Below are 71,837 nucleotides of genomic sequence, written 5' to 3' on the forward strand. Positions count from 1 at the left end.
AAGCCATAAATTAAAAAAGAATTGAATGTTCTGACTATTATTTGATGTGTCAGGCTTCACTTAAAGGGGACCTATCATGCAAAATGCACTTTGTGATGTCTTTTATACATATGTGTCTCACGCAGCGTCAGAAAATAAAACCCTCTCTCTTTTCCTCCGTACCCAAATCTTTTAAAAACGGGGCTACAACGAGCGGATACAGATTCCATCCGAGCTGATGTCAGCCCGGAATAGTGGGCGGTGACGCTCCGCCTACATGGGCAACGCTCCACCTGCAAACGGACCGCAATCGTTATCAAAAAAGTCTTCCGTCCACACGCAACAGGCACCAGAAACGTGTCCGTTCACACGAGACCACTCCAAAGCGCTGGAGACGCTGTAGTACGTATGCCAGGCCTGTAAGTGGCGCTGTAGTCTGCCACAAAAGCAGCGAAGAAGATTTCCCGTGCATGGTTGCCATGGTTGCCCTTCTATTTATTCTCCGCTGTAGACGCTCTGGCTCTTTTTCTCCCTCCCCGAGGCAAGCGTTTGCTCCTGCTGCTGTAATTCTCTCCGGTAGTCCACCAGCAGATGACAAACACCCACCTCTTCGCCTCTTCCAAGGGACGAGGGGACCGTGCGGCAGAGTTTCAGTTAGATTTTTTTCGCCGGTCAACATGTCCGTTAAAGTTTAAATCTTCCGGACAAAATTAGAAAAGTGCCGGTCAGAGGTCTTCTTTGTTATTTATTGGACTTTAAAACAAATGAATAACGACTCGATATAATAATATAATAATAAAAAACGGAGCCTCTCTTTTCCTCCCCCTCTTCTGAGAGCCCAGCAGCTGATCCCCTCTCCTGCAAGGGGGCGTGGTCAGCTGCAGCTCATTTGCATTAAAGCTACGTCACAGAATCAGCCCTTGCAAAAACAAGGCTGGAATAGAGCGAATAGAGCGAAATGAGGCATAGCTGAAATGCATGATCTGTTTGGTATTTTTTTTTTTAAACTTCACAGACATGTTTTATATAGGTATGGCCCAACAATATATTTTTCAAATATAGCATGATAGGTCCACTTTAAGGTGACGTTATCATTGGAAACAATACAAGCTAATTGTTTTGATGTAGAATCTATAAATTGAATCGTTAGAGCAGAGCAGAATGGTTGTATTGTAGCCTGAGTTTCGTGCAGCCTTTAGTTTTACTAGGTGGAAACATTGTCTATATAATGTGAATACATGTAGAACTAGACATTAAGAGGCCTCTGACATTAGGCCTATTTTAACAATAGTAGGGGCTTTTACCAGCTCGCCAACTTACAGGCATCCTCTGCGTTGCAGTATGAATAGCCTTAAAAAACCAACCCACTCTGCGGTAACGAGAGTCATGTATCTGAACCAATGCCCTAAGTGAAGCCGTTAGTCTCATCTGACTGACCCAAGGGTTGGTGCTGGTGTGACAGGTAGGCTTCCAAGTGTTTGAAGCAGATGTCATGCTTTCAGTTCATGGCTGGCTCAGTGGGGGGGAGCAGACCCATGTGAGACAGTATCAACGGCTGTAATGTTCAGTTTGAGGAGTGTCATTCTCTCTGGGAGCAGGAAATGGTGTCCATTCTCGGACCAGACCATTAATGTCATGTAGAGCAGCCATAGCATCTCTGTGACTGCACTCAGCCGGACTTTAGCAGGGCAGAACTGGGTGACTTTTAGTGAAGCCGTCCAAGGCAATAGACAAAATGGAACCACGTACTAACAAAAGGGACACAAGGTCATTAATGTCTCTCTTTACCTTTGGCCTAATTGTAAATTCAGTCAAAATTGGACGTGCACGGATCAGAATCTAATCAATACACCATTTTCCCAGCTCTGTAATGAAAAGGACATCAAGATTAGGTAAATTCTAAAATCTTATTCTAGTAGAGATTAGAGGACAGGTCTAATGTTGTGAACAAAATTATCAAGTCAAAGTTATTGATTTATTTTATCTTATGTACCCCATTTGATTTAATAATTAATCTTGAATTACTAATAACTTTAAAGAAGGCAACAATTTACAATGTGGATAAGGTGAATACTTAAAGTGTGTGTGTGTGTGTGTGTGTGTGTGTGTGTGTGTGTGTGTGTGCGTGCGTGCGTGCGTGCGTGTGTGCATGCGTGCGTGCGTGCGTGCGTGCGAACAGCTTGTCTGCCTAAGGTTAAAACATTTGGGACAGCAGTGAGAATATGAGGCGCCTGTTATGAGAAACAATTTGTTGCTTAGACTAAACTCGAAGGAAGCTCGACTGGAGAATTTAAAATAAATCAAAACAACTGTACATTAATTAAATACATTTGACATTTAGCTTGAGCTGGCTTCAAGACTTTCTTCATGGTATTTAAATTGGGCTCAAGTAGAACCTTTACGTGGATTTGGCTTGCAACACAAAGTGATACTGATCTCTGTCTGTTATGATTTGGAAGTCTCATGATTTAAAGTGTAGGCCTTTGAAGGAGAGGCCCTTGGAAACAACATCTATTTTTCTCGTAATTACTTATTTTAAAGAGATTGCAACATTAGACTTTTAAAGAATTGCTCAATTCATTTAACAAATGTATTATGCACACAATAAAAACTTCAACAAACATATTGATCCTGGCTTAACCAGCGACCTTTACTCTTTTGTTCATGAGCTCGGTTTCAGAAAACTTGTCAGTAGTTTAACAATTATTTGAATTTTAGTAATGTCTATGGAGACCAATTGGTTGATACGAGAAACAATTTCAAGCAGTTTAATAAAGTGTTGAATGTTAAACTATATTTAAAACTGTAATTGAACTTCAACTTATATTAATTATCTGTATCCAGTGGCCAGTTGGAATAGATAATCAACAAAGTCTCCATTTTGCAGCAACAGCGCACAATGTTTCTACAATAATTCGTATTATGTCTGAGTCTAGTTCTGTCTTATCAGCTTTGTTTCGGAATGTGTTCAATACATAACTTTTTCATTTTTTATTATTACCATACAACACATAGATTAAGAATAAATGAAACAAATTATACAAAATGTACCTAAAAGAGCAGACAGATTTTGCAACCCTGACCTCCTCAGGCAGGTCTTTACGACCAGCAGTGGTGCCTCTAGGCATAGGGTTTATAAAAGGTCACAAACATATCTTAACATACCAGCAATACAATTTAAGAATGTATTCTTAAAACAACATAATCTTATTTTCTTCTTACACCTACAGCGCACACCCTGAACAGTGTGCTTCTTGTTTACATTTTCCTCTGCACACTCAGATGCAGGACATAAAAACACTCTTTTGCTATTTGCATAGACTTTTTTCTCTACCCTTTCTCTCCAACAACAAACACAGTTAGTGTAGTCCTCCGTGGACCAGCCTATACACTCGCTATCATGTTCATTACAACGATGAAACACAGGGTGTTTCTCAATCGCGAGTACGCTTGCTTGGTAGCACATGTCTGCCGAGCATCTTGCTTCAGAAGCGAGTCAAGAATACTTCCTGTCATTCGGAAAACGAAGAGTGGAACAGGCTAGCAAGTGTGCAGCTGTGCGTCATATGAGAGGCCCCGCCTTGAATCTTCCTCCACAGATTTGGGGAAATTGGTCCGTGCGCAAAGCATTGTGGGGATTTTAAGACCGCGGAGTCTACTCATGTGCAGCCTCGATATTTCTCCAAACGGAGTACGCCGGGCTCGGTAGATTTCCAAGTATGCTGGAGATTGGAACAGTACTTCGGCGGCACTCGATGACGTAGCATGCTTGAAATAGTGGCTCTGAAGCAGCTTTACTCGCGATTGAGAAACACCCAGAGTCTTGTTCTACACTCGCATGCCACTGCCCACCCGTGATCAATTAGCCTATCATTTTATGTATGCACCCCGGACCGGCACCAGTTCCTCCAGCAATGTAGGGAACTGTGGCGCATCAGGTAATGCATGCACCTCGCGCTGCCCCGTTTTACCAGCATGTAGAAAACGGTCACAAACAACGAGAGTGCTTTTAGACCATCTCGTTTTTAATAGAGACGGCGGTGGTGTGAGTTAAAGCTATAGACAAAGGCTGTGACTTTCTCCCTCTCAGTTCGCACTCCACCAGCTACACAGATACAGGGAGGTATTTACACACACACCCCGAACTGCAGCTGGAGCCATGGTTAAAGAGGCGATAGTGGTGATTATCTCTGGCTGCTTCCTCCTAACTGCTAGTGTTGGCCGCTGAAAACCCCTAAAATTCGGCGATTTGTTCAATACAAATCTTTACATTGCTTTCATACAGAAGTTCCACTTTACTGATGCCCAGAGGTGGGACCAAGTCATTGTTTTGCAAGTCCGAGTCAAGTCTCAAGTCTTTGCGCTCAAGTCCGAGTCAAGTCTCAAGTCTTTGCGCTCAAGTCCGAGTCAAGTCTCAAGTCAGGATGGGAAAGTTCAAGTCAAGTCAAAGTTGTTTGACAAAACTAGTCTTAAACAAGTCCTTATGTGCTTTTCAACAAATGTAATGACATCGATCAACAGAATAATAATCAAACTGCTCTTTATTAGTCACATTAATAATTTAATAATCCATTTTCTCTCTGCTGGTAAAGTCAGGTGTTTGTCTTCTATTTTAAGAGGGATCAGTAAGGTTAGGCTACCGTGACGGTTTTGATTCAGAAGGAGTTTAAATGGATAAGATCCCTGATGTTAAGGTACCAGAATGTTTATTTCCACTGTGTACAACATGTTATAAGGGACCCACAATCTATCTTTTATGCCAGGGATAATGTGCAGCGAGGCGGGTCTCTACGGGGAAAAGACCACCTGAATCTAGATCCCTCTGCAGGTGGTACTTTAAGTATATTTTGATGCTAATACTTTTGTACTTTACTCAAGTACAAGATCTGAACTTCTCCCACCTCTGACAATAAATCCTGAGTGGTTACCAAAACAAAACCCTGCTCTGAAGGTTATTTTCATTTTACAAATCCTGCACTCAGCTTTGCTTTCTCCAATATCATTGAAAATGCAGCCAGAATGCTGCTTCTTTTTTCGGTTTTCGCAGATTTCTTGACTTTTTTCCGACGCGCTTGCATTTAAATCCGGCTCCCCGTCTCCATGTCGCTCTGGTGTAGCTGGCCTGTACCACTACACCTGCTGTCTTTGGAGCATCTGCCCCCCACCCTTCTTTCACATAATGGTATAATCCTAGTGTGTCCTCGCATATGATTGGCCGCATGGTGGCTCAGCAAAATAAAGTCCCGCCCCTGCCTGCATGGATTCTCAGTCAAGAGTTGCAGCGGCTGAAGATTCTGCTCTCCCCGACGGGAGTCGCTCTTCTCGCGGCATCTCGCGATCGGCGTGTTGGAGACCCCTGAATTAAATTATCAAGTCACCTCAAGTTCAGAAGGCTCAGTCCAAGTCAAGTCCCGAGTCATTGGTGTTCAAGTCCAAGTCGAGTCGCAAGTGTTTTGTGATTTTGTCAAGTCGAGTCCAAAGTCATCAAATTGGTGACTCGAGTCTGACTCGAGTCCAAGTCATGTGACTCGAGTCCACACCTCTGCTGATGCTTTCTTTAAGATTTCTCCGAACATGAGCTGTGCATGCTTGTATGGCACATACGTCCCGAGCAGCATACACAGAGAAAATCAGCCAGGACAAAGTCCCCCAGACACTGATCCCCTGGGTTTATAGAGTGGCGAAGTCCCTCCCCTTCCGGTGGACCTCCATGGGACCTTATTTCGGAACAATTATGTATTGAAGTCAATGGAGAGAGAAAGATTATCTTTCGATCCCGTTTGAATTGTGCCACGAATTACACATATGATGTTTGTCAATTTAAAAGATAATTTTGCAAGTCAAAAAAATAATAATGTGTCGTAAAACTGTGAAGTAACACATTTGTTTGTGTGAAACGCTCAATGAACTACATCTCTGGTCTCACAGAACAACACACGTCACCAAGATGGCCGTCACTACTGTCTTGTCAACAAAACGATTGACTACCCTCACTATCACCACAATGAAACACGTCCTGAGAAAGTCATGCAAAGCTGCCTGCCTGCCTTCCTTTGATTCTCTCTGAACTGCCTGGTCTTTGTAATGTTTAATGGTAACCATTTGTGCAGATAGCATGAAGTAGAGAAGATCGCTAGCGTTAGCGTTAGCATTTCTCCCCCGGGCTTAAATTGTGTATTATAGAATGATCACACCGGTGTGACAGTACTCTTCAAGGGTTCACGTAAATATGACTACTACTCTTACTGTTTAACATTTTGGGTTACTTAATGTTACTTCATGTTAAGGCTACTACAAATGACAAGGCTGTAATGCTAACTAACGTGCTAGCTACTAGCTAGCTTGATCCAGACACTCCTGGTCCTTTCATCAGACGGGAAGCGAAAAGAACGAGCAAGACCCATTGCTGGTATGATAACAACCTTGTACTAAGCACACAGGCATCTTGTTAAAGTTATCTTATCTTAGCCAGCGCCATATAGATAGATTCTATCTATATGGCGCTGATCTTAGCTATCTCTTAGTGGAGGAAAACAATTGTGACATCACTTACGCGACTCTGGGATTTGTAGTCTTTCTAGTTGCGTATTTTTCATAGTCTTATATTTCAACATGTTTTAAGACAAACTGTGACTTTTTTGACATGGAAATGATTTTTAAGATTGACGAACATCATATGTGTAATTCATGGCACAATTCAAAAGGGATCGAAAGATACGTTTCTCTCTTCCAGTGAACTTCAATACATTATTTTTCCGAAATAAGGTCCTCATGGGGCGGAAGTAGATGGGCGTGACTTTGCCACTCTATTATCCCCAAATGTTCATCAACCTAAAACTAAACCACAACCGCTCAGTATCACAGGTAATTTTAGGATACCGTCAATATCACAGATTCTGATAAGGCAATGTCCAAATGTGGATTTGACTAAATTACACTTACCGTTTGTGGGTGGAAACCTTCTGAAGCAAATTGGGAGTCAGGAGTCAAAGAGAGACACGATGGAGAGCTGGAGCTTTGATGGCAAACACTGATGGTTTATTTGGAGCTTCGGCAGGAGAATTCACAAGACATGTCACGGGTCACGGTTTAACCCATACGGTAGAGATGCCACAATCAATTCTGAAGAACCCTCCTGTAGGCTCGAGGTTTTAACTAGTTCAGAGTGTAATAATCAACATTCTTCAATAGGTAGACTAAACAGCTGAGGACACTGAATCACATTTGTATGTCGCTTATGGCTCGGGGTCATCTACACCCCGAGAAGGATGTGTTCCAGGTGTCCCACAACAATAACTATCTCTGACAGAGAGTTGCCCGGTCATAAACTGGCAACATCAACAATATGCTAGGGCAGCCCCTCCTTATGGGCAACACACTCTCACTCCATAAACGTCTAGGAGCGACGCTTGGTCAGGGTCCCGAGGCGTTGCAGTTGGGACGCTCCTAGGCTCCTTCAGGTTCATAAACAGACGCAAAATGAGCTTTCAACTGATTGCAATGTAAGTCCCATCTGCGGCGGGATTTGACGCTCATGGAAGCAGGGCATTCGTTTTGTGTCGGAGGCTGTTAAAGGCAATGTGAGCGTCCATTCCCATTGGATAACGGAAGAATTGTAGCTACTTGCTTAAGTTAAACAGGAATATAGTATGATATACAGCTCCAGATACACAGACAACTGAGAAAAAAGTCCACACCGACTGGTGGCTGTCCTTATTTGGATAGTTTTCTGTGAACCTCAAATAACCTCTGACATGTAACAGTGGATGCTTTTAAATGTACCATGGGACTGGTTAGATGATTTAATGAGACAACAAGACAACTGTCAATATTAGAGAAAGCTAAAATACCAATTTGCTATTTGAACAGAGTATTTTAGTGTTGAGGCTTTAAAGACACACTTTGATTACTATTTGGTGGGGGCAGCACTGTTAACCAAAACTAAAGATGGACTGTTAACACAGTGCTTATGGTTTTAAAAACAGGTCCGTAGAATGAAAACAATGTCTTTGGTTTTGTGTGTCTGAGTAGTCAGTAAGCTGACACCAGTAGTTCCTTATCACAGCAGCTTCTTTTGTACCAAGGATTAATCTAAGGAAGTGAAAATGATGGCTGAAGCAGCAACTCAGCCTGAAAGGATTGTTTTATAGCTGTATTTCCTTGTCTTTCTTGTATAATACCTTTGGGTGCATACTGTTGGCAATGATAAGACAAGACACAAGAACATCACTTTTGGTTCTGGATAGACGCATAGTGGCTGATAGGAGCCAAAATTGTCAAAGAATACCTACATTATACTCAATAATGATCTACAGGTGATATGCTATCAAGTTGAGCTGGGTGGCTGTTGTCCTAAATGTTGGTGGCATTTTCATATTGTGTTCAAGAGTTTAAAAGTTACCAATTTGAAACCAAGAAATTTAGGACAAAAATATGTCCTCTACAAATCCAAGTGTAGTGGCTTGGGCTAAGGGCAAAGAGCTTTTCATACAAATTGAATACAAAATAATATAGTCGAGCTATGGTTGGAGGGCCAAAACGTCTTTGTCCTTACCCAAACTGATCCACCAAGATTAACTTAATTATTTAACAAGTTTGTTTTTAAAAACAAATAACACTGACATTTTTATCAACCTGAGACTGTCTTGATCCATAAATGAAGTATGTAGCTTGTATGTGTGTGGAATAATTTGCCCCTGCATGTCCTCCTTCGCCCTCTGACGCAGCTGACCCAACCTTGAGCAGTATGGGAGATAATGGCTGCTCAAGGTTGGTCAGCTGCGTCAGAGGGCGAAGGAGGACATGCAGGGGCAAATTATTCCCCAACACATACAAGCTACATACTTCATTTATGGATCAAGACAGTCTCAGGTTGATAAAAATGTCAGTGTTATTTGTTGTTAAAACAAACTTGTTAAATAATTAAATTAATCTTGTGGATCAGTTTGGGTAAGGACAAAGACGTTTTAGGCCCTCCAACCATAGCTCGACTATACTATTTTGTATTCAATTTGTATGAAAAGCTCTTTGCCCTTTAGCCCAAAGCCACTATACTTGGATTTGTAGAAGGAACATATTTTTGTCCTAAATTTCTTGGTTCAAATTGGTAACTTTAAACTCTTGAACACAATATGAAAATGCCACCACATTTAGACAACAGCAACCCAGCTCAACTTGATAGCATATCACCTGTAGGTCATTATTGAGTATAATGTAGGTATTCTTTGACAATTTTGGCTCCTATCAGCCACTATTATCAAGCCCAAGTATGGGCACGAGCAAAAATAGGACTCAAGAGCACAACCAGGCAAAAAGGTCTTTAGTCAGGCGTTAATAAAAAGGCAACAGGCAAAGGTCCAAAAATGTAAAGACTGGAAGGAACGAAAAACAACCAACAAGTTGGCGGAAAACTAGTGATGACGAGATGAAGCCGAGGCTTCGGAGCGTGGTCGAGTAATCGCCGAAGCTTTCTGTGAAGCCTGTGTCGAGGCTTGTATCATTTGGGGGCCAGTGACGTCATCGATGACAAACGAAGCCTCGTTTGTCGATACCACGTGACTGCTTCAGGAAGCGATTCAGATCTTGGCGCGAGCTTCTGACAGATAAAAGCCATGGGATTCGATTCAAGATGTGTGATCCTTGTGAGAGGAAAACACTTGTCGTTTTGCCAGTTTTGGTTGTACGATATTTTTGCTACTTGCAAAGTTAGAATGGAGCCAGCTAAGAAGAGAAAGACTTCCCCTATGTGGGAATACTTTGATCAGATTTCACACAATAAGGTAAGGTTTGCATACATGGTTTATTACAACAATGTATTATGTTAGATTTTGTATGGTTCATTTTTTTACTTTTTCTATTTCATTCAAAGGTGAAGTGTTTATTGTGCTCCAGGGAACTGGGGTACAGTATACTTCATCCATGCTAAGGCATTATCGTGCCATGCATGAGATGAAGGAGGGACATGCAGGTGATGCAGGTGGACCTGCTCAAGGTTTGTCATTTAATATTTTGGAATAATATACTATAATATACTATAATTTAACCATGTTAACTTCACTTTATCATGCAAATAAAAGAAAGTTACAAGATACTCATTCTTAACACAGCTTACCCCCCCCCCCCCCCCGGTACCAGGCCTACCAGAAAACAGGATCTGGATGAGGCCTTGGTCAACCTGATTGTGAAGGATACACAGCCATTCAGTGTTGTGGGAGGATGTGGGATTCAGGGCATTTGTGGCCTTATTGGATCCAAACTATGTCATCCCCAAGCGACAGGTGTGTAAGACTTCATGTATAGAGCAAAATTGTTTATTTTTTCATGGCATTTGACAATTAACCAGTGAATTAACCATCCCCTCTTTTAGGCTGTTAAGGCTATGGTGGAGGCCAAGTATGCTCTAGAAAGGAGCAAGGCCATAGCTGACATGCAGAAGGTGGTTGCAGTGAGCTTGACCTCTGACATGTGGACCTCCATCAATATGGATGCCTATCTGGCTGTAACCTGCCACTTTGTTGACGACAACACACGTCTTAATTCTGTGTTGTTAGGGGTCCAACAATTTCCCCAAACACACACTGCTGAAAACCTGGCCAGAGTGAAAACCTCCCTCATGGAGGAATGGGGAATCACAGACAAGGTCACTTGCCTTGTGACGGATGGTGCAGCCATATGATCTCCTGTGGCAAACACTTAAAGCTACGTCATGCAATATGCATTGCACATACACTGAATTTGATTGTCAAAAAATCTCTTGACATGACCCCTGTGCTGAGTGATATCCGGGCCAAGTCAAGAAAACTGGTGGGATTTTTCAGGAGCAGCACCCTTGCTAAGGTATGTGCTTTGACCTTTCTTAAATTGGTTAATAATTAATAATAATCATAATGCTATGTTTGTTACTGCTACTTTGACAATTAAATAAATCTTTAATTGTGTGTTAAAGGAGAAGCTTGTATCGGTGCAACAAATGGGAAGGCCCACACTGAAGCTCCTGCAAGAGGTGGAGACCCGCTGGAACAGCACATATCACATGCTGCAACGTCTGGTGGACCTCAGAGAGCCAGTTGGTGCGGCATTAGCCAGCTTGAACACTGACATCACCACACTGACCTCTGCCGAGTTCACCACCATAAGTGGGTGCCTCTCTCTGCTGTCCGGATTCAATGATGCCACCATTGAGCTGTCTGAGGAGAAAAATGTATCCGGGTCCAAGGTTGTGCCCCTCCTCAAAATGCTGGAGCAAATGCTTCAAGAGGAGATGGCAAAAACTGCAGAAGCAGTGGCAAAAGAAATGGGAGAACACCTATTAAGGCAGCTAAGAGAGAGGCTCCACACTCCAATCAATGAGCATAATGTCATTGGCAACACTACTGGACCCTAGGTTCAAATTGATCGGGTTTTTTAGCCCTTCAAAAGCTGCAGAAGCCACAAAAAGGCTTGTGGCTGAATGTGGTGCACTGATCCGAACACCTGAAGATGTGCAGCCAGAAGAAAATCCATCCACATCTCAACCTGAACAAGAAATCCCAGGTAATTTTATTAATTTTAAATCAATTTGAAGTAATTACTACAACATCCACTGACACTCTCTGTGTATACTTTTCAGGAAACAAACTCTGGCAAAAATTGGATCGGACTGTAAAGCTGTCCAGAAAGACCAAGAATCCAACAGCTGACGCAACTGTTGAAGTCCAGCGGTACCTGGCTGAACCAAATATCGGACGCTTGGAGGACCCTCTGAACTACTGGCAGACACAAAGACATGTGTATCCAAACTTATATACACTTGCTGTAACTTTCTTGTGCACACCTGCTTCCTCAGTCCCGTGTGAAAGGGTATTTTCAAAGGCAGGAGAAGTTGTGTCCAAGAAAAGAAATCGCCTAAGCCCGAAAAGTGTGGAAAAAATATTGTTTTTAAACAAAAACCAATAAAATTGTTCCATGTATCACAAGCATTTTCACTGGCCTCTGCAAAGTCACACAAGCACATTCACTGGCCTCTGCAAAGTCACACAAGCACATTCACTGGCCTCTGCAAAGTCACACAAGCACATTCACTGGCCTCTGCAAGTTACACAAGCATATTCACTGCCCTCTGGCAAGTTAAACCCTTGTTCTTTTCCAGTTTTCGAACATATATTGCTTCTTTTGTCTTTATAGAAGGCAGCAGACATTTACATTTATTTATGTATAGATGTAACAACAAGATACTATATTGACACATTGTTTTTATTATTATATACAGTCATTTTAAAACACTTACTGGTGTAAAATTCTGTTCATACAGGATGACAAATACATTTGACATCTTTTACCTTTTTGTATCATTATTTCCAGTATTTTTAGTATGTCAAAGATTACAAATAATATGTGGCTGTTTTACACCTGTTCACCAACAGGGGGTCTTGTGAGCACATGAAGCCCATGATGAAGCTTCATGAGATGAACCTTTTAGCGAACCGATTTGCTGGAAAGCTTCAAAGCTTCATGAGGCTTCATCTCGTCATCACTACGGAAAACTACTAAAGAAGCAACAACAAAAAACAACCAACTAGGTTGGTAAAAATGCTAAGCAGCTAGAACAATAGCTTACGTCAGGAGAGTAACATGGCACTTGCTGCTATACAGACAAGACGAACTGGCACTGACCAAGGAAACAGCACAGACTAAATACACAGGTGATGAGTAATGATTAGGGACAGCTGAGACTCATTGAGGCCAGGCAGGTGATTAACAGGGAAGGAAAAACACACAGGTGAGGGAGTGAGGCGATCAGCCAGGGCCAGGATGTGACAACTATGCGTCTATCCAGAACCAAAAGTGATGTCTTGTGTCTTGTCTTATCATTGCCAACAGTATGCACCCAAAGGTATTTACAAGATAAGACAAGGAAATACAGCTAAAACAATCCTTTCAGCTGAGTTGCTTCAGCCATCATTTTCACTTCCTTAGATTAATTCATTGGTAACAAAGAAGCTGCTGATAAGGAACTACTGGTGTCAGCTTACTGACTACTCAGCACACAAAACCAAAGACATTGTTTTCATTCTACTGACCTGTTTTTAAAACCATAAGCACTGTGTTAACAGTCCATCCTTTAGTTTTGGTTAACGGCGCTGCGCCCACCAAATAGTAATCAAAGTGTGTCTTAAAGCATCAACACTAAAAATACTCTGTCAAATAGCAAATTGGTATTTTAGCTTTCTCTAATATTGACAGTTTGTCTTTGTTGTCTCATTAAATCATCTAACCAGTCACATTGTACGTTTAAAAGCATCCATTGTTACATGTCAGAGGTGATTTGAGGTTCACAGAAACTATCCAAAAGGACAGCCACAGTCGTGTGGACTTTTTTCTCAGTTGTCTGTGTATCTGGAGCTGTATATCATACTATATTCCTGTTAACTTAAAGCAAGTAGCTACAGAAGTTGTTGAGATATTGTATAAGTAGTCTAGATTGAAAGTCAGGTCAACAACAAAGTTATTTCCCATTGTGATTGTTATTATTTAAACTTATTCTTTGAAAGTTTGAATGTGCTTGCCTTGAACTGATTAATGGACATTCATACTCTGAACACTTTAATGCAAAATAATCTTATAGAAGGTATTATGTAAACAGACAAATTGGTCATCAACATGTAAGATACTCAATATAATCAAGAAGTTTAAAGAGAACTCAAACATGATGGGTGACAATTGATGACTTTTCTTAACTCTATCTGGTATACTGTCTGTCAGATAAAACAACCTGTTTCATTCTCTTGTGATATGAAGAGTTTATAATATTGTGCCAAGAAAGAGAAAGAAAATCTAACCAAGTGGGTTTACTTTCCAGCTTGTTCCAGCTTGACAACATTCCTGCCCTCATGTACAACTTAGTGGGAAAGGTGTTGTCGTTTCCCACTAAGTGATACATCTATTAGGTCATAGAGTTGTCATCACCCTCACATATTAATACCATGTGATAATCCTTTTTAAGACGGCTAGCTTTGACAGCAATGGTGTTACAGAAAGTGTACAAAGAGATGCACGATAAACGTAAGTTGCACAAAAAAAAAGATTGAAAAATAAAACATGTGAAGCATTGCTTTTGAATAATCAGTTTATTAATGAATTTAAGGCCACTCTGGACTGTGCAGAATTCATAAAGAGCAGAAATAACTCACAAAGTCACGTTGCTCTTGGTTACTTCAGTGCTACCCTGTGATGACTGCTTTCTATTGCTGCTGATCTACATCAGAACGGAGTCAAATCAAACGTAAAGTAGCTTAAATCAGAAACACAAAACATCAGGTCGAGTGTTGCAGTTGATGATGGAGACTGTATGCTGTGACTTTGGGAATATAAGCTTCCTTTGTACATCTTTCTGAGAAATGCCCTACTTTAATCCTTACATTTAACAGTGAGGAGCATTCCCCACAGCAGAAACTTGCATTTACAGTCACAATAACGGTTCCAGTTCACAACATAGACACTTCAGCATGCTTCATTTTTCTAGAGGAGCACTGATATGTATCATCTTCACATTGTGCTCGGTACACTTCTTCGCTAATAGGTTTGTTGCCATGCATATTAAGTCTTGATATAAAGATGCTATTGTATTAGTGAGCACAAGTTGAAATACCACTATTATGTGTTGCTAAGGCCATAGGAGTCGAATATGAAGTCACATCAAAATGAAATACAGTAATATAGTCATCTAATTATGTAAATCACAGGTGGACACTGTCAGAGCTCAGATTCGTCCTCTAACACTTTCACTTTGAAAAAGGTTTGTTTCTTGTTTGCACTATAGATAAAGAAAAAATACAGAGGTCAAATAAAAACACATATCAATTATTTAAAAAATGCTGATTCCAGTATGACAAGTGCTGATTTCATGTGTCCCCAGTGAAATTCTAAAGCGAAGAAAAAACAGCAAGAATATTGTTTTAAAAAAAAACAAAAACGACTCACACTTATATTCAAATCAAGCCACACTTTTTAGAGATATCCTATGATCACTGTCAACACATAAGCCCAGAGTACTAATACTATCTGTCTGATTGTTAAAAAATAAAAAGCAAAAGTTCATACAATATTATTGTGAGGCTTATGTTGTTGTAGATGTAAAAAGAAGATAAAGATGAAACGAGAACTTGAAGTGAATTGAAGACGTCTTTTAAGGACTAGGGTTGAGTGACTAACTGTTCAGCAGGAAGCTGGTATTTCCTCGGCAGCTGTTGTGATGGTGCCGAGACTTACCAGTTTAAATATGAGTCTTTGAAACGAGCCCCTCGGATACATTTTCTCATCTGGAAAACTGACTAATACTGCCTGCCGATCACAGTAGCATACATTTACTGTTTGTTTAATGTCAGCTGGTTGAACAAAAGGGCGTGTTTACCTTGAACTGGGTGTGGAGCTAAGACAACTTTTGGTGAAAAAACAACGACACCCACGGCTTCATACAAGGACAGATGAATGCAAAATGGAGGAGAAATCTCAATAAATTAATAATTAAACAATGAACCGATTTTGCTCTGACCATGTGAGAGTCACTGCACAGACCAAGACAGCACAAACATAGCCTTTAACATCCTTTCACAATCCTTAACACAGTCTTCTGATATGCAGTCCATCTGACAGGTATCCAGTAGTTTTGGGAGACATGAACATCAATAGGATGTGTCTTCTGGATACCAAGCATATCAGTGCAACACTTATGATAAATAAAGTGACATTTTGTAGAATCAGCACAGCACACCTGCAGTTTGTGCTAGTCCTGTTTCTCTAATGGGAATTTGATTTGAATATCTGTTAATTGCTAAAAATGCAACATGAATTTGATTTGGGTTGAAAATGTTTTTTTATATAAAAACTGAAAAATATAATATTTGTGGTGCTCAAAGTTTTGTGGCTGCGTCCATTTCTTTTCAAGTACTGTATTAATTGCAATATTTTAAATGATAAAGTGCTCACATTAGATTACATTTCTTTATTGTGTAAGAACATTAGTAAGTTCAATTAGTTAGTAAGTAATCTGACCCATCCTCTTTGTCCTTATAGGCCCATCATTTAATAATCTGTCCACAACTCTCACATACTGTAAAGTCTACTATATTTAATTTTATATAATTGGTGTTGCCTCCATATCAACCACCAGGTCATCAGTTTGGAAATTTCCCCTTTATCAGGGCTTGTATATGCAACATCATCCATGCAGTCACATGTCCTTTTGTTTATGACAAATGATTGTATTCTCATTGGTTGAACACTACATTCGTACAGTATGCCTGTCATCTCTGAGCTATTACTCAGGAATAGATGATTCCTTGGAAGGCCATGACTCAGATCCAAGGAGGTGTGGACAAACAGGTACAAAGAGAAGCAACCCTGTTCCCTTTTGTTCAGACCTGCTCTCCCTCCACAGCAGGAAGGATTCCCTCTTCAGTAGAAAGGTAAGCACCTTAACGGCTTTTTGTAACATATGTAAAGAGAACCTCAACTACCAGATATAAGATGTTAAGAAACATAACAGAATGTACTAGTTCACTAGTCGCAGTACTCCCTCCGTCTGTACATTGTGAGACGTCAGTCACTAAAGTATGAGTATTCTTCTAAATCTTTTAGTTAGGAACATAAGTATGACACATGTATGAGCAAATATTGTGTCCGGGATAATAGAAATATAAACTTTCTTGTGGATTAACCCAGTGCTTGAATTGGGCCGGTACTTCACCGGTACGCAGTACCGGGACTTCTGATTTGTACCCATCTGCGTACCGTTACTTCTTACTGCGTACAGGCACCTCATGACGCATGTGTCCTCCCTGGCAGCTCCATTGATTCCCTCTCTCCTTTACTGCTGAAAGATGCATGAGTGTACTCAGGGACGAGGAGTCATTTAACCAACCGCCAGTAGGAGTCAGGCTTTAGCCATATCCGCTGCCTTTCATACTTTTTTTTAAGTACAGTGAGCTTTTCTAAAATATACAGTAAAGAGAACAAACCCACCAGCATTATAGGATACTATATGACCTGAATGCAGGCACATGTATAGGCTACGTCATGTTCTCTATGAGAGCCCCGGACACCTCCCTGATTAGTTGTGGAAAAACAGGCAATTTCTGGACGTTACAGTACTTTTTTTTTTTTTAACTTTTCCTTGTCTGTTAAAGTTTTTTGTGTTTCTTTTTAATTACTGAATCAAAGATATGAGGATAAGGATAGAGGGAGTCGTATGTTGCACAGATTGTAAAGACCTTTGAGCCAAATTCTTGTTTTTGGGCTGTATAAATAAAATGTACTTGAAACAGTTGCTGATTTAGAGTACTGGTACCCTTTTTTATTCCAATTCCAAAATGATTTGCAAAATGATCAAGGACTTAAGTTGCTTTAAGTCTTTTCACTGGAGGCCCCTCTTCTGTCTTAAAAAAGATAAACGTGTATGTTTAGATCAGACCAGGCTTAGTTGTGTTAAGTGATTTAAACATTGGTTAAGATTTTAACTAGCGATTAGCGATTTTAGCTCCTACTGAACTGATGGGTTAAATGCAGAGGCTACACTTAAATGTGTGTACTGTGCTGGGTACATGTGTGGCGGTAAAAAGTGGTTTTGATCCAAATCCTCAACAAGGAGAACAAGCACACAGCCTAACTAAATAACATTGACACTCCCTTACTGAACATTGTGATCCAATTTCTTTGACAGTCCCATTCATGCTGAAAGATGCCTGGATGAAAACTACCAGTAGTAACATTTGTCAGTGTTATAATTTATTTGCAATTGAGTCTTATTTCACTTGGGTACAAATCTAATATTGAATTGAATACTCTTATATTTGTATTTCAAGATTTATCTTTAAAGAAACTATCTTAAGAATCAAGATAGTAGTAATTAAGTAGTGTAAAATGGCAACATTAACCAAAAGTATAACATTTTAGAAGAAAACTCAGTGCTTTCTACTATTGTAGACTGTTTTGATTTAGTTCGGTAGCTCTCTTAATAACCTTAAAAATGTACCTGATGTACAACGCGGATTGGAATTCAATTTATCATGAGTCGTCTGTTTGCTTGTCAAGATAACATAATCTTAACCTTGCTGTTATTTTTAATTTTTTTAAAAAAAATTTCCAAGTCTTTTTATTTCATTATAGTGTACAATAATCGATGCCATTTCATTTATATTGTAATATCACAGTACACTCACTACACTCCCCCCTCCCTCCCTCCACCCACACATACCCGCACAGGCAAAACCAAAAAATGCTTATCAATATAACTTAAACAACAGAGCCATGAAAATAAACATAAAAAGGAAAAGGAAAAAAAATAGAACCAAAAAATAAATAAATAAAAAATAAAATAAAAACCAAACAAGTAAAACAAACAAATAATTATACAATACAAATAATTATACAATACAGTGACAATGTAGACAATGACAACACCATAACACGTATTTCCGGCCGTCAGGACAAATAGCCACAGAATGCACCATTCCATCACTGGTCATATCTCAGATATGTTTTCCAAATAAGAAAACAATGGCAACCTTGAAGCTTGAAAAATATGTCCACGATTATATTTTTCCAATGTCATTTTCTCCAGAGGGTAAAAAATGTGTTATCTGATCAATGAAAAAGTTTAAATGTTGGGGGACGTTCATTCTTCCAGAATAAAAGTATACATTTCTTGGCAAAATATGTTATTGTGATTAGTATTCTGTAATGTTTTGGGTTCAGTTTAAAGTTTGGCATGTCATTTAACAGGAAAAAAACATGGATTTAGGCTAATTTCCATGTCTAAAACGGCTTTTGTGAGAGCATGAATCGAATCCCAGAAATGTTTCAAGAGATCACAATCCCAAAACAGATGCATAAATGTTCCTTCTTTTATTTTACATCTCGGACATTTTGGAGAGTTTTCTTTGGAAATGTTATGCATCTTTATGGGTGTGAGGTAAAATTTGTTGATAAATGTAAAGTTTGCTTCTTTGATTTTATTGCTTGTGAATGGAAAATGTGTTCTTTCACAAATATTCAGCCAAGTAGTTTCATCTATCTGTATCCCTAAGTCCTTTTCCCAGATCTTTTTTAAAGTTAGAAATGATGACTGAGCTCTTTTAGAAAAAACTGCATTAAATTCACTAATTTTACCTTTGATCGTGCTCGATGACATCAATATCTCCTCCTCTTCTAACAATCCCGATCTCAATTTATTGCTTTTAATAATTGATTGGATCACGTTCCTAATTTGCAGGTATCTGAAAAAATCCTTATTTGAAATGTCATATTCTGCCCTTGCTGTTATTTGATCTGTTCTTGTAGCACAGTCAAAACAACAAACACATAGCAAGTAGTACGCAAAGTGATGAAGAGGAAAGTCCCAAAAATCCCAGCAACATTTACAAGAAAACCTTCATTGGCCAACAGGAACAGCGCTCACAAACAGACTATAGAACAGCATCTAAAACATCTTCATTTTTGAAAGCCTAAAAAAATATGTTGAACATGTTCTTAACCAAACTGCCAAAAGTGCAGCTTTTCTGCAGTTCAGTCCCCTGTAATTAAATGTTTTGAGGTTGTACATATTTATTGTCAAAATGCCCTCACAATCTACCTCCTATCTACTAGATGGCATACTCCACCAGAACAATCGCAGAAGGCTGTTTTGGGAAGGTCTACAAGCAGAAGTACAACGATACCTGGGCTGCTATAAAGAAAGTCCCACAAGACCTCATCAGCAAGTACGACCTGGATAGAGAGACTGAAGTGTACAAGTAAGTACACATGATTTAGTTATGTTTGCAGACCCAAAAGAAAGCCAAGCAGGATATAAAAAGATAAAGAGAAATAAACACAAATATATAATAATGTAAGTGTATACCTTATAATGCAATAAGTTGCAATTCTTGAGACTCAACTCTTTTCCAATACCAAAAAAGACAAAAGTAGACATACCATTTACAGCCACTATATAGATAATATAACACACAGTTTAATAACCATAACAATTGTTGGTGTTATCTTCCAACCAAAATATGTGAACCATTCTTTGAAAAAAGAATCTCTGATGTGTGTGTCTTTTACTTCTAGGTCTCTCTTAAACACAATTACCCTCTATACAGGTACCCAGTAAGTATCTAGTTGGTTCTTAATTTGATCTTATTTGTCTTTTTCTCTCTCTCTCCATGACTTTCCACCACTGATCTGCAGGAAGGCAAGTCATCCAAATATTGTGAAGCTACTGGGGAAAATAGATCTCAAAGACGGAAAATGGATTATTCCTTTAGAGTTTATCTTTGGAGAAGACTTGGAGACCACCATCTTTAAAGAAGCACAATCTAAAATAAAGGTAAAGTTATCATGTCAACAAACAATAGCTTCACAATTCTTCAGAACAGCAGTTTTATTGAGGCCTGAAGGGAAATGATGTAACCTAATGTGAGAAAAGTGGATTTGACTCTAATGTGGCTCATACTTGATGCCAGTCTGGTTAAAGTTGATCTCAAATGTCTGTCTCTTGCAGTTGACTCCGTCTATCAAAGGAACTATCATCACCGGCATGTGTGAAGGGCTGCACCACCTTCACTCCAAAGATATTGTCCATCAAGACCTCAAGCCTGACAACATCATGGTGAGTGGAGGCCTGTGCAGACTGTCAGCATGCACAACACAACAGAGATTTACAGGGGACATATAGTCCTGACTGAATATGTAACTATAAGATGACATTACATTTTATTAGAGATATCCATGGAGCTTAAAGAACTAATTCTAATGATTTTGCTCAATGCCTGACATTTCCTCTTGCGCCACGATGAAGTTCACATTTCCAGATGTTAATAAACGTCTTACCAACTACTGACATGAGATTTAATACAAGCTTTTAAAAAAACCCTCAGGATAACTTGTAATAACTTTGGTGAGCCCTTAACTTTTCATCCAGCTACATCATTAGGTCTAATGTTTAATTTGTTTAATATGACTAAATACCTGCAGCCTCAGATTGACTTAGCGTTAAATGCTCACTAAACAAGAATACCATGCTAACAAGCTAAACTGGTGGAGCTACTAGTATGGCAGTAGACTATTCCATGATACTTGTAATCACTGGGCAGTAGCTGAAACCGAATGACGGCCTTATTGCACGTCTATCCACTTTTAAATCTCTGTGAATTGTTTTTTTAATTTTGTAAGAATATCAATTAAATAAAGTTCATGTGTCCTTCAGGTGGAGCATGACACAAACAGAGCGGTCATCATCGACCTGGGATTGGCTAAGTTCTTCCGGTATGGTCAAAACTCTGCCAAAGACGAGGGGAATAATGCGTACTCTGCCCCTGAGGTTCTGCAGAGGGGCAGTCAGAGGGACCAGCGCTCAGACGTGTGGGCAATGGGTAAAATCATCGCCGAGCTCTGTGCCCGGGACCGGCTGTACACGCCCAGCGTCTGTCCAGCTAAGATCAATGATATCCTGAAGGATCAGCCTTACTGCCATGTTGTGTGTAGGATGGTGCATCCCGACCCTACTCTGAGAGCCTCCATGGGTGGGGTCATGAGTGAGATAAAAAGGGTCGGAGGTCCAGGCAATAACCCCGTTAAAAAAGATTACCTTAAGCCAGCAACACCTCACATCAGTGTCGGAAAACTGTCTCCAGCACCTGGTCACAGAGGTGCATCTCCAATGACCATGGAGAAATCGCCACTGAAATTGGAGCGCTCACCGAAACCAGAGTTCAAAGCTCCGCCTCCTCGAGCAGCAATGCCCCTTCCTCCTTCCCCTTATAGGACGGAGGACAAGAACAAAAACCAGGGTCTGGTCCCGACAGGCAGAACTGAGCGCACCGAAGACCTCATGAAAGGGAAGTTTTTCCAAGGTGCTGACCAGAACCTGCCCAGACACCTGCCCACAACAGGAAGGGTGGTGACGCAGAGCTATGAGATTAAAAACAGGGAGGTTCAAACATGGAAGCAGGAGGTGGTGACTGAGGGTGGACAGATGGTCAAGTTTGTTGATGTCAAGTATAATAGCAAGATAGAATAAAGGGATTTCTTATTTGGCAGATAATGTACAGTAGCTCCTATAAAAGGATTGAATGTGCTGGTTCACAACGATTAGTGCAGGGTCACCTAGCTTTTGGTATCTTTTAAGAGAGCATGTTAAATACTTTTCCAATGAATCAACGTGTAAACTGGGATGAAACTACAGGTGCTTGTTTTTTTGCACACATAAATACGAAAATGAAAATAAATGATAGGTTGAAATGGTTTTGAGGAAACATAGAGAAGAGGCTTTGGTTCTGCTGTAACAAGTTATTCAGCCATGTTAGGAATTTGTTTGATATCTAATTTACTTGGCAAGAAAAAGATATCTGCAGGCACGAACAACCATCTGTGAATGTTTTATCAGTATCTGAATGCATAACACTGTGAACATGGCTCGTACATTATGTGTATTGTTTTGTATATAAATAAATCCTGATATCTCAATTACAGAGGCGGATTCAGGGTTTTTTGTAATGAAAAGAAGCAAGAAAACTATAGTTGATCGCTGTAAACTAAAATGGTTTCTGAAATCAGAGTAAGACAACATGGGCCAGGAGCAAACTATAAAATAATACTGTTTTTTGCTGTTTTTATTAGGTCTTAAATTGGTGACTTCTATGGCTAAACATACAAGCTACATACTTCATTTATGGATCAAGACAGTCTCAGGTTAGGAAAATGTGCAGTGTTATTTGTTTGTTAAAAAAACAAACTTGTTAAATGATTTAATGAATCTTGGTGGATCAGTTTGGGTAAGGACAAAGACGTTTTTGGCCCTCCAACCATAGCTCGGCTATCATTTTTATTTAATTTGTATGAAAAGCTCTTTGCACTTCAGCCCAAAGCCACTAAACTTGGATTTGTAGAGGAACATATTTTTGGCCTAAATGTCTTGGTTCAAATTGGTAACTTTTAACACTGACCCCCCTGTGGCCCCCCTGAAAATGAAAAGTTTATGATTAAACGATTTATTGGCTGACGGAATAGGCGGAACTAACGTTATTTGTCATTCTAGTAGTAAAAACTGTAACTATAAGTATCTGAAATAAATATGTGTACCAATAACTGTATTGCATTGTTTTCTTATGCGCAATTACTTCATACTGTCTTTGTCTTTTTCGTCCTGCATTTATTGTGCCCCTCTCAGAAAATAACTGGCCCCAGCCTGGCCCCCCCCCAGTCAAATTGGTCTAGAACCGCCACTGCCTGTAGGTCATTATTGAGTATAGGTATTCTTTGACAATTTTAGCTCCTATCAGCCACTATGCGTCTATCCAGAACCAAAAGTGATGTTTTTGTGTCTTGTCTTATCCTTGCCAACAGTATGCACTCAAAGGTATTTACAATGTAAGACAAGGAAATACAGCTAAACAATCCTTTCAGCTGAGTTGCTTCAGCCATCATTTTCACTTCCTTAAATGACTTCCTTGGTAACAAAGAAGCTGCTGATCTATATAAGAAACTACTGGTGTCAGCTTACTGACTACTCAGACACACAAAACCAAATACATTGTTTTCATTCAAATTGGTATTTTAGCTTTCTCTAATATTGACATCAGATATTCAGACATATCAGAGGTGATTTGAGGTTCACAGAAACTATCCAAATAAGGACAGCCACAGTCGGTGTGGACTTTTTTCTCAGTTGTCTGTATCTGGAGCTGTATATCATACTATATTCCTGTTTAACTTAAAGCAAGTAGCTACCGAAGTTGTTGAGATATTGTATAAATAGTGCTAGATTGAAAGTCAGGTCAACAACAAAGTTATTTCCCATTGTGATTGTTATTATTTAAACTTATATTCTTGGAAAGTTTGAATGTGCTTGCCTTGAACTGATTAATGGACATTCATACTCTGAAACCTTTCATGCAAAATAATCCCAGAGTGTAAGATACTCAATATACTTATGAAGTTTTAAAGAGAACTCAAAACATGTTGGGTGACAATTGATGACTTTTCTTAACTCTATCTGGTATACTGTCTGTCAGATAAAACAACCTGTTTACCTTCTCTTGTGATATGAAGAGTTTTATAATATTGTGCCAAGAAAGAGAAAGAAAAATCTAACCAAGTGGGTTTACTTTCCAGCTTGACAACATTCCTGGCCTCATGTACAACTTAGTGGGAAAGGTGTTGTCGTTTCCCACTAAGTGATACATCTATTAGGTCATAGAGTTGTCATCACCCTCACATATTAATACCATGTGATAATCCTTTTTAAGACGGCTAGCTTTGACAGCAATGGTGTTACAGGAATTGTACAAAGAGATGCACGATAAACGTAAGTTGCAAAAAAAAAACGATTGAAAAATAAAACATGTGAAGCATTGCTTTTGAATAATCAGTTTATTAATGAATTTAAGGCCACTCTGGACTGTGCAGAATTCATAAAGAGCAGAAATAACTCACAAAGTCACGTTGCTCTTGGTTACTTCAGTGCTACCCTGTGATGACTGCTTTCTATTGCTGCTGATCTACATCAGAACGGAGTCAAATCAAACGTAAAGTAGCTTAAATCAGAAACACAAAACATCAGGTTGAGTGTTGCAGTTGATGATGGAGACTGTATGCTGTGACTTTGGGAATATAAGCTTCCTTTGTACATCTTTCTGAGAAATGCCCTGCTTTAATCCTTACATTTAACAGTGAGGAGCATTCCCCACAGCAGAAACTTGCATTGACAGTCACAATAAGAACGTTTCCAGTTCACAACATAGACACTTCAGCATGCTTCATATTTTTCTAGAGGAGCACTGATATGTATCATCTTCACATTGTGCTCGGTACACTTCCTCGCTAATAGGTTTGTTGCCATGCATATTAAGTCTTGATATAAAGATGCTATTGTATTAGTGAGCACAAGTTGAAATACCACTATTATGTGTTGCTAAGGCCATAGGAGTCGAATATGAAGTCACATCAAAATGATAATACAGTATATAGTCATCTAATTATGAAAATCACAGGCGGACACTCTCAGAGCTCAAATTCGTCCACTAACACGGACAAATGCCCAATGTCATGATGAAAAAATAAGTTCTCAGTACAGCATTCAGAAAATAAATCACTTGTAATCATCATGGACCATCTTCATCTCTTCACAAAAAATAAACAACCGTAAATTATGAGTGTTTTGAATACATGTTGGTGTGAGATTCTTTGAACAACATACAAGTATTGATAGGAAGAGATGAAAGGTATGTACATAAGAGTAGTACGGAAATCATTCACAACAAAGTATACACACACACACAATGTTTTATCCCTCGACACAGCTTTCCATGCAGTCATCTTTGGTTTCAGCCTGTTCACCTGCCAGTACAGCCACTCTCAGTGGAAGAGGGGACTGTTTCTTTTTTCGCATGTTTACAATCAAATCTGTCAGAGTGGAGAGAAGCGAAGGAGGAGCAGACATGCAGTATACGGGCACAAGTGGAAAGGAAATGGCAGATGTTTCGATGTGAAGGCTTCCAGAGTAAGATTATGGAGAAACTTGAAAATTACACGGGGACAAATAGTTTCTGTGTGTTTGAAAGGGGAGAACAGAAAAGAAAAATAAACATTGTGGTGAGACTATAGCAATATTGCTAAGAAACCGTGAAATTATATAATCTGCTTAATTTTAACACAGTTTCATTGAGTGCCATTTAGACACTATTCTGTGGCGGTTTTAATGAATCATATCCTAACAAGAAGTCACAGAATTCTCTCAAAACACAAACAAGATCATAATATTCCTTCAATAGAACTGAGGTAAATTATATATATATATATTTTTACTTTTTTGAGTGCATTTCTCCATGATATGTATAGATTAAGGAAAGGAAGTGGGCAAAAGATACATTATAACATTTGACTGCATATAAAGTGTTGTGGGAGTAAGCCAGCACTCTTAGGGGGAAACATCTACATAAGGAGATGTAAAGTACACTGCACATGATCAAATGATAAATAAACATTTTCTTAAAGCAAGACAGACTCCATTTTGATGTGAATCTCAAGCTCATCTGAAGGCAGAGGACTGATCACCGTCACAAAGAGGTGCTCTATTGGATAAAGGTGAATGCACACAATAACAAAAAATCAAATGTAGATATCCCATATGCTGAAATGTGAAAGGCTGAATTGAATGCACTACCTTTACATAGAACTGTACCTTGGCCTTGGTTTACAGAACCAAGACGTAAAATGAACTCTTATTCTCGTTAGCATTTCCACTGAAAATGACATTAAATGTACAGCATCTGTAACTTTGAAAACATTTGAAGGATTTAGTCCACCTGATGCAGAAACCAAACGGATAAAGGTCTTTCTAAACGAGACCCCAGGTATTTGCAGACAGGTGGCGTGCGTGCAGCGTTCAGTCAGAAGCAGTAACAAACAACATTTTCAAGTTCCTTCATTCATCACTCATTGTAGCAGCTTCACACACACACTCAACTAGAAACAAGAATCTGTCTCCTTCAGTCATGTACTCATTGGCATTTGGACAAACAAAACGAGTGCGACTGCTGGAAATTACAGCTACTGCTCTATTAAACCCAATATTCGGAATAATGTAATGTACGAGTGAAGAGAAGGAAAACAAAACAAGCTTCTAAGGCATCACAAGGTTTAGCCAGCGACCACAGCGCTGTAGATATATAAACTCACAGAGTCCAACGTTTACCCTTCACTGTGGCTCCCATTGGAAGAAGAGTCAGTGATAGAACAGGAGCCAAGGTGGAGAGCCGTCATCTAAGGGTTGACAAATTCAGGTCAATTGTTTTCATTTTCAAAAAAAGAAAATCACCATTTTTAAATCACCCAAATCAGTGTCCCACTGTCCACAAAGAACTGCCACCAAAAACGGACCAAAAAGTGAAAACAGCTCCAGGTGATTGAGGAGAAAAAACAGCATCCTACAGCTCGACCAATAGGATTATCCCATTGAAGTCATGGCAGCGTTATACATGATTAGAAGTCTTTTGTGTTGGCTTTTTGTTAGTGTAGCCTTCTGTAATTTTGGCTGGGACGTTGACTGGGACTTCGGCAGGTGCTTTTTTCTCTGGATGTTTTTCTGCAGCTTTTTCTGGAGGATGTGGAGGTGGAGGGGGATGTAGACCGGCCTCAGTGCCGATGTTAACAGTGATGTTGGTGTAGAGGGGCATGTATTCCCGTGAGATCAGCTCGTATTCAGCTGTGTTCATCCCATCCGACTTCCAGGTCTGACGTGTTTTGGCCAGCATGTTGAACCTTTGAATAGACAGAGCAGTGATGACCGAACGCTGCGTAGCTTTGCATTTTACTTGACATAACAGTTAGTGTTGTTTCTGCCGTTTCCATTTATGAACAAGTAGTGCAGGGTCTCTTTTACATCATCATTTGTGTTAATCTGCATGCAAACTAAAATCAGATCTGCTCCTAAATTCCCAAATTAAAATAAATACATCAAGTAGTTTACTGTACCTCTTTGGGTTCACATCATTGCCTTTGTCCAGCTTGTGTTTAATCATCTTGTAACGGCCGACCTTCACTGACGGACGACTGATGTACATCCCCCCCAGAGACACTCTAAAAAGAAGAGAAAGTATGTCTATCACATTGGGCTGTGCAATTAATCGTATTTTAATCGCAATTACGATTTGGCCTGCCACAATTACGAAAACAACATAATCGGAAAAAAACGATTATTTTGCTTTGCTAGGTTGTGACACTGCAACATATTTGATCTCATTTATTTGTATTTATCATATGTATATATGTTTAGTAGCTTGTTGAATTAACTCCAAAATATTTGTTGATCTTGTTTATTGGTATTTATTATTTTGATATTATTTATTTAAATGTAAATATAAATGTATCATTTATTTCATTTATTGGTTTTTCAGTTGAATTATACGTTCAGGGTAATCAACAGTTATAAGATACTGTTCAAGTTATTATTTGTATTTTTTTTTTAAAGTTCAATAAATTGATGTTTTCAAAGTCAATGAATAATCGTATTTAATAATCCTGATGTCAATTATTGACCAAAATAATCGTGATTATGATTTTTGCCATAATCGCACAGCCCTACTATCACACAGTACAACTGGATCACACTCATCTCCTTACAGTACGTGGTTCAAGAGACACAAATCAAAACATTGATCTTGTACCGATAACAGAGTCTGACCTACAGTAGGGTAGTACAACTGTTTCAATGTAATACTAGATCTACTCTTAATCCAGAGATCTACCACACACTGGAAATGCCACAATGAGTGACTGGCTACATATACTTTATTCTTAAGAGCATTCGGCCAAGGCTCACCTGAGTCCAATATCGTCGTCCTCTCCACCCCAGCCCCAGTAGTTGTTGGGAAAGCCATTAATCTTGAGGTAGTGCAGTGGCGTCAGAGCGGACACTCCTCCAAAGTACATCTTGTACGGAAGCCTGGAGAGGATTAAGTATTGCAGGTAAACACGTGTAATCGGTGAACAGTGAAGCCTTCAATGGATTATTAGACACAAGAAAGGACATACTTGTAGCCGAACTTGTCCATGGCGATGGCCACATGCTTGGGGTTGGAGTCGCAGACGTACGTGTTGCACAGACACATAATGTCAGAGTGATACAATCATCTCACTTCAATACAGCTCTAGACGTTTTTTTAACAGAGAGGCATCTAGCACAAATCAGACAACTTTGGAGTATGAGGGAGTTAGAGATATAGAAAATAAATCCACAAAATAGTATCAAATAATCAGGAAACCTTCTAGATGTATCAGAATAAATTGCAACATTACTGGGAATCATTGCAGGAAGAAGTGGAACACATTCATTCTTATCTGGCAAAAGAGAAAATAGCAAATGAGAGAATGCTGAGAAATACACATGAAACAATTGTTATACACAGCTAGAGATTAAAGCATCTAAGCATCCTCTTTCTCCAGCATGCACATGCAGGGACAGCACACTAGAGGGCACTCTTATTTAGCCCAGGGTATATGCAGGAATCCTGAAGTCAAATGTAATACCTTTTAAGACCTTTTTTAAGACCCTTTCCATACATTTTAAGACCTCATCGCCACTTTGAGTTTTAACCGGTTACATTGGCGACACTTTACCTCACATTTACTATATACAGTATTGATTGTCCTTCCTCCTTATCTTCCAACCATTTAGACGCAAACTTGCATTTCCCCATAACGATGTTGTTTAACAACCGGCGTAAACGGACCTTCACGCGCTATCAAGCAGTGAGCGTGCGATTTCCTGTTCAGATTACGTCAAATCCAACGGGAAGCCATAAATTAAAAAATAATTGAATGTTCTGACTATTATTTGATGTGTCAGGCTTCACTTAAAGGGGACCTATCATGCAAAATGCACTTTGTGATGTCTTTTATACATATGTGTCTCACGCAGCGTCAGAAAATAAAACCCTCTCTCTTTTCCTCCGTACCCAAATCTTTTAAAAACGGGGCTACAACGAGCGGATACAGATTCCATCCGAGCTGATGTCAGCCCGGAATAGTGGGCGGTGACGCTCCGCCTACATGGGCAACGCTCCACCTGCAAACGGACCGCAATCGTTATCAAAAAAGTCTTCCGTCCACACGCAACAGGCACCAGAAACGTGTCCGTTCACACGAGACCACTCCAAAGCGCTGGAGACGCTGTAGTACGTATGCCAGGCCTGTAAGTGGCGCTGTAGTCTGCCACAAAAGCAGCGAAGAAGATTTCCCGTGCATGGTTGCCATGGTTGCCCTTCTATTTATTCTCCGCTGTAGACGCTCTGGCTCTTTTTCTCCCTCCCCGAGGCAAGCGTTTGCTCCTGCTGCTGTAATTCTCTCCGGTAGTCCACCAGCAGATGACAAACACCCACCTCTTCGCCTCTTCCAAGGGACGAGGGGACCGTGCGGCAGAGTTTCAGTTAGATTTTTTTCGCCGGTCAACATGTCCGTTAAAGTTTAAATCTTCCGGACAAAATTAGAAAAGTGCCGGTCAGAGGTCTTCTTTGTTATTTATTGGACTTTAAAACAAATGAATAACGACTCGATATAATAATATAATAATAAAAAACGGAGCCTCTCTTTTCCTCCCCCTCTTCTGAGAGCCCAGCAGCTGATCCCCTCTCCTGCAAGGGGGCGTGGTCAGCTGCAGCTCATTTGCATTAAAGCTACGTCACAGAATCAGCCCTTGCAAAAACAAGGCTGGAATAGAGCGAATAGAGCGAAATGAGGCATAGCTGAAATGCATGATCTGTTTGGTATTTTTTTTTTTAAAACTTCACAGACATGTTTTATATAGGTATGGCCCAACAATATATTTTTCAAATATAGCATGATAGGTCCACTTTAAGGTGACGTTATCATTGGAAACAATACAAGCTAATTGTTTTGATGTAGAATCTATAAATTGAATCGTTAGAGCAGAGCAGAATGGTTGTATTGTAGCCTGAGTTTCGTGCAGCCTTTAGTTTTACTAGGTGGAAACATTGTCTATATAATGTGAATACATGTAGAACTAGACATTAAGAGGCCTCTGACATTAGGCCTATTTTAACAATAGTAGGGGCTTTTACCAGCTCGCCAACTTACAGGCATCCTCTGCGTTGCAGTATGAATAGCCTTAAAAAACCAACCCACTCTGCGGTAACGAGAGTCATGTATCTGAACCAATGCCCTAAGTGAAGCCGTTAGTCTCATCTGACTGACCCAAGGGTTGGTGCTGGTGTGACAGGTAGGCTTCCAAGTGTTTGAAGCAGATGTCATGCTTTCAGTTCATGGCTGGCTCAGTGGGGGGGAGCAGACCCATGTGAGACAGTATCAACGGCTGTAATGTTCAGTTTGAGGAGTGTCATTCTCTCTGGGAGCAGGAAATGGTGTCCATTCTCGGACCAGACCATTAATGTCATGTAGAGCAGCCATAGCATCTCTGTGACTGCACTCAGCCGGACTGCAGCAGGGCAGAACTGGGTGACTTTTAGTGAAGCCGTCCAAGGCAATAGACAAAATGGAACCACGTACTAACAAAAGGGACACAAGGTCATTAATGTCTCTCTTTACCTTTGGCCTAATTGTAAATTCAGTCAAAATTGGACGTGCACGGATCAGAATCTAATCAATACACCATTTTCCCAGCTCTGTAATGAAAAGGACATCAAGATTAGGTAAATTCTAAAATCTTATTCTAGTAGAGATTAGAGGACAGGTCTAATGTTGTGAACAAAATTATCAAGTCAAAGTTATTGATTTATTTTATCTTATGTACCCCATTTGATTTAATAATTAATCTTGACTTACTAATAACTTTAAAGAAGGCAACAATTTACAATGTGGATAAGGTGAATACTTAAAGTGTGTGTGTGTGTGTGTGTGTGTGTGTGTGTGTGTGTGTGTGCGTGCGTGCGTGCGTGCGTGCGTGCGTGCGTGCGTGCGTGCGTGCGTGCGTGCGTGCGTGCGTGCGTGCGAACAGCTTGTCTGCCTAAGGTTAAAACATTTGGGACAGCAGTGAGAATATGAGGCGCCTGTTATGAGAAACAATTTGTTGCTTAGACTAAACTCGAAGGAAGCTCGACTGGAGAATTTAAAATAAATCAAAACAACTGTACATTAATTAAATACATTTGACATTTAGCTTGAGCTGGCTTCAAGACTTTCTTCATGGTATTTAAATTGGGCTCAAGTAGAACCTTTACGTGGATTTGGCTTGCAACACAAAGTGATACTGATCTCTGTCTGTTATGATTTGGAAGTCTCATGATTTAAAGTGTAGGCCTTTGAAGGAGAGGCCCTTGGAAACAACATCTATTTTTCTCGTAATTACTTATTTTAAAGAGATTGCAACATTAGACTTTTAAAGAATTGCTCAATTCATTTAACAAATGTATTATGCACACAATAAAAACTTCAACAAACATATTGATCCTGGCTTAACCAGCGACCTTTACTCTTTTGTTCATGAGCTCGGTTTCAGAAAACTTGTCAGTAGTTTAACAATTATTTGAATTTTAGTAATGTCTATGGAGACCAATTGGTTGATACGAGAAACAATTTCAAGCAGTTTAATAAAGTGTTGAATGTTAAACTATATTTAAAACTGTAATTGAACTTCAACTTATATTAATTATCTGTATCCAGTGGCCAGTTGGAATAGATAATCAACAAAGTCTCCATTTTGCAGCAACAGCGCACAATGTTTCTACAATAATTCGTATTATGTCTGAGTCTAGTTCTGTCTTATCAGCTTTGTTTCGGAATGTGTTCAATACATAACTTTTTCATTTTTTATTATTACCATACAACACATAGATTAAGAATAAATGAAACAAATTATACAAAATGTACCTAAAAGAGCAGACAGATTTTGCAACCCTGACCTCCTCAGGCAGGTCTTTACGACCAGCAGTGGTGCCTCTAGGCATAGGGTTTATAAAAGGTCACAAACATATCTTAACATACCAGCAATACAATTTAAGAATGTATTCTTAAAACAACATAATCTTATTTTCTTCTTACACCTACAGCGCACACCCTGAACAGTGTGCTTCTTGTTTACATTTTCCTCTGCACACTCAGATGCAGGACATAAAAACACTCTTTTGCTATTTGCATAGACTTTTTTCTCTACCCTTTCTCTCCAACAACAAACACAGTTAGTGTAGTCCTCCGTGGACCAGCCTATACACTCGCTATCATGTTCATTACAACGATGAAACACAGGGTGTTTCTCAATCGCGAGTACGCTTGCTTGGTAGCACATGTCTGCCGAGCATCTTGCTTCAGAAGCGAGTCAAGAATACTTCCTGTCATTCGGAAAACGAAGAGTGGAACAGGCTAGCAAGTGTGCAGCTGTGCGTCATATGAGAGGCCCCGCCTTGAATCTTCCTCCACAGATTTGGGGAAATTGGTCCGTGCGCAAAGCATTGTGGGGATTTTAAGACCGCGGAGTCTACTCATGTGCAGCCTCGATATTTCTCCAAACGGAGTACGCCGGGCTCGGTAGATTTCCAAGTATGCTGGAGATTGGAACAGTACTTCGGCGGCACTCGATGACGTAGCATGCTTGAAATAGTGGCTCTGAAGCAGCTTTACTCGCGATTGAGAAACACCCAGAGTCTTGTTCTACACTCGCATGCCACTGCCCACCCGTGATCAATTAGCCTATCATTTTATGTATGCACCCCGGACCGGCACCAGTTCCTCCAGCAATGTAGGGAACTGTGGCGCATCAGGTAATGCATGCACCTCGCGCTGCCCCGTTTTACCAGCATGTAGAAAACGGTCACAAACAACGAGAGTGCTTTTAGACCATCTCGTTTTTAATAGAGACGGCGGTGGTGTGAGTTAAAGCTATAGACAAAGGCTGTGACTTTCTCCCTCTCAGTTCGCACTCCACCAGCTACACAGATACAGGGAGGTATTTACACACACACCCCGAACTGCAGCTGGAGCCATGATTAAAGAGGCGATAGTGGTGATATCTCTGGCTGCTTCCTCCTAACTGCTAGTGTTGGCCGCTGAAACCCCTAAAATTCGGCGATTTGTTCAATACAAATCTTTACATTGCTTTCATACAGAAGTTCCACTTTACTGATGCCCAGAGGTGGGACCAAGTCATTGTTTTGCAAGTCCGAGTCAAGTCTCAAGTCTTTGCGCTCAAGTCCGAGTCAAGTCTCAAGTCTTTGCGCTCAAGTCCGAGTCAAGTCTCAAGTCAGGATGGGAAAGTTCAAGTCAAGTCAAAGTTGTTTGACAAAACTAGTCTTAAACAAGTCCTTATGTGCTTTTCAACAAATGTAATGACATCGATCAACAGAATAATAATCAAACTGCTCTTTATTAGTCACATTAATAATTTAATAATCCATTTTCTCTCTGCTGGTAAAGTCAGGTGTTTGTCTTCTATTTTAAGAGGGATCAGTAAGGTTAGGCTACCGTGACGGTTTGATTCAGAAGGAGTTTAATGGATAAGATCCCTGATGTTAAGGTTACCAGAATGTTTATTTCCACTGTTTACAACATGTTATAAGGGACCCACAATCTATCTTTATGCCAGGGATAATGTGCAGCGAGGCGGTCTCTACGGGGAAAAGACCACCTGAATCTAGATCCCTCTGCAGGTGGTACTTTAAGTATATTTTGATGCTAATACTTTTGTACTTTTACTCAAGTACAAGATCTGAACTTCTCCCACCTCTGACAATAAATCCTGAGTGGTTACCAAAACAAAACCCTGCTCTGAAGGTTATTTTCATTTTACAAATCCTGCACTCAGCTTTGCTTTCTCCAATATCATTGAAATGCAGCCAGATGCTGCTTCTTTTTTCGGTTTTCGCAGATTTCTTGACTTTTTCCGACGCGCTTGCATTTAAATCCGGCTCCCCGTCTCCATGTCGCTCTGTGTAGCTGGCCTGTACCACTACACCTGCTGTCTTTGGAGCATCTGCCCCCCACCCTTCTTTCACATAATGGTATAATCCTAGTGTGTCCTCGCATATGATTGGCCGCATGGTGGCTCAGCAAAATAAAGTCCCGCCCCTGCCTGCATGGATTCTCAGCAAGAGTTGCAGCGGCTGAAGATTCTGCTCTCCCCGACGGGAGTCTGCTCTTCTCGCGGCATCTCGCGATCGGCGTGTTGGAGACCCCTGAATTAAATTATCAAGTCACCTCAAGTCAGAAGGCTCAAGTCCAAGTCAAGTCCCGAGTCATTGGTGTTCAAGTCCAAGTCGAGTCGCAAGTGTTTTGTGATTTTGTCAAGTCGAGTCCAAAGTCATCAAATTGGTGACTCGAGTCTGACTCGAGTCCAAGTCATGTGACTCGAGTCCACACCTCTGCTGATGCCTTTCTTTAAGATTTCTCCGAACATGAGCTGTGCATGCTTGTATGGCACATACGTCCCGAGCAGCATACACAGAGAAAATCAGCCAGGACAAAGTCCCCAGACACTGATCCCCTGGGTTTATAGAGTGGCGAAGTCCCTCCCCTTCCGGTGGACCTCCATGGGACCTTATTTCGGAACAATTATGTATTGAAGTCAATGGAGAGAGAAAGATTATCTTTCGATCCCGTTTGAATTGTGCCACGAATTACACATATGATGTTTGTCAATTTAAAAGATAATTTTGCAAGTCAAAAAAATAATAATGTGTCGTAAAACTGTGAAGTAACACATTTGTTTGTGTGAAACGCTCAATGAACTACATCTCTGGTCTCACAGAACAACACACGTCACCAAGATGGCCGTCACTACTGTCTTGTCAACAAAACGATTGACTACCCTCACTATCACCACAATGAAACACGTCCTGAAGAAAGTCATGCAAAGCTGCCTGCCTGCCTTCCTTTGATTCTCTCTGAACTGCCTGGTCTTTGTAATGTTTAATGGTAACCATTTGTGCAGATAGCATGAAGTAGAGAAGATCGCTAGCGTTAGCGTTAGCATTTCTCCCCCGGGCTTAAATTGTGTATTATAGAATGATCACACCGGTGTGACAGTACTCTTCAAAGGGTTCACGAAATATGACTACTACTCTTACTGTTTAACATTTTGGGTTACTTAATGTTACTTCATGTTAAGGCTAATACAAATGACAAGGCTGTAATGCTAACTAACGTGCTAGCTACTAGCTAGCTTGATCCAGACACTCCTGGTCCTTTCATCAGACGGGAAGCGAAAGAACGAGCAAGACCCATTGCTGGTATGATAACAACCTTGTACTAAGCACACAGGCATCTTGTTAAAGTTATCTTATCTTAGCCAGCGCCATATAGATAGATTCTATCTATATGGCGCTGATCTTAGCTATCTCTTAGTGGAGGAAAACAATTGTGACATCACTTACGCGACTCTGGGATTTGTAGTCTTTCTAGTTGCGTATTTTTCATAGTCTTATATTTCAACAGTTTTAAGACAAACTGTGACTTTTTTGACATGGAAATGATTTTTTAAGATTGACGAACATCATATGTGTAATTCATGGCACAATTCAAAAGGGATCGAAAGATACGTTTTCTCTCTCCATTGACTTCAATACATTATTTTTCCGAAATAAGGTCCCATGGGGCGGAAGTAGATGGGCGTGACTTTGCCACTCTATTATCCCCAAATGTTCATCAACCTAAAACTAAACACAACCGCTCAGTATCACAGGTAATTTTAGGATACCGTCAATCACAGATTCTGATAAGGCAATGTCCAAATGTGGATTTGAAATTACACTTACCAGTTTGTGGGGGAAACTTCTGAAGCAATTGGGAGTCAGGAGTCAAAGAGAGACACGATGGAGAGCTGGAGCTTTGATGGCAAACACTGATGGTTTATTTGGAGCTTCGGCAGGAGAATTCACAAGACATGTCACGGGTCACGGTTTAACCATACGGTAGAGATGCCACAATCAATTCTGAAGAACCCTCCTGTAGCTCGAGGTTTTAACTAGTTCAGAGTGTAATAATCAACATTCTTCAATAGGTAGACTAAACAGCTGAGGACACTGAATCACATTTGTTGTCGCTTATGGCTCGGGGTCATCTACACCCCGAGAAGGATGTGTTCCAGGTGTCCCACAACAATAACTATCTCTGACAGAGAGTTGCCCGGTCATAAACTGGCAACATCAACAATATGCTAGGGCAGCCCCTCCTTATGGGCAACACACTCTCACTCCATAAACGTCTAGGAGCGACGCTTGGTCAGGGTCCCGAGGCGTGCAGTTGGGACGCTCCTAGGCTCCTTCAGGTTCATAAACAGACGCAAATAGCTTTCAACTGATTGCAATGTATTCCCATCTGCGGCGGGATTTGACGCTCATGGAAGCAGGGCATTCGTTTGTGTCGGAGGCTGTTAAAGGCAATGTGAGCGTCCATTCCCATTGGATAACGGAGAATTGTAGCTACTTGCTTTAAGTTAAACAGGAATATAGTATGATATACAGCTCCAGATACACAGACAACTGAGAAAAAAGTCCACACCGACTGTGGCTGTCCTTATTTGGATAGTTTCTGTGAACCTCAAATCACCTCTGACATGTAACAGTGGATGCTTTTAAATGTACAATGTGACTGGTTAGATGATTTAATGAGACAACAAAGACAAACTGTCAATATTAGAGAAAGCTAAAATACCAATTTGCTATTTGACAGAGTATTTTTAGTGTTGATGCTTTAAGACACACTTTGATTACTATTTGGTGGGGGCAGCACTGTTAACCAAAACTAAAGGATGGACTGTTAACACAGTGCTTATGGTTTTAAAAACAGGTCAGTAGAATGAAAACAATGTCTTTGGTTTTGTGTGTCTGAGTAGTCAGTAAGCTGACACCAGTAGTTCCTTATCAGCAGCTTCTTTGTTACCAATGAATTAATCTAAGGAAGTGAAAATGATGGCTGAAGCAACTCAGCTGAAAGGATTGTTTTAGCTGTATTTCCTTGTCTTATCTTGTAAATACCTTTGGGTGCATACTGTTGGCAATGATAAGACAAGACACAAGAACATCACTTTTGGTTCTGGATAGACGCATAGTGGCTGATAGGAGCCAAAATTGTCAAAGAATACCTACATTATACTCAATAATGATCTACAGGTGATATGCTATCAAGTTGAGCTGGGTTGCTGTTGTCTAAATGTGGTGGCATTTTCATATTGTGTTCAAGAGTTTAAAAGTTACCAATTTGAACCAAGAAATTTAGGACAAAAATATGTTCCTCTACAAATCCAAGTGTAGTGGCTTTGGGCTAAAGGGCAAAGAGCTTTTCATACAAATTGAATACAAAATAATATAGTCGAGCTATGGTTGGAGGGCCAAAAACGTCTTTGTCCTTACCCAAACTGATCCACCAAGATTAACTTAATTATTTAACAAGTTTGTTTTTAACAAACAAATAACACTGACATTTTTATCAACCTGAGACTGTCTTGATCCATAAATGAAGTATGTAGCTTGTATGTGTTGGGAAATAATTTGCCCTGCATGTCCTCCTTCGCCCTCTGACGCAGCTGACCAACCTTGAGCAGTATGGGAGATAATGGCTGCTCAAGGTTGGTCAGCTGCGTCAGAGGGCGAAGGAGGACATGCAGGGCAAATTATTCCCCAACACATACAAGCTACATACTTCATTTATGGATCAAGACAGTCTCAGGTTGATAAAAATGTCAGTGTTATTTGTTTGTTAAAAACAAACTTGTTAAATAATTAAATTAATCTTGGTGGATCAGTTTGGGTAAGGACAAAGACGTTTTAGGCCCTCCAACCATAGCTCGACTATACTATTTTGTATTCAATTTGTATGAAAAGCTCTTTGCCCTTTAGCCCAAAGCCACTATACTTGGATTTGTAGAGGAACATATTTTTGTCCTAAATTTCTTGGTTCAAATTGGTAACTTTTAAACTCTTGAACACAATATGAAAATGCCACCACATTTAGACAACAGCAACCCAGCTCAACTTGATAGCATATCACCTGTAGGTCATTATTGAGTATAATGTAGGTATTCTTTGACAATTTTGGCTCCTATCAGCCACTATTATCAAGCCCAAGTATGGGCACGAGCAAAAATAGGACTCAAGAGCACAACCAGGCAAAAAGGTCTTTAGTCAGGCGTTTAATCCAAAAGGCAAATACAGGCAAAGGTCCAAAAATGTAAAGACTGGAAGGAACGAAAAACAACCAACAAGTTGGCGGAAAACTAGTGATGACGAGATGAAGCCGAGGCTTCGGAGCGTGTGTCGAGTAATCGCCGAAGCTTTCTGTGAAGCCTGTGTCGAGGCTTGTATCATTTGGGGGCCAGTGACGTCATCGATGACAAACGAAGCCTCGTTTGTCGATACCACGTGACTGCTTCAGGAAGCGATTCAGATCTTGGCGCGAGCTTCTGACAGATAAAAAGCCATGGGATTCGATTCAAGATGTGTGATCCTTGTGAGAGGAAAACACTTGTCGTTTTGCCAGTTTTGGTTGTACGATATTTTTGCTACTTGCAAAGTTAGAATGGAGCCAGCTAAGAAGAGAAAGACTTCCCCTATGTGGGAATACTTTGATCAGATTTCACACAATAAGGTAAGGTTTGCATACATGGTTTATTACAACAATGTATTATGTTAGATTTTGTATGGTTCATTTTTTTACTTTTTCTATTTCATTCAAAGGTGAAGTGTTTATTGTGCTCCAGGGAACTGGGGTACAGTAACAATACTTCATCCATGCTAAGGCATTATCGTGCCATGCATGAGATGAAGGAGGGACATGCAGGTGATGCAGGTGGACCTGCTCAAGGTTTGTCATTTAATATTTTGGAATAATATACTATAATATACTATAATTTAACCATGTTAACTTCACTTTATCATGCAAATAAAAGAAAGTTACAAGATACTCATTCTTAACACAGCTTACCCCCCCCCCCCCCCCCAGGTACCAGGCCTACCAGAAAACAGGATCTGGATGAGGCCTTGGTCAACCTGATTGTGAAGGATACACAGCCATTCAGTGTTGTGGAGGATGTGGGATTCAGGGCATTTGTGGCCTTATTGGATCCAAACTATGTCATCCCCAAGCGACAGGTGTGTAAGACTTCATGTATAGAGCAAAATTGTTTATTTTTTCATGGCATTTGACAATTAACCAGTGAATTAACCATCCCCTCTTTTAGGCTGTTAAGGCTATGGTGGAGGCCAAGTATGCTCTAGAAAGGAGCAAGGCCATAGCTGACATGCAGAAGGTGGTTGCAGTGAGCTTGACCTCTGACATGTGGACCTCCATCAATATGGATGCCTATCTGGCTGTAACCTGCCACTTTGTTGACGACAACACACGTCTTAATTCTGTGTTGTTAGGGGTCCAACAATTTCCCCAAACACACACTGCTGAAAACCTGGCCAGAGTGAAAACCTCCCTCATGGAGGAATGGGGAATCACAGACAAGGTCACTTGCCTTGTGACGGATGGTGCAGCCAATATGATCTCCTGTGGCAAACACTTAAAGCTACGTCATGCAATATGCATTGCACATACACTGAATTTGATTGTCAAAAAATCTCTTGACATGACCCCTGTGCTGAGTGATATCCGGGCCAAGTCAAGAAAACTGGTGGGATTTTTCAGGAGCAGCACCCTTGCTAAGGTATGTGCTTTGACCTTTCTTAAATTGGTTAATAATTAATAATAATCATAATGCTATGTTTGTTACTGCTACTTTGACAATTAAATAAATCTTTAATTGTGTGTTAAAGGAGAAGCTTGTATCGGTGCAAAGGCAAATGGGAAGGCCCACACTGAAGCTCCTGCAAGAGGTGGAGACCCGCTGGAACAGCACATATCACATGCTGCAACGTCTGGTGGACCTCAGAGAGCCAGTTGGTGCGGCATTAGCCAGCTTGAACACTGACATCACCACACTGACCTCTGCCGAGTTCACCACCATAAGTGGGTGCCTCTCTCTGCTGTCCGGATTCAATGATGCCACCATTGAGCTGTCTGAGGAGAAAAATGTATCCGGGTCCAAGGTTGTGCCCCTCCTCAAAATGCTGGAGCAAATGCTTCAAGAGGAGATGGCAAAAACTGCAGAAGCAGTGGCAAAAGAAATGGGAGAACACCTATTAAGGCAGCTAAGAGAGAGGCTCCACACACTCCAATCAATGAGCATAATGTCATTGGCAACACTACTGGACCCTAGGTTCAAATTGATCGGGTTTTTTAGCCCTTCAAAAGCTGCAGAAGCCACAAAAAGGCTTGTGGCTGAATGTGGTGCACTGATCCGAACACCTGAAGATGTGCAGCCAGAAGAAAATCCATCCACATCTCAACCTGAACAAGAAATCCCAGGTAATTTTATTAATTTTAAATCAATTTGAAGTAATTACTACAACATCCACTGACACTCTCTGTGTATACTTTTCAGGAAACAAACTCTGGCAAAAATTGGATCGGACTGTAAAGCTGTCCAGAAAGACCAAGAATCCAACAGCTGACGCAACTGTTGAAGTCCAGCGGTACCTGGCTGAACCAAATATCGGACGCTTGGAGGACCCTCTGAACTACTGGCAGACACAAAGACATGTGTATCCAAACTTATATACACTTGCTGTAACTTTCTTGTGCACACCTGCTTCCTCAGTCCCGTGTGAAAGGGTATTTTCAAAGGCAGGAGAAGTTGTGTCCAAGAAAAGAAATCGCCTAAGCCCGAAAAGTGTGGAAAAAATATTGTTTTTAAACAAAAACCAATAAAATTGTTCCATGTATCACAAGCATTTTCACTGGCCTCTGCAAAGTCACACAAGCACATTCACTGGCCTCTGCAAAGTCACACAAGCACATTCACTGGCCTCTGCAAAGTCACACAAGCACATTCACTGGCCTCTGCAAGTTACACAAGCATATTCACTGCCCTCTGGCAAGTTAAACCCTTGTTCTTTTCCAGTTTTCGAACATATATTGCTTCTTTTGTCTTTATAGAAGGCAGCAGACATTTACATTTATTTATGTATAGATGTAACAACAAGATACTATATTGACACATTGTTTTTATTATTATATACAGTCATTTTAAAACACTTACTGGTGTAAAATTCTGTTCATACAGGATGACAAATACATTTGACATCTTTTACCTTTTTGTATCATTATTTCCAGTATTTTTAGTATGTCAAAGATTACAAATAATATGTGGCTGTTTTACACCTGTTCACCAACAGGGGGTCTTGTGAGCACATGAAGCCCATGATGAAGCTTCATGAGATGAACCTTTTAGCGAACCGATTTGCTGGAAAGCTTCAAAGCTTCATGAGGCTTCATCTCGTCATCACTACGGAAAACTACTAAAGAAGCAACAACAAAAAACAACCAACTAGGTTGGTAAAAATGCTAAGCAGCTAGAACAATAGCTTACGTCAGGAGAGTAACATGGAGCACTTGCTGCTATACAGACAAGACGAACTGGCACTGACCAAGGAAACAGCACAGACTAAATACACAGGTGATGAGTAATGATTAGGGACAGCTGAGACTCATTGAGGCCAGGCAGGTGATTAACAGGGAAGGAAAAACACACAGGTGAGGGAGTGAGGCGATCAGCCAGGGCCAGGATGTGACAACTATGCGTCTATCCAGAACCAAAAGTGATGTTCTTGTGTCTTGTCTTATCATTGCCAACAGTATGCACCCAAAGGTATTTACAAGATAAGACAAGGAAATACAGCTAAAACAATCCTTTCAGCTGAGTTGCTTCAGCCATCATTTTCACTTCCTTAGATTAATTCATTGGTAACAAAGAAGCTGCTGATAAGGAACTACTGGTGTCAGCTTACTGACTACTCAGACACACAAAACCAAAGACATTGTTTTCATTCTACTGACCTGTTTTTAAAACCATAAGCACTGTGTTAACAGTCCATCCTTTAGTTTTGGTTAACGGCGCTGCGCCCACCAAATAGTAATCAAAGTGTGTCTTAAAGCATCAACACTAAAAATACTCTGTCAAATAGCAAATTGGTATTTTAGCTTTCTCTAATATTGACAGTTTGTCTTTGTTGTCTCATTAAATCATCTAACCAGTCACATTGTACGTTTAAAAGCATCCATTGTTACGTGTCAGAGGTGATTTGAGGTTCACAGAAACTATCCAAATAAGGACAGCCACAGTCGGTGTGGACTTTTTTCTCAGTTGTCTGTGTATCTGGAGCTGTATATCATACTATATTCCTGTTTAACTTAAAGCAAGTAGCTACAGAAGTTGTTGAGATATTGTATAAGTAGTGCTAGATTGAAAGTCAGGTCAACAACAAAGTTATTTCCCATTGTGATTGTTATTATTTAAACTTATATTCTTTGAAAGTTTGAATGTGCTTGCCTTGAACTGATTAATGGACATTCATACTCTGAACACTTTAATGCAAAATAATCTTATAGAAGGTATTATGTAAACAGACAAATTGTCATCAACATGTAAGATACTCAATATAATCAAGAAGTTTTAAAGAGAACTCAAAACATGATGGGTGACAATTGATGACTTTTCTTAACTCTATCTGGTATACTGTCTGTCAGATAAAACAACCTGTTTACATTCTCTTGTGATATGAAGAGTTTTATAATATTGTGCCAAGAAAGAGAAAGAAAAATCTAACCAAGTGGGTTTACTTTCCAGCTTGTTCCAGCTTGACAACATTCCTGCCCTCATGTACAACTTAGTGGGAAAGGTGTTGTCGTTTCCCACTAAGTGATACATCTATTAGGTCATAGAGTTGTCATCACCCTCACATATTAATACCATGTGATAATCCTTTTTAAGACGGCTAGCTTTGACAGCAATGGTGTTACAGAAAGTGTACAAAGAGATGCACGATAAACGTAAGTTGCACAAAAAAAAAAGATTGAAAAATAAAACATGTGAAGCATTGCTTTTGAATAATCAGTTTATTAATGAATTTAAGGCCACTCTGGACTGTGCAGAATTCATAAAGAGCAGAAATAACTCACAAAGTCACGTTGCTCTTGGTTACTTCAGTGCTACCCTGTGATGACTGCTTTCTATTGCTGCTGATCTACATCAGAACGGAGTCAAATCAAACGTAAAGTAGCTTAAATCAGAAACACAAAACATCAGGTCGAGTGTTGCAGTTGATGATGGAGACTGTATGCTGTGACTTTGGGAATATAAGCTTCCTTTGTACATCTTTCTGAGAAATGCCCTACTTTAATCCTTACATTTAACAGTGAGGAGCATTCCCCACAGCAGAAACTTGCATTTACAGTCACAATAAGAACGTTTCCAGTTCACAACATAGACACTTCAGCATGCTTCATATTTTTCTAGAGGAGCACTGATATGTATCATCTTCACATTGTGCTCGGTACACTTCTTCGCTAATAGGTTTGTTGCCATGCATATTAAGTCTTGATATAAAGATGCTATTGTATTAGTGAGCACAAGTTGAAATACCACTATTATGTGTTGCTAAGGCCATAGGAGTCGAATATGAAGTCACATCAAAATGATAATACAGTATATAGTCATCTAATTATGTAAATCACAGGTGGACACTGTCAGAGCTCAGATTCGTCCTCTAACACTTTCACTTTTGAAAAAGGTTTGTTTCTTGTTTTGCACTATAGATAAAGAAAAAAATACAGAGGTCAAATAAAAACACATATCAATTATTTAAAAAATGCTGATTCCAGTATGACAAGTGCTGATTTCATGTGTCCCCAGTGAAATTCTAAAGCGAAGAAAAACAGCAAAATATTGTTTAAAAAAACAAAAACGACTCACACTTATATTCAATCAAGCCACACTTTTTAGAGATCCTATTATCACTGTAACAACAATAGCCCAGAGTACTAATACTATATGTCTGATGTAAAAAATAAAAAGCAAAAGTCATACAATATTATTGTGAGGCTTATGTGTTTAGATGTAAAAAGAAGATAAAGATGAAAACGAGAACTTGAAGTGAATTGAAGACGTCTTTTAAGGACTGCGTGACGAACTGTTCAGCAGGAAGCTGGTATTGCCTCGGCAGCTTTTTGATGTGCCGAGACATTACCATTTAAATATGAGTCTTTGAACAAGCCCTCGGATACATTTCTCATCTGGAAACTGACTAATACTGCCTGCCGATCACAGTAGCATACATTTACTGTTTGTTTAATGTCAGCTGGTTGAACAAAAGGGCGTGTTTAACTTGAACTGGGTGTGGAGCTAATACAACTTTTGGTGAAAAAACAACGACACCCACGCGCTTCATACAAGGACAGATGAATGCAAAATTGGAGGAGAAATCTCAATAAATTAATAATTAAAAAATGAACCGATTTTGCTCTGACCATGTGAGAGTCACTGCACAGACCAAGACAGCACAAACATAGCCTTTAACATCCTTTCACAATCCTTTAACACAGTCTTCTGATATGCAGTCCAATCTGACAGGTATCCAGTAGTTTTGGGAGACATGAACATCAATAGGATGTGTCTTCTGGATACCAAGCATATCAGTGCAACACTTATGATAAATAAAGTGACATTTTGTAGAATCAGCACAGCACACCTGCAGTTTGTGCTAGTCCTGTTTCTCTAATGGGAATTTGATTTGAATATCTGTTAATGCTAAAAATGCAACATGAATTTGATTTGGGTTGAAAATGTTTTTTTATATAAAAACTGAAAATATAATATTTGTGGTGCTCAAAGTTTTGTGGCTGCGTCCATTCTTTTCAAGTACTGTATTAATTGCAATATTTTAAATGATAAAGTGCTCACATTAGATTACATTTCTTTATTGTGTAAGAACATTAGTAAGTTCAATTTGTTAGTAAGTAATCTGACCCATCCTCTTTGTCCTTATAGGCCCATCATTTAATAATCTGTCCACAACTCTCACATACTGTAAGTCTACTATATTTAATTTTATATAATTGGTGTTGCCTCCATATCACCACCAGGTCATCAGTTTGGAAATTCCCCTTTATCAGGGCTTTGTATATGCAACATCATCCATGCAGTCACATGTCCTTTTGTTTATGACAAATGATTGTATTCTCATTGGTTGAACACTACATTCGTACAGTATGCCTGTCATCTCTGAGCTATTACTCAGGAATAGATGATTCCTTGGAAGGCCATGACTCAGATCCAAGGAGGTGTGGACAAACAGGTACAAAGAGAAGCAACCCTGTTCCCTTTTGTTCAGACCTGCTCTCCCTCCACAGCAGGAAGGATTCCCTCTTCAGTAGAAAGGTAAGCACCTTAACGGCTTTTTGTAACATATGTAAAGAGAACCTCAACTACCAGATATAAGATGTTAAGAAACATAACAGAATGTACTAGTTCACTAGTCGCAGTACTCCCTCCGTCTGTACATTGTGAGACGTCAGTCACTAAAGTATGAGTATTCCTTCTAAATCTTTTAGTTAGGAACATAAGTATGACACATGTATGAGCAAATATTGTGTCCGGGATAATAGAAATATAAACTTTCTTGTGGATTAACCCAGTGCTTGAATTGGGCCGGTACTCACCGGTACGCAGTACCGGGACTTCTGATTTGTACCCATCTGCGTACCGTTACTTCTTACTGCGTACAGGCACCTCATGACGCATGTGTCCTCCCTGGCAGCTCCATTGATTCCCTCTCTCCTTTACTGCTGAAAGATGCATGAGTGTACTCAGGGACGAGGAGTCATTTAACCAACCGCCAGTAGGAGTCAGGCTTTAGCCATATCCGCTGCCTTTCATACTTTTTTTTAAGTACAGTGAGCTTTTCTAAAATATACAGTAAAGAGACAAACCCACCAGCATTATAGGATACTATATGACCTGATGCAGGCACATGTATAGGCTACGTCATGTTCTCTATGAGAGCCCCGGACACCTCCCTGATTAGTTGTGGAAAAACAGGCAATTTCTGGACGTTACAGTACTTTTTTTTTTTTTACTTTTCCTTGTCTGTTAAAGTTTTTTTGTGTTTCTTTTTAATTACTGAATCAAAGATATGAGGATAAGGATAGAGGGAGTCGTATGTTGCACAGATTGTAAAGACCTTTGAGCCAAATTCTTGTTTTTGGGCTGTATAAATAAAATGTACTTGAAACAGTTGCTGATTTAGAGTACTGGTACCTTTTTTATTCCAATTCAAAATGATTTGCAAAATGATCAAGGACTTAAGTTGCTTTAAGTCTTTTCACTGGAGGCCCCTCTTCTGTCTTAAAAAAGATAAACGTGTATGTTTAGATCAGACCAGGCTTAGTTGTGTTAAGTGATTTAAACATTGGTTAAGATTTTAACTAGCGATTAGCGATTTTAGCTCCTACTGAACTGATGGGTTAAATGCAGAGGCTACACTTAAATGTGTGTACTGTGCTGGGTACATGTGTGGCGGTAAAAAGTGGTTTTGATCCAAATCCTCAACAAGGAGAACAAGCACACAGCCTAACTAAATAACATTGACACTCCCTTACTGAACATTTTGATCCAATTTCTTTGACAGGCCCATTCATGCTGAAAGATGCCTGGATGAAAACTACCAGTAGTAACATTTGTCAGTGTTATAATTTATTTGCAATTAAGTCTTATTTCACTTGGGTACACATCTAATATTGAATTGAATACTCTTATATTTGTATTTCAAGATTTATCTTTAAAGAAACTATCTTAAGAATCAAGATAGTAGTAATTAAGTAGTGTAAAATGGCAACATTAACCAAAAGTATAACATTTTAGAAGAAAACTCAGTGCTTTCTACTATTGTAGACTGTTTTGATTTAGTTCGGTAGCTCTCTTAATAACCTTAAAAATGTACCTGATGTACAACGCGGATTGGAATTCAATTTATCATGAGTCGTCTGTTTGCTTGTCAAGATAACATAATCTTAACCTTGCTGTTATTTTTAATTTTTTTTAATTTTTTTTCCAAGTCTTTTTATTTCATTATAGTGTACAATAATCGATGCCATTTCATTTATATTGTAATATCACAGTACACTCACTACACTCCCCCCTCCCTCCCTCCACCCACACATACCCGCACAGGCAAAACCAAAAAATGCTTATCAATATAACTTAAACAACAGAGCCATGAAAATAAACATAAAAAGGAAAAGGAAAAAAAATAGAACCAAAAAATAAATAAATAAAAAATAAAATAAAAACCAAACAAGTAAAACAAACAAATAATTATACAATACAAATAATTATACAATACAGTGACAATGTAGACAATGACAACACCATAACACGTATTTCCGGCCGTCAGGACAAATAGCCACAGAATGCACCATTCCATCACTGGTCATATCTCAGATATGTTTTCCAAATAAGAAAACAATGGCAACCTTGAAGCTTGAAAAATATGTCCACGATTATATTTTTCCAATGTCATTTTCTCCAGAGGTAAAAAATGTGTTATCTGATCAATGAAAAGTTTAAATGTTGGGGGACGTTCATTCTTCCAGAATAAAAGTATACATTTCTTGGCAAAATATGTTATTGTGATTAGTATTCTGTAATGTTTTGGGTTCAGTTTAAAGTTTGGCATGTCATTTAACAGGAAAAAACATGGATTTAGGCTAATTTCCATGTCTAAAACGGCTTTTGTGAGAGCATGAATCGAATCCCAGAAATGTTTCAAGAGATCACAATCCCAAAACAGATGCATAAATGTTCCTTCTTTTATTTTACATCTCGGACATTTTGGAGAGTTTTCTTTGGAAATGTTATGCATCTTTATGGGTGTGAGGTAAAATTTGTTGATAAATGTAAAGTTTGCTTCTTTGATTTTATTGCTTGTGAATGGAAAATGTGTTCTTTCACAAATATTCAGCCAAGTAGTTTCATCTATCTGTATCCCTAAGTCCTTTTCCCAGATCTTTTTTAAAGTTAGAAATGATGACTGAGCTCTTTTAGAAAAAACTGCATTAAATTCACTAATTTTACCTTTGATCGTGCTCGATGACATCAATATCTCCTCCTCTTCTAACAATCCCGATCTCAATTTATTGCTTTTAATAATTGATTGGATCACGTTCCTAATTTGCAGGTATCTGAAAAAATCCTTATTTGAAATGTCATATTCTGCCCTTGCTGTTATTTGATCTGTTCTTGTAGCACAGTCAAAACAACAAACACATAGCAAGTAGTACGCAAAGTGATGAAGAGGAAAGTCCCAAAAATCCCAGCAACATTTACAAGAAAACCTTCATTGGCCAACAGGAACAGCGCTCACAAACAGACTATAGAACAGCATCTAAAACATCTTCATTTTTGAAAGCCTAAAAAAATATGTTGAACATGTTCTTAACCAAACTGCCAAAAGTGCAGCTTTTCTGCAGTTCAGTCCCCTGTAATTAAATGTTTTGAGGTTGTACATATTTATTGTCAAAATGCCCTCACAATCTACCTCCTATCTACTAGATGGCATACTCCACCAGAACAATCGCAGAAGGCTGTTTTGGGAAGGTCTACAAGCAGAAGTACAACGATACCTGGGCTGCTATAAAGAAAGTCCCACAAGACCTCATCAGCAAGTACGACCTGGATAGAGAGACTGAAGTGTACAAGTAAGTACACATGATTTAGTTATGTTTGCAGACTCAAAAGAAAGCCAAGCAGGATATAAAAAGATAAAGAGAAATAAATACAAATATATAATAATGTAAGTGTATACCTTATAATGCAATAAGTTGCAATTCTTGAGACTCAACTCTTTTCCAATACCAAAAAAGACAAAAGTAGACATACCATTTACAGCCACTATATAGATAATATAACACACAGTTTAATAACCATAACAATTGTTGGTGTTATCTTCCAACCAAAATATGTGAACCATTCTTTGAAAAAAGAATCTCTGATGTGTGTGTCTTTTACTTCTAGGTCTCTCTTAAACACAATTACCCTCTATACAGGTACCCAGTAAGTATCTAGTTGGTTCTTAATTTGATCTTATTTGTCTTTTTCTCTGTCTCTCCATGACTTTCCACCACTGATCTGCAGGAAGGCAAGTCATCCAAATATTGTGAAGCTACTGGGGAAAATAGATCTCAAAGACGGAAAATGGATTATTCCTTTAGAGTTTATCTTTGGAGAAGACTTGGAGACCACCATCTTTAAAGAAGCACAATCTAAAATAAAGGTAAAGTTATCATGTCAACAAACAATAGCTTCACAATTCTTCAGAACAGCAGTTTTATTGAGGCCTGAAGGGAAATGATGTAACCTAATGTGAGAAAAGTGGATTTGACTCTAATGTGGCTCATACTTGATGCCAGTCTGGTTAAAGTTGATCTCAAATGTCTGTCTCTTGCAGTTGACTCCGTCTATCAAAGGAACTATCATCACCGGCATGTGTGAAGGGCTGCAACACCTTCACATCAAAAATATTGTCCATCAAGACCTCAAGCCTGAAAACATCATGGTGAGTGGAGGCCTGTGCAGACTGTCAGCATGCACAACACAACAGAGATTTACAGGGGACATTTAGTCCTGACTGAATATGTAACTATAAGATGACATTACATTTTATTAGAGATATCCATGGAGCTTAAAGAACTAATTCTAATGATTTTGCTCAATGCCTGACATTTCCTCTTGCGCCACGATGAAGTTCACATTTCCAGATGTTAATAAAACGTCTTACCAACTACTGACATGAGATTTAATACACGCTTTTAAAAAACCCTCAGGATAACTTGTAATAACTTTGGTGAGCCCTTAACTTTTCATCCAGCTACATCATTAGGTCTAATGTTTAATTTGTTTAATATGACTAAATACCTGCAGCCTCAGATTGACTTAGCGTTAAATGCTCACTAAACAAGAATACCATGCTAACAAGCTAAACTGGTGGAGCTACTAGTATGGCAGTAGACTATTCCATGATACTTGTAATCACTGGGCAGTAGCTGAAACCGAATGACGGCCTTATTGCACGTCTATCCACTTTTAAATCTCTGTGAATTGTTTTTTAATTTTGTAAGAATATCAATTAAATAAAGTTCATGTGTCCTTCAGGTGGAGCATGACACAAACAGAGCGGTCATCATCGACCTGGGATTGGCTAAATTCTTCCGGTTTGGTCAAAACTCTGCCAAAGACATGGGGAATGAGGCGTACTCTGCCCCTGAGGTTCTGCAGAGGGGCAGTCAGAGGGACCAGCGCTCAGACGTGTGGGCCATGGGTAAAATCATCGCCGAGCTCTGTGCCCGGGACCGGCTGTACACGCCCAGCGTCTGTCCAGCTAAGATCAATGATATCCTGAAGGATCAGCCTTACTGCCATGTTGTGTGTAGGATGGTGGATCCCGACCCTAATCTGAGAGCCTCCATGGGTGGGGTCATGAGTGAGATAAAAAGGGTCGGAGGTCCAGGCAATAACCCCGTTAAAAAAGATTACCTTAAGCCAGCAACACCTCACATCAGTGTCGGAAAACTGTCTCCAGCACCTGGTCACAGAGGTGCATCTCCAATGACCATGGAGAAATCGCCACTGAAATTGGAGCGCTCACCGAAACCAGAGTTCAAAGCTCCGCCTCCTCGAGCAGCAATGCCCCTTCCTCCTTCCCCTTATAGGACGGAGGACAAGAACAAAAACCAGGGTCTGGTCCCGACAGGCAGAACTGAGCGCACCGAAGACCTCATGAAAGGGAAGTTTTTCCAAGGTGCTGACCAGAACCTGCCCAGACACCTGCCCACAACAGGAAGGGTGGTGACGCAGAGCTATGAGATTAAAAACAGGGAGGTTCAAACATGGAAGCAGGAGGTGGTGACTGAGGGTGGACAGATGGTCAAGTTTGTTGATGTCAAGTATAATAGCAAGATAGAATAAAGGGATTTCTTATTTGGCAGATAATGTACAGTAGCTCCTATAAAAGGATTGAATGTGCTGGTTCAACGATTAGTGCAGGGTCACCTAGCTTTTGGTATCTTTTAAGAGAGCATGTTAAATACTTTTCCAATGAATCAACGTGTAAACTGGGATGAAACTACAGGTGCTTGTTTTTTTGCACACATAAATACGAAAATGAAAATAAATGATAGGTTGAAATGGTTTTGAGGAAACATAGAGAAGAGGCTTTGGTTCTGCTGTAACAAGTTATTCAGTCATGTTAGGAATTTGTTTGATATCTAATTTACTTGGCAAGAAAAAGATATCTGCAGGCACGAACAACCATCTGTGAATGTTTTATCAGTATCTGAATGCATAACACTGTGAACATGGCTCGTACATTATGTGTATGGTTTTGTATATAAATAAATCCTGATATCTCAATTACAGAGGCGGATTCAGGGTTTTTTGTAATGAAAAGAAGCAAGAAAACTATAGTTGATCGCTGTAAACTAAAATGGTTTCTGAAATCAGAGTAAGACAACATGGGCCAGGAGCAAACTATAAAATAATACTGTTTTTTGCTGTTTTTTATTAGGTCTTAAATTGGTGACTTCTATGGCTAAACATACAAGCTACATACTTCATTTATGGATCAAGACAGTCTCAGGTTAGGAAAATGTGCAGTGTTATTTGTTTGTTAAAAAACAAACTTGTTAAATGATTTAATGAATCTTGGTGGATCAGTTTGGGTAAGGACAAAGACGTTTTTGGCACTCCATCCATAGCTCGGCTATCATTTTTTATTTAATTTGTATGAAAAGCTCTTTGCACTTCAGCCCAAAGCCACTAAACTTGGATTTGTAGAGGAACATATTTTTGGCCTAAATGTCTTGGTTCAAATTGGTAACTTTTAACACTGACCCCCCTGTGGCCCCCCTGAAAATGAAAAGTTTATGATTAAACGATTTATTGGCTGACGGAATAGGCGGAACTAACGTTATTTGTCATTCTAGTAGTAAAAACTGTAACTATAAGTATCTGAAATAAATATGTGTACCAATAACTGTATTGCATTGTTTTCTTATGCGCAATTAATTCATACTGTCTTTGTCTTTTTCGTCCTGCATTTATTGTGCCCCTCTCAGAAAATAACTGGCCCCAGCCTGGCCCCCCCCCAGTCAAATTGGTCTAGAACCGCCACTGCCTGTAGGTCATTATTGAGTATAGGTATTCTTTGACAATTTTAGCTCCTATCAGCCACTATGCGTCTATCCAGAACCAAAAGTGATGTTTTTGTGTCTTGTCTTATCATTGCCAACAGTATGCACTCAAGGTATTTACAATGTAAGACAAGGAAATACAGCTAAAACAATCCTTTCAGCTGAGTTGCTTCAGCCATCATTTTCACTTCCTTAAATGACTTCCTTGGTAACAAAGAAGCTGCTGATCTATATAAGAAACTACTGGTGTCAGCTTACTGACTACTCAGACACACAAAACCAAATACATTGTTTTCATTCAAATTGGTATTTTAGCTTTCTCTAATATTGACATCAGATATTCAGACATATCAGAGGTGATTTGAGGTTCACAGAAACTATCCAAATAAGGACAGCCACAGTCGGTGTGGACTGTTTTCTCAGTTGTCTGTATCTGGAGCTGTATATCATACTATATTCCTGTTTAACTTAAAGCAAGTAGCTACCGAAGTTGTTGAGATATTGTATAAATAGTGCTAGATTGAAAGTCAGGTCAACAAAGTTATTTCCCATTGTGATTGTTATTATTTAAACTTATATTCTTGGAAAGTTTGAATGTGCTTGCCTTGAACTGATTAATGGACATTCATACTCTGAAACCTTTCATGCTAAATAATCCCAGAGTGTAAAATACTCAATATACTTATGAAGTTTTAAAGAGAACTCAAAACATGTTGGGTGACAATTGATGACTTTTCTTAACTCTATCTGGTATACTGTCTGTCAGATAAAACAACCTGTTTACCTTCTCTTGTGATATGAAGAGTTTTATAATATTGTGCCAAGAAAGAGAAAGAAAAATCTAACCAAGTGGGTTTACTTTCCAGCTTGACAACATTCCTGGCCTCATGTACAACTTAGTGGGAAAGGTGTTGTCGTTTCCCACTAAGTGATACATCTATTAGGTCATAGAGTTGTCATCACCCTCACATATTAATACCATGTGATAATCCTTTTTAAGACGGCTAGCTTTGACAGCAATGGTGTTACAGGAATTGTACAAAGAGATGCACGATAAACGTAAGTTGCAAAAAAAAACGATTGAAAAATAAAACATGTGAAGCATTGCTTTTGAATAATCAGTTTATTAATGAATTTAAGGCCACTCTGGACTGTGCAGAATTCATAAAGAGCAGAAATAACTCACAAAGTCACGTTGCTCTTGGTTACTTCAGTGCTACCCTGTGATGACTGCTTTCTATTGCTGCTGATCTACATCAGAACGGAGTCAAATCAAACGTAAAGTAGCTTAAATCAGAAACACAAAACATCAGGTTGAGTGTTGCAGTTGATGATGGAGACTGTATGCTGTGACTTTGGGAATATAAACTTCCTTTGTACATCTTTCTGAGAAATGCCCTACTTTAATCCTTACATTTAACAGTGAGGAGCATTCCCCACAGCAGAAACTTGCATTGACAGTCACAATAAGAACGTTTCCAGTTCACAACATAGACACTTCAGCATGCTTCATATTTTTCTAGAGGAGCACTGATATGTATCATCTTCACATTGTGCTCGGTACACTTCCTCGCTAATAGGTTTGTTGCCATGCATATTAAGTCTTGATATAAAGATGCTATTGTATTAGTGAGCACAAGTTGAAATACCACTATTATGTGTTGCTAAGGCCATAGGAGTCGAATATGAAGTCACATCAAAATGATAATACAGTATATAGTCATCTAATTATGAAAATCACAGGCGGACACTCTCAGAGCTCAAATTCGTCCACTAACACGGACAAATGCCCAATGTCATGATGAAAAAATAAGTTCTCAGTACAGCATTCAGAAAATAAATCACTTGTAATCATCATGGACCATCTTCATCTCTTCACAAAAAATAAACAACCGTAAATTATGAGTGTTTTGAATACATGTTGGTGTGAGATTCTTTGAACAACATACAAGTATTGATAGGAAGAGATGAAAGGTATGTACATAAGAGTAGTACGGAAATCATTCACAACAAAGTATACACACACACACAATGTTTTATCCCTCGACACAGCTTTCCATGCAGTCATCTTTGGTTTCAGCCTGTTCACCTGCCAGTACAGCCACTCTCAGTGGAAGAGGGGACTGTTTCTTTTTTCGCATGTTTACAATCAAATCTGTCAGAGTGGAGAGAAGCGAAGGAGGAGCAGACATGCAGTATACGGGCACAAGTGGAAAGGAAATGGCAGATGTTTCGATGTGAAGGCTTCCAGAGTAAGATTATGGAGAAACTTGAAAATTACACGGGGACAAATAGTTTCTGTGTGTTTGAAAGGGGAGAACAGAAAAGAAAAATAAACATTGTGGTGAGACTATAGCAATATTGCTAAGAAACCGTGAAATTATATAATCTGCTTAATTTTAACACAGTTTCATTGAGTGCCATTTAGACACTATTCTGTGGCGGTTTTAATGAATCATATCCTAACAAGAAGTCACAGAATTCTCTCAAAACACAAACAAGATCATAATATTCCTTCAATAGAACTGAGGTAAATTATATATATATATATTTTTACTTTTTTGAGTGCATTTCTCCATGATATGTATAGATTAAGGAAAGGAAGTGGGCAAAAGATACATTATAACATTTGACTGCATATAAAGTGTTGTGGGAGTAAGCCAGCACTCTTAGGGGGAAACATCTACATAAGGAGATGTAAAGTACACTGCACATGATCAAATGATAAATAAACATTTTCTTAAAGCAAGACAGACTCCATTTTGATGTGAATCTCAAGCTCATCTGAAGGCAGAGGACTGATCACCGTCACAAAGAGGTGCTCTATTGGATAAAGGTGAATGCACACAATAACAAAAAATCAAATGTAGATATCCCATATGCTGAAATGTGAAAGGCTGAATTGAATGCACTACCTTTACATAGAACTGTACCTTGGCCTTGGTTTACAGAACCAAGACGTAAAATGAACTCTTATTCTCGTTAGCATTTCCACTGAAAATGACATTAAATGTACAGCATCTGTAACTTTGAAAACATTTGAAGGATTTAGTCCACCTGATGCAGAAACCAAACGGATAAAGGTCTTTCTAAACGAGACCCCAGGTATTTGCAGACAGGTGGCGTGCGTGCAGCGTTCAGTCAGAAGCAGTAACAAACAACATTTTCAAGTTCCTTCATTCATCACTCATTGTAGCAGCTTCACACACACTCAACTAGAAACAAGAATCTGTCTCCTTCAGTCATGTACTCATTGGCATTTGGACAAACAAAACGAGTGCGACTGCTGGAAATTACAGCTACTGCTCTATTAAACCCAATATTCGGAATAATGTAATGTACGAGTGAAGAGAAGGAAAACAAAACAAGCTTCTAAGGCATCACAAGGTTTAGCCAGCGACCACAGCGCTGTAGATATATAAACTCACAGAGTCCAACGTTTACCCTTCACTGTGGCTCCCATTGGAAGAAGAGTCAGTGATAGAACAGGAGCCAAGGTGGAGAGCCGTCATCTAAGGGTTGACAAATTCAGGTCAATTGTTTTCATTTTCAAAAAAAGAAAATCACCATTTTTAAATCACCCAAATCAGTGTCCCACTGTCCACAAAGAACTGCCACCAAAAACGGACCAAAAAGTGAAAACAGCTCCAGGTGATTGAGGAGAAAAAACAGCATCCTACAGCTCGACCAATAGGATTATCCCATTGAAGTCATGGCAGCGTTATACATGATTAGAAGTCTTTTGTGTTGGCTTTTTGTTAGTGTAGCCTTCTGTAATTTTGGCTGGGACGTTGACTGGGACTTCGGCAGGTGCTTTTTTCTCTGGATGTTTTTCTGCAGCTTTTTCTGGAGGATGTGGAGGTGGAGGGGGATGTAGACCGGCCTCAGTGCCGATGTTAACAGTGATGTTGGTGTAGAGGGGCATGTATTCCCGTGAGATCAGCTCGTATTCAGCTGTGTTCATCCCATCCGACTTCCAGGTCTGACGTGTTTTGGCCAGCATGTTGAACCTTTGAATAGACAGAGCAGTGATGACCGAACGCTGCGTAGCTTTGCATTTTACTTGACATAACAGTTAGTGTTGTTTCTGCCGTTTCCATTTATGAACAAGTAGTGCAGGGTCTCTTTTACATCATCATTTGTGTTAATCTGCATGCAAACTAAAATCAGATCTGCTCCTAAATTCCCAAATTAAAATAAATACATCAAGTAGTTTACTGTACCTCTTTGGGTTCACATCATTGCCTTTGTCCAGCTTGTGTTTAATCATCTTGTAACGGCCGACCTTCACTGACGGACGACTGATGTACATCCCCCCCAGAGACACTCTAAAAAGAAGAGAAAGTTTGTCTATCACATAGGGCTGTGCAATTAATCGTATTTTAATCGCAATTACGATTTGGCCTGCCACAATTACGAAAACAACATAATCGGAAAAAACGATTATTTTGCTTTGCTAGGTTGTGACACTGCAACATATTTGATCTCATTTATTTGTATTTATCATATGTATATATGTTTAGTAGCTTGTTGAATTAACTCCAAAATATTTGTTGATCTTGTTTATTGGTATTTATTATTTTGATATTATTTATTTAAATGTAAATATAAATGTATCATTTATTTCATTTATTGGTTTTTCAGTTGAATTATACGTTCAGGGTAATCAACAGTTATAAGATACTGTTCAAGTTATTATTTGTATTTTTTTTTTAAAGTTCAATAAATTGATGTTTTCAAAGTCAATGAATAATCGTATTTAATAATCCTGATGTCAATTATTGACCAAAATAATCGTGATTATGATTTTTGCCATAATCGCACAGCCCTACTATCACACAGTACAACTGGATCACACTCATCTCCTTACAGTACGTGGTTCAAGAGACACAAAATCAAAACATTGATCTTGTACCGATAACAGAGTCTGACCTACAGTAGGGTAGTACAACTGTTTCAATGTAATACTAGATCTACTCTTAATCCAGAGATCTACCACACACTGGAAATGCCACAATGAGTGACTGGCTACATATACTTTATTCTTAAGAGCATTCGGCCAAGGCTCACCTGAGTCCAATATCGTCGTCCTCTCCACCCCAGCCCCAGTAGTTGTTGGGAAAGCCATTAATCTTGAGGTAGTGCAGTGGCGTCAGAGCGGACACTCCTCCAAAGTACATCTTGTACGGAAGCCTGGAGAGGATTAAGTATTGCAGGTAAACACGTGTAATCGGTGAACAGTGAAGCCTTCAATGGATTATTAGACACAAGAAAGGACATACTTGTAGCCGAACTTGTCCATGGCGATGGCCACATGCTTGGGGTTGGAGTCGCAGACGTACGTGTTGCACAGACACATAATGTCAGAGTGATACAATCATCTCACTTCAATACAGCTCTAGACGTTTTTTTAACAGAGAGGCATCTAGCACAAATCAGACAACTTTGGAGTATGAGGGAGTTAGAGATATAGAAAATAAATCCACAAAATAGTATCAAATAATCAGGAAACCTTCTAGATGTATCAGAATAAATTGCAACATTACTGGGAATCATTGCAGGAAGAAGTGGAACACATTCATTCTTATCTGGCAAAAGAGAAAATAGCAAATGAGAGAATGCTGAGAAATACACATGAAACAATTGTTATACACAGCTAGAGATTAAAGCATCTAAGCATCCTCTTTCTCCAGCATGCACATGCAGGGACAGCACACTAGAGGGCACTCTTATTTAGCCCAGGGTATATGCAGGAATCCTGAAGTCAAATGTAATACCTTTTAAGACCTTTTTTAAGACCCTTTCCATACATTTTAAGACCTCATCGCCACTTTGAGTTTTAACCGGTTACATTGGCGACACTTTACCTCACATTTACTATATACAGTATTGATTGTCCTTCCTCCTTATCTTCCAACCATTTAGACGCAAACTTGCATTTCCCCATAACGATGTTGTTTAACAACCGGCGTAAACGGACCTTCACGCGCTATCAAGCAGTGAGCGTGCGATTTCCTGTTCAGATTACGTCAAATCCAACGGGAAGCCATAAATTAAAAAATAATTGAATGTTCTGACTATTATTTGATGTGTCAGGCTTCACTTAAAGGGGACCTATCATGCAAAATGCACTTTGTGATGTCTTTTATACATATGTGTCTCACGCAGCGTCAGAAAATAAAACCCTCTCTCTTTTCCTCCGTACCCAAATCTTTTAAAAACGGGGCTACAACGAGCGGATACAGATTCCATCCGAGCTGATGTCAGCCCGGAATAGTGGGCGGTGACGCTCCGCCTACATGGGCAACGCTCCACCTGCAAACGGACCGCAATCGTTATCAAAAAAGTCTTCCGTCCACACGCAACAGGCACCAGAAACGTGTCCGTTCACACGAGACCACTCCAAAGCGCTGGAGACGCTGTAGTACGTATGCCAGGCCTGTAAGTGGCGCTGTAGTCTGCCACAAAAGCAGCGAAGAAGATTTCCCGTGCATGGTTGCCATGGTTGCCCTTCTATTTATTCTCCGCTGTAGACGCTCTGGCTCTTTTTCTCCCTCCCCGAGGCAAGCGTTTGCTCCTGCTGCTGTAATTCTCTCCGGTAGTCCACCAGCAGATGACAAACACCCACCTCTTCGCCTCTTCCAAGGGACGAGGGGACCGTGCGGCAGAGTTTCAGTTAGATTTTTTTCGCCGGTCAACATGTCCGTTAAAGTTTAAATCTTCCGGACAAAATTAGAAAAGTGCCGGTCAGAGGTCTTCTTTGTTATTTATTGGACTTTAAAACAAATGAATAACGACTCGATATAATAATATAATAATAAAAAACGGAGCCTCTCTTTTCCTCCCCCTCTTCTGAGAGCCCAGCAGCTGATCCCCTCTCCTGCAAGGGGGCGTGGTCAGCTGCAGCTCATTTGCATTAAAGCTACGTCACAGAATCAGCCCTTGCAAAAACAAGGCTGGAATAGAGCGAATAGAGCGAAATGAGGCATAGCTGAAATGCATGATCTGTTTGGTATTTTTTTTTTAAAACTTCACAGACATGTTTTATATAGGTATGGCCCAACAATATATTTTTCAAATATAGCATGATAGGTCCACTTTAAGGTGACGTTATCATTGGAAACAATACAAGCTAATTGTTTTGATGTAGAATCTATAAATTGAATCGTTAGAGCAGAGCAGAATGGTTGTATTGTAGCCTGAGTTTCGTGCAGCCTTTAGTTTTACTAGGTGGAAACATTGTCTATATAATGTGAATACATGTAGAACTAGACATTAAGAGGCCTCTGACATTAGGCCTATTTTAACAATAGTAGGGGCTTTTACCAGCTCGCCAACTTACAGGCATCCTCTGCGTTGCAGTATGAATAGCCTTAAAAAACCAACCCACTCTGCGGTAACGAGAGTCATGTATCTGAACCAATGCCCTAAGTGAAGCCGTTAGTCTCATCTGACTGACCCAAGGGTTGGTGCTGGTGTGACAGGTAGGCTTCCAAGTGTTTGAAGCAGATGTCATGCTTTCAGTTCATGGCTGGCTCAGTGGGGGGGAGCAGACCCATGTGAGACAGTATCAACGGCTGTAATGTTCAGTTTGAGGAGTGTCATTCTCTCTGGGAGCAGGAAATGGTGTCCATTCTCGGACCAGACCATTAATGTCATGTAGAGCAGCCATAGCATCTCTGTGACTGCACTCAGCCGGACTGCAGCAGGGCAGAACTGGGTGACTTTTAGTGAAGCCGTCCAAGGCAATAGACAAAATGGAACCACGTACTAACAAAAGGGACACAAGGTCATTAATGTCTCTCTTTACCTTTGGCCTAATTGTAAATTCAGTCAAAATTGGACGTGCACGGATCAGAATCTAATCAATACACCATTTTCCCAGCTCTGTAATGAAAAGGACATCAAGATTAGGTAAATTCTAAAATCTTATTCTAGTAGAGATTAGAGGACAGGTCTAATGTTGTGAACAAAATTATCAAGTCAAAGTTATTGATTTATTTTATCTTATGTACCCCATTTGATTTAATAATTAATCTTGAATTACTAATAACTTTAAAGAAGGCAACAATTTACAATGTGGATAAGGTGAATACTTAAAGTGTGTGTGTGTGTGTGTGTGTGTGTGTGTGTGTGTGTGTGTGTGTGTGTGTGTGTGTGCGTGCGTGCGTGCGTGCGTGCGTGCGTGCGTGCGTGCGTGCGTGCGTGCGTGCGTGCGTGCGTGCGTGCGTGCGTGCGTGCGTGCGTGCGTGCGTGCGTGCGTGCGAACAGCTTGTCTGCCTAAGGTTAAAACATTTGGGACAGCAGTGAGAATATGAGGCGCCTGTTATGAGAAACAATTTGTTGCTTAGACTAAACTCGAAGGAAGCTCGACTGGAGAATTTAAAATAAATCAAAACAACTGTACATTAATTAAATACATTTGACATTTAGCTTGAGCTGGCTTCAAGACTTTCTTCATGGTATTTAAATTGGGCTCAAGTAGAACCTTTACGTGGATTTGGCTTGCAACACAAAGTGATACTGATCTCTGTCTGTTATGATTTGGAAGTCTCATGATTTAAAGTGTAGGCCTTTGAAGGAGAGGCCCTTGGAAACAACATCTATTTTTCTCGTAATTACTTATTTTAAAGAGATTGCAACATTAGACTTTTAAAGAATTGCTCAATTCATTTAACAAATGTATTATGCACACAATAAAAACTTCAACAAACATATTGATCCTGGCTTAACCAGCGACCTTTACTCTTTTGTTCATGAGCTCGGTTTCAGAAAACTTGTCAGTAGTTTAACAATTATTTGAATTTTAGTAATGTCTATGGAGACCAATTGGTTGATACGAGAAACAATTTGAAGCAGTTTAATAAAGTGTTGAATGTTAAACTATATTTAAAACTGTAATTGAACTTCAACTTATATTAATTATCTGTATCCAGTGGCCAGTTGGAATAGATAATCAACAAAGTCTCCATTTTGCAGCAACAGCGCACAATGTTTCTACAATAATTCGTATTATGTCTGAGTCTAGTTCTGTCTTATCAGCTTTGTTTCGGAATGTGTTCAATACATAACTTTTTCATTTTTTATTATTACCATACAACACATAGATTAAGAATAAATGAAACAAATTATACAAAATGTACCTAAAAGAGCAGACAGATTTTGCAACCCTGACCTCCTCAGGCAGGTCTTTACGACCAGCAGTGGTGCCTCTAGGCATAGGGTTTATAAAAGGTCACAAACATATCTTAACATACCAGCAATACAATTTAAGAATGTATTCTTAAAACAACATAATCTTATTTTCTTCTTACACCTACAGCGCACACCCTGAACAGTGTGCTTCTTGTTTACATTTTCCTCTGCACACTCAGATGCAGGACATAAAAACACTCTTTTGCTATTTGCATAGACTTTTTTCTCTACCCTTTCTCTCCAACAACAAACACAGTTAGTGTAGTCCTCCGTGGACCAGCCTATACACTCGCTATCATGTTCATTACAACGATGAAACACAGGGTGTTTCTCAATCGCGAGTACGCTTGCTTGGTAGCACATGTCTGCCGAGCATCTTGCTTCAGAAGCGAGTCAAGAATACTTCCTGTCATTCGGAAAACGAAGAGTGGAACAGGCTAGCAAGTGTGCAGCTGTGCGTCATATGAGAGGCCCCGCCTTACATCTTCCTCCACAGATTTGGGGAAATTGGTCCGTGCGCAAAGCATTGTGGGGATTTTAAGACCGCGGAGTCTACTCATGTGCAGCCTCGATATTTCTCCAAACGGAGTACGCCGGGCTCGGTAGATTTCCAAGTATGCTGGAGATTGGAACAGTACTTCGGCGGCACTCGATGACGTAGCATGCTTGAAATAGTGGCTCTGAAGCAGCTTTACTCGCGATTGAGAAACACCCACAGTCTTGTTCTACACTCGCATGCCACTGCCCACCCGTGATCAATTAGCCTATCATTTTATGTATGCACCCCGGACCGGCACCAGTTCCTCCAGCAATGTAGGGAACTGTGGCGCATCAGGTAATGCATGCACCTCGCGCTGCCCCGTTTTACCAGCATGTAGAAAACGGTCACAAACAACGAGAGTGCTTTTAGACCATCTCGTTTTTAATAGAGACGGCGGTGGTGTGAGTTAAAGCTATAGACAAAGGCTGTGACTTTCTCCCTCTCAGTTCGCACTCCACCAGCTACACAGATACAGGGAGGTATTTACACACACACCCCGAACTGCAGCTGGAGCCATGGTTAAAGAGGCGATAGTGGTGATATCTCTGGCTGCTTCCTCCTAACTGCTAGTGTTGGCCGCTGAAACCCCTAAAATTCGGCGATTTGTTCAATACAAATCTTTACATTGCTTTCATACAGAAGTTCCACTTTACTGATGCCCAGAGGTGGGACCAAGTCATTGTTTTGCAAGTCCGAGTCAAGTCTCAAGTCTTTGCGCTCAAGTCCGAGTCAAGTCTCAAGTCTTTGCGCTCAAGTCCGAGTCAAGTCTCAAGTCAGGATGGGAAAGTTCAAGTCAAGTCAAAGTTGTTTGACAAAACTAGTCTTAAACAAGTCCTTATGTGCTTTTCAACAAATGTAATGACATCGATCAACAGAATAATAATCAAACTGCTCTTTATTAGTCACATTAATAATTTAATAATCCATTTTCTCTCTGCTGGTAAAGTCAGGTGTTTGTCTTCTATTTTAAGAGGGATCAGTAAGGTTAGGCTACCGTGACGGTTTGATTCAGAAGGAGTTTAATGGATAAGATCCCTGATGTTAAGGTTACCAGAATGTTTATTTCCACTGTGTACAACATGTTATAAGGGACCCACAATCTATCTTTATGCCAGGGATAATGTGCAGCGAGGCGGTCTCTACGGGGAAAAGACCACCTGAATCTAGATCCCTCTGCAGGTGGTACTTTAAGTATATTTTGATGCTAATACTTTTGTACTTTTACTCAAGTACAAGATCTGAACTTCTCCCACCTCTGACAATAAATCCTGAGTGGTTACCAAAACAAAACCCTGCTCTGAAGGTTATTTTCATTTTACAAATCCTGCACTCAGCTTTGCTTTCTCCAATATCATTGAAATGCAGCCAGATGCTGCTTCTTTTTTCGGTTTTCGCAGATTTCTTGACTTTTTCCGACGCGCTTGCATTTAAATCCGGCTCCCCGTCTCCATGTCGCTCTGTGTAGCTGGCCTGTACCACTACACCTGCTGTCTTTGGAGCATCTGCCCCCCACCCTTCTTTCACATAATGGTATAATCCTAGTGTGTCCTCGCATATGATTGGCCGCATGGTGGCTCAGCAAAATAAAGTCCCGCCCCTGCCTGCATGGATTCTCAGCAAGAGTTGCAGCGGCTGAAGATTCTGCTCTCCCCGACGGGAGTCTGCTCTTCTCGCGGCATCTCGCGATCGGCGTGTTGGAGACCCCTGAATTAAATTATCAAGTCACCTCAAGTCAGAAGGCTCAAGTCCAAGTCAAGTCCCGAGTCATTGGTGTTCAAGTCCAAGTCGAGTCGCAAGTGTTTTGTGATTTTGTCAAGTCGAGTCCAAAGTCATCAAATTGGTGACTCGAGTCTGACTCGAGTCCAAGTCATGTGACTCGAGTCCACACCTCTGCTGATGCCTTTCTTTAAGATTTCTCCGAACATGAGCTGTGCATGCTTGTATGGCACATACGTCCCGAGCAGCATACACAGAGAAAATCAGCCAGGACAAAGTCCCCAGACACTGATCCCCTGGGTTTATAGAGTGGCGAAGTCCCTCCCCTTCCGGTGGACCTCCATGGGACCTTATTTCGGAACAATTATGTATTGAAGTCAATGGAGAGAGAAAGATTATCTTTCGATCCCGTTTGAATTGTGCCACGAATTACACATATGATGTTTGTCATTTTAAAAGATAATTTTGCAAGTCAAAAAAATAATAATGTGTCGTAAAACTGTGAAGTAACACATTTGTTTGTGTGAAACGCTCAATGAACTACATCTCTGGTCTCACAGAACAACACACGTCACCAAGATGGCCGTCACTACTGTCTTGTCAACAAAACGATTGACTACCCTCACTATCACCACAATGAAACACGTCCTGAAGAAAGTCATGCAAAGCTGCCTGCCTGCCTTCCTTTGATTCTCTCTGAACTGCCTGGTCTTTGTAATGTTTAATGGTAACCATTTGTGCAGATAGCATGAAGTAGAGAAGATCGCTAGCGTTAGCGTTAGCATTTCTCCCCCGGGCTTAAATTGTGTATTATAGAATGATCACACCGGTGTGACAGTACTCTTCAAAGGGTTCACGAAATATGACTACTACTCTTACTGTTTAACATTTTGGGTTACTTAATGTTACTTCATGTTAAGGCTAATACAAATGACAAGGCTGTAATGCTAACTAACGTGCTAGCTACTAGCTAGCTTGATCCAGACACTCCTGGTCCTTTCATCAGACGGGAAGCGAAAGAACGAGCAAGACCCATTGCTGGTATGATAACAACCTTGTACTAAGCACACAGGCATCTTGTTAAAGTTATCTTATCTTAGCCAGCGCCATATAGATAGATTCTATCTATATGGCGCTGATCTTAGCTATCTCTTAGTGTAGGAAAACAATTGTGACATCACTTACGCGACTCTGGGATTTGTAGTCTTTCTAGTTGCGTATTTTTCATAGTCTTATATTTCAACAGTTTTAAGACAAACTGTGACTTTTTTGACATGGAAATGATTTTTTAAGATTGACGAACATCATATGTGTAATTCATGGCACAATTCAAAAGGGATCGAAAGATACGTTTTCTCTCTCCATTGACTTCAATACATTATTTTTCCGAAATAAGGTCCCATGGGGCGGAAGTAGATGGGCGTGACTTTGCCACTCTATTATCCCCAAATGTTCATCAACCTAAAACTAAACACAACCGCTCAGTATCACAGGTAATTTTAGGATACCGTCAATCACAGATTCTGATAAGGCAATGTCCAAATGTGGATTTGAAATTACACTTACCAGTTTGTGGGGGAAACTTCTGAAGCAATTGGGAGTCAGGAGTCAAAGAGAGACACGATGGAGAGCTGGAGCTTTGATGGCAAACACTGATGGTTTATTTGGAGCTTCGGCAGGAGAATTCACAAGACATGTCACGGGTCACGGTTTAACCACACGGTAGAGATGCCACAATCAATTCTGAAGAACCCTCCTGTAGCTCGAGGTTTTAACTAGTTCAGAGTGTAATAATCAACATTCTTCAATAGGTAGACTAAACAGCTGAGGACACTGAATCACATTTGTTGTCGCTTATGGCTCGGGGTCATCTACACCCCGAGAAGGATGTGTTCCAGGTGTCCCACAACAATAACTATCTCTGACAGAGAGTTGCCCGGTCATAAACTGGCAACATCAACAATATGCTAGGGCAGCCCCTCCTTATGGGCAACACACTCTCACTCCATAAACGTCTAGGAGCGACGCTTGGTCAGGGTCCCGAGGCGTGCAGTTGGGACGCTCCTAGGCTCCTTCAGGTTCATAAACAGACGCAAATAGCTTTCAACTGATTGCAATGTATTCCCATCTGCGGCGGGATTTGACGCTCATGGAAGCAGGGCATTCGTTTGTGTCGGAGGCTGTTAAAGGCAATGTGAGCGTCCATTCCCATTGGATAACGGAGAATTGTAGCTACTTGCTTTAAGTTAAACAGGAATATAGTATGATATACAGCTCCAGATACACAGACAACTGAGAAAAAAGTCCACACCGACTGTGGCTCTCCTTATTTGGATAGTTTCTGTGAACCTCAAATCACCTCTGACACGTAACAGTGGATGCTTTTAAATGTACAATGTGACTGGTTAGATGATTTAATGAGACAACAAAGACAAACTGTCAATATTAGAGAAAGCTAAAATACCAATTTGCTATTTGACAGAGTATTTTTAGTGTTGATGCTTTAAGACACACTTTGATTACTATTTGGTGGGGGCAGCACTGTTAACCAAAACTAAAGGATGGACTGTTAACACAGTGCTTATGGTTTTAAAAACAGGTCAGTAGAATGAAAACAATGTCTTTGGTTTTGTGTGTCTGAGTAGTCAGTAAGCTGACACCAGTAGTTCCTTATCAGCAGCTTCTTTGTTACCAATGAATTAATCTAAGGAAGTGAAAATGATGGCTGAAGCAACTCAGCTGAAAGGATTGTTTTAGCTGTATTTCCTTGTCTTATCTTGTAAATACCTTTGGGTGCATACTGTTGGCAATGATAAGACAAGACACAAGAACATCACTTTTGGTTCTGGATAGACGCATAGTGGCTGATAGGAGCCACAATTGTCAAAGAATACCTACATTATACTCAATAATGACCTACAGGTGATATGCTATCAAGTTGAGCTGGGTTGCTGTTGTCTAAATGTGGTGGCATTTTCATATTGTGTTCAAGAGTTTAAAAGTTACCAATTTGAACCAAGAAATTTAGGACAAAAATATGTTCCTCTACAAATCCAAGTGTAGTGGCTTTGGGCTAAAGGGCAAAGAGCTTTTCATACAAATTGAATACAAAATAATATAGTCGAGCTACACTGTAAAACCTGACAAGTTAATAGAACTCAAAAGTTTCTTTGAAACTGATTACATACAAATTTTTGAGTAATACTTATACCTTAACTGAAATGTTTTAAGTTAAAGTATAATCTTATCAATTGAGTTCTATTTAGTAGTAATTTTCAAGGCACACAAACATATTGTTTGTAAGTTAAAGAAACATTATATATTAAGTTTCTTTTAACTAATAATTTGTGTTAACACTGTACATATAAAGATCAAGTATTGTTGACTTAAAAATGTTCATATCTTTTCAACTAGCTATTTTGTTAGCACAGTACATATGAAAATCAAATATATTTAACTTGAATATTTTTATTATCTCTAAATAAAAAACTTTTCGCTGTATAAAACGCGATATGAATTAAAAACGTCAATTGATTAGTACTCAAAACTGACTGAATGTAGAGTACTTAAAACATTTTTTGAAACCGATTACATAAATATTTTTCAGATAACTGTAACTCAAAATCCCTAAGTTAACATTGAGTAAACATTCAAAAGCACTTTTACACTGACAATTTAAATGCAAATCACTGTTTTATTAAGAAACAATATATATATATACACATATACACATTATAGCAAATAACTCTTTTAAATAAAAAATATACCTTAAAAACAGTGCTAGGGCCTTTTTAACCACAATAGTTTCAAAAGAAACAAACTTTGGCTCTAAAAGTTATTATGTGAAAGGCTCCTCCTCAAGTTAAAAGAGACTCTTCTATGAAATCAGTCTACCACGAGAGACACACCAGGTTCAGATGAAAGATCACTTGCACATACAGGGTCCAATGTCTTCAAGCCTACCAAGGCATATGAAAATGAATAGGTACTGAATACATTTAACAAAACCAGCATAGACACATAATGTGCTTGTGTTGGCAAGAATTAAACACAATTTTCAGGAACAGTTCTGCGTATTAATTTAACACATAAAGACCCAATACATATAAAAGTATAAAACAACATCTACAAACAGTCCTTCAACTTGAAGCTGAACAGTAACAAATCTGTCAATGCAATACAGAACACAGATGTAAAGCAGCAGGATGTAAACAGGAGAACAGAGTGTGTGTGTGTGGTTTTTTCTGAGAAAAATAATGTTGGCAGTTTGCATAGGGGCGGTACCCTTGCTCAAATCCACTGTTGTCAATAAAGACACCCCAATTTCACAAGGCGTGACCAGGACACTATGACTGCATCTTTAGTTTAAAGAACTTTAACTTTTGAACTCAGCCGAGAGCACAGCTTGCCAGGTGACTACGAACAACCAATCACAGCCGGAAGATAGCTTGCCTGTCTTCCGTAAATACAAGTCTTCGGTAAAGAAGTTGTTTATTTTAGTGTGTGTGTGTGTGTGTGTGTGTGTGTGTGTGTGATTGTTAAAGTGCAACTTTGCACGTTGGTAGTATTACACTGCCAAAAGGTCATTTTTCAGGCTCAACACCCGGGGCTTCAAATTCTTCAAGTTCCCCTCATCAAGGCCCATCAACACTTTCTGGGTGAAATTAAAAGTGTTGGCCAAGTCTTTTGGATAGCTCAGATGCAGGGCAAAGGTCAGTGCAAAAAGCAGGATGAATGCGTCAGCCAGTGTAGGGAGTTCGATAACTCTGTTACCCTCAATGACAACAGCGATCCTCTCTGGGCAGAAGAGCGTGGTGTCTGTTGACCTGGCACTGATCATGAGAAGTCCGACCGCGATGTCCTCTATGTCTGGATCATCAGACTGCTCCACCTGATGACAAGAACAGATAAACGTTACCCATTACCCCAAATTGCCTTGGCTATCTCAGAAATCTGTTTTCTGAAAAATACATCAGTGACATATCACATCAAATAACCTAATGTTTTGTGCATAATGTGGCTTTAACCCTTTAACTGCCAGACCAAGAAAAAAGCTATGGAAAAATTATTTGTTTGTATTTTTTTTTATCAAATGGGCCACAAATTAAAAAAAATGTTTTGACTGACCCCACAGCTTTGTTTTTATGAGCCTCTACCAACTGGTCGAGCTGGCCTTTTATGGTAAAAGTGCATTTTCAAGAATCATATACAGTACAGTATTTGTACGCATCAAACTCAAATAAAACACAAACTGAAATACATTTGTTTCTTTTATGGAAAATGAGCAATATATACAACCAGATATATTCATAAAAGATAATACATTATAATTGTAAAAAAAAGTGTTTTTCATAATAAAAAAAATACTTGCTCATCTTACTGTAGATGCTGAATTGGCCTAACAAGAAACCACTGGCCTAACAGCAAATGTCTACATCCTGTGTTGGCCTAACTTGCTCATCTGTGAGCAACTTTGGGCTGAATGCCATGCATGAAAGGTGCTATATAAATTATTATCACTCTTTCACTCTGAGACTCATAAGGCAGTATTAGATTTAGTAATATTACCATGAATCTAGCCATTTATTTACCATATTTTATTGGAAAACATCTCTGAAACTCTGAAAAAGTCATATTGCTAGTTTACCATAAAAAGCCAATTCCACCGATTGGTTGAGCATATTTTCCAAAAAAGAATTACACCCTTGTTAAAACTTTTTTTGTGCATCAAGTTATCTAAATATGTTCAGTCAGTGCTCTGACACAAAAAATATGTCAAAATTGATATGGTTACCTTACAAAAGTTGACCAAAAAGAGATTTCTTCAGCAGTGATTTTTAGCATTGCCAACTTTCTCAGTGGAAGCTAGCTGAAGGGCTTTCTATTTGAACCACAATGACATCTAGAGGTTGTTTTGTGCATAACACGTCAACCAGATGGTAGAGCTGGCTGAATCAGATGGAGTTCAACTTCTTTTTTTAAACAAGATATCAAGACACAAAATGTGCTCTACCAAATGGTGGCGCTGGCAGTTAAAGGGTTAAGGAAACACCTATCAGCATTGCACAACATAATGTTACAGCCCCAGAAACTTCAGCCTCCAAAATACCCAATCAGTTGACATAAATGCTTTCTACAAAAAAAACATTTATAACCTTCATAAGGGTAGGATTTATTTTATCACTGTATTAGACTGTGTTACTATTCGCTAGTTGTACCTAATAAACTGGCAACTGAATATATATTTACAGTATAATCTCTCCCTACTACACATACAAAAATATGGGGAACACTAGAGATTCTTTTGTATTGAACACTGATGCTGCAGGAAAGAAAGCCCTCTCTTAATTGTATATTTTATTAAATCACGTGAGCCCATTTTTAACACTGAAACCTAAAGAGCTTTCAAATAAATCCTAAAGTAGTGAAGTAAAGGGAGATTATATTCAACATATCCATTGTGTACCTTACAATAATTACAATTCTTATGGCAATATTCAAATCTTGGAACTAGAACCTGAATGGGATGTGAGCAACACAAGAGATAATGTTTGAGTAATATAACCTCAGTGACAGAATCAAGCTTTGATGACACCAGGACAGTTCATACTTTTTCAAACTAAATCTATCATTTATTATAATGTTTTCACTATAAAAATTCAAATAATTGTCTTCCTGCGATAGAGCTCCTGAAACAATGTAACAAGATAAACTATATTTTTTGATGATCTGTCACATACATTCAAAACAGTTATTATGCTGACTTACATGCCACAGCCTCAGAAACGTGGAGTCATCTTCATGCAGATATGCAGGCAGAGCACGGAGGACAGCAGCACGTCGGACATGGACGTCACCTTGCTCCTTGAGTGTGAGAACATATCTTTGTTTTACTTTGGATGCTAAACAGTATAGCCGCACAACAATTGATATCACAAGAAAGGGCTCTTCCATGACTGAAGAGATTACCATTTTGACAAAGATAATCCACTCTAGTATGAGAATAAAACACCAAGAGGCATAACCGACTCACCTGGAGGTCATAGGAGACGAATAGCTGATTCAGAACTTCAGCTACCTTCCCTTTGCTTGCCGCCTTCTTCCTGAACAGGCTCTGAAGACGGGGGGGTATGCCGATCCAACTCCGCATAGAAGTGGTTCTTCAGGTTGAGGTTTGTTATCCTGTGAAACTCTGCACAAATCTGCCAAAATATAAAATGACTATTTAATTCACAGTACAATGTAGATGTGGACTGAAGGCAGCAGAGATAAACACAAACATAACATGCTAAAACTGAGTAAACATGTCAAAGTTATCAGTGACAAAGGCACACAAAATAATTATATAGTGGTAATAAATACAATATTTTCACCTGTGACTCCATTTTCAAGGCAGGCCAGCGTTCCAGGATCTCTCCAACAGGTAGCTCATCATTGATGATCTCATTGCGCCGCAGGGCAAAGGTAGTCTGCATTAACTTTTCAATCAAGGGAAGGTTTTTATCACTCCTCGTAACTTCATCTACGATTTGGAGTCTCAATCGCTCGAGGCTTGTACCATCATCACCCAGTGGGAAATTAGGCAAGAAATTCACCTCTGCCCTCTTTGGTCTTTTGATGTTAGAGTCAGATTGAAGAAGCCATATATCTGCCAGTTGCTTCAGTTTCCTAAAGAGAAAAAACATTGAAGGTTAGCTGGGTTGCAAAGTTTTCACAAAATGATCTGAGAAACACTATTTTCGAACCTAAAATGGCAACACAGTCTCACGGCATTTCGTGTTATAGTCACGAAATTAATCTATTGATTCGTGTTCACCAACACGATTTCGCCATTTTTTTCGTGTCACACAGAACGATTTTAAAAGCA

At 39.6% G+C, this 71,837-nt stretch overlaps 5 protein-coding genes across 5 annotated transcripts; 3 read left to right on the forward strand and 2 right to left on the reverse strand.

Annotated features, from left to right (window-relative positions):
- The first annotated feature begins 16,292 nt into the window (after positions 1–16,292).
- Positions 16,293–22,071, forward strand: LOC117468564 (serine/threonine-protein kinase Nek6-like). Its single transcript, XM_034112755.1, has 5 exons — positions 16,293–16,421; positions 19,600–19,745; positions 20,182–20,320; positions 20,495–20,602; positions 21,200–22,071. Exons 2-5 carry the CDS (start codon positions 19,600–19,602, stop codon positions 22,010–22,012), a joined length of 1,206 nt encoding a protein of 401 aa, XP_033968646.1. The 5' UTR covers positions 16,293–16,421; the 3' UTR covers positions 22,013–22,071.
- Positions 22,072–24,344: 2,273 nt separating this feature from the next.
- Positions 24,345–28,601, reverse strand: LOC117500538 (beta-1,4-galactosyltransferase 3-like). The gene is made up of 4 exons (XM_034153421.1): positions 28,525–28,601; positions 28,313–28,435; positions 27,466–27,570; positions 24,345–27,252 (listed from the first exon to the last, which is right to left on the reverse strand). The coding sequence occupies exons 1-4, from the start codon at positions 28,599–28,601 to the stop codon at positions 26,964–26,966; spliced, it is 594 nt and encodes a 197-aa protein (XP_034009312.1). The 3' UTR covers positions 24,345–26,963.
- A 10,068-nt stretch (positions 28,602–38,669) lies between these two features.
- LOC117500539 (zinc finger BED domain-containing protein 4-like) lies at positions 38,670–41,799 on the forward strand. The gene is made up of 7 exons (XM_034153423.1): positions 38,670–39,039; positions 39,129–39,255; positions 39,394–39,542; positions 39,632–40,102; positions 40,212–40,803; positions 40,880–41,039; positions 41,673–41,799. The coding sequence occupies exons 1-7, from the start codon at positions 38,872–38,874 to the stop codon at positions 41,797–41,799; spliced, it is 1,794 nt and encodes a 597-aa protein (XP_034009314.1). The 5' UTR covers positions 38,670–38,871.
- A 3,784-nt stretch (positions 41,800–45,583) lies between these two features.
- Positions 45,584–52,366, forward strand: LOC117468565 (serine/threonine-protein kinase Nek7-like). The gene is made up of 5 exons (XM_034112756.1): positions 45,584–45,712; positions 48,884–49,029; positions 49,466–49,604; positions 49,779–49,886; positions 50,483–52,366. The coding sequence occupies exons 2-5, from the start codon at positions 48,884–48,886 to the stop codon at positions 51,293–51,295; spliced, it is 1,206 nt and encodes a 401-aa protein (XP_033968647.1). The 5' UTR covers positions 45,584–45,712; the 3' UTR covers positions 51,296–52,366.
- A 1,256-nt stretch (positions 52,367–53,622) lies between these two features.
- Positions 53,623–57,877, reverse strand: LOC117500540 (beta-1,4-galactosyltransferase 3-like). The gene is made up of 4 exons (XM_034153424.1): positions 57,801–57,877; positions 57,589–57,711; positions 56,742–56,846; positions 53,623–56,528 (listed from the first exon to the last, which is right to left on the reverse strand). Exons 1-4 carry the CDS (start codon positions 57,875–57,877, stop codon positions 56,240–56,242), a joined length of 594 nt encoding a protein of 197 aa, XP_034009315.1. The 3' UTR covers positions 53,623–56,239.
- Between the last annotated feature and the right edge of the window lie 13,960 nt (positions 57,878–71,837).

Source organism: Trematomus bernacchii, unplaced genomic scaffold (genome assembly GCF_902827165.1).
Source record: "Trematomus bernacchii unplaced genomic scaffold, fTreBer1.1, whole genome shotgun sequence".
Taxonomy (NCBI): domain Eukaryota; kingdom Metazoa; phylum Chordata; class Actinopteri; order Perciformes; family Nototheniidae; genus Trematomus; species Trematomus bernacchii.

Bases quoted from the DNA above. Each gene is read 5' to 3' on its own strand.
- LOC117500539 (XM_034153423.1), top strand. From the start codon at position 38,872: ATGGGATTCGATTCAAGATGTGTGATCCTTGTGAGAGGAAAACACTTG. The intron at 39,040-39,128 runs GTAAGGTTTGCA...TTTCATTCAAAG, and splicing joins ATCAGATTTCACACAATAAG to GTGAAGTGTTTATTGTGCTC. The intron at 41,040-41,672 runs GTATCCAAACTT...GTTCACCAACAG, and splicing joins TGGCAGACACAAAGACATGT to GGGGTCTTGTGAGCACATGA.
- LOC117500540 (XM_034153424.1), bottom strand. From the start codon at position 57,877: ATGTGTCTGTGCAACACGTACGTCTGCGACTCCAACCCCAAGCATGTG. The intron at 56,847-57,588 runs GTGAGCCTTGGC...TCTTCTTTTTAG, and splicing joins GACGACGATATTGGACTCAG to AGTGTCTCTGGGGGGGATGT. The intron at 56,529-56,741 runs GTACAGTAAACT...GTCTATTCAAAG, and splicing joins AATGATGTGAACCCAAAGAG to GTTCAACATGCTGGCCAAAA.
- LOC117468564 (XM_034112755.1), top strand. From the start codon at position 19,600: ATGGCATACTCCACCAGAACAATCGCAGAAGGCTGTTTTGGGAAGGTC. The intron at 20,321-20,494 runs GTAAAGTTATCA...TGTCTCTTGCAG, and splicing joins AAGCACAATCTAAAATAAAG to TTGACTCCGTCTATCAAAGG. The intron at 20,603-21,199 runs GTGAGTGGAGGC...TGTGTCCTTCAG, and splicing joins TCAAGCCTGACAACATCATG to GTGGAGCATGACACAAACAG.
- LOC117500538 (XM_034153421.1), bottom strand. From the start codon at position 28,601: ATGTGTCTGTGCAACACGTACGTCTGCGACTCCAACCCCAAGCATGTG. The intron at 27,571-28,312 runs GTGAGCCTTGGC...TCTTCTTTTTAG, and splicing joins GACGACGATATTGGACTCAG to AGTGTCTCTGGGGGGGATGT. The intron at 27,253-27,465 runs GTACAGTAAACT...GTCTATTCAAAG, and splicing joins AATGATGTGAACCCAAAGAG to GTTCAACATGCTGGCCAAAA.
- LOC117468565 (XM_034112756.1), top strand. From the start codon at position 48,884: ATGGCATACTCCACCAGAACAATCGCAGAAGGCTGTTTTGGGAAGGTC. The intron at 49,030-49,465 runs GTAAGTACACAT...ACTGATCTGCAG, and splicing joins AGAGAGACTGAAGTGTACAA to GAAGGCAAGTCATCCAAATA. The intron at 49,887-50,482 runs GTGAGTGGAGGC...TGTGTCCTTCAG, and splicing joins TCAAGCCTGAAAACATCATG to GTGGAGCATGACACAAACAG.